Raw genomic sequence first — 63,525 nt, forward strand, 5'->3', positions numbered from 1 at the left:
TTATACTTTTACTTATTTATTTATTTCAGCATATACTTATTTCAGTATTTATTTCAGCATTTAATTACTATTTACTATTTATTTATTTCTGTATCCAAACATTTATTTAAGCATTTATTTATTTATTCCTGTATTTATTTATACATTTATTAATGCATTTATGTATTTATACTTAAATCATATTCTGTCCTCCATACTACCTAAACCTGCCCCGGAATAACCCTTACCCCCGAACCTGTCCCGAACCAACTACCGAAAGGAGGCGCTATCATGTTACAGGACGGGAAAACAGACTTTCGACACAACACCGGAAGTAGGTACTTCTAATACCAACGAAGAAGAAAAAGTAAACTGCAACATGGCGACTCCCATGCACAGGATAATAGCCAGGAGGCAAGCGTGAGTATACTGAAGATAAACCAGTTAAAATGCTTCGTTTTCACCGTTGTGCGAACGCGGTGGTCTTTTAAACACTAATCACATTAAACTCGCCGAGTTTCGTGTTCGATAAAGGAGGTAAAATACGAACCTTCAGTGCTTGATGTAGCACAAATGCGCCACGGTCTTTCTTTCCCGATACATCATTTTTATTCAACTGTCGGACTGTTTTCTGTGCTCAAACATTTGTTTTGGGGGGTTTGAACTCGTAACTGATATGTTTTAATGAACATATAACCGGCAAGAGTTCGGTTTATTGGGGATATAGTGAAAGATATGTCAAGTAACATCTGTCGGTAACCGTGTGTTTTTTCAAGTCCGTTGAATTAGTTGGATTTTTTGCGTATTATGGAAAACGCATCAGGATAATCTTGTTTCTTTATCGACTTATAGCATGTCATAATATATTGTGACAAATCACACGTGAGATGTTCATAACGTTTCCCGCGCTGGAAAAAGAGCTTGATCGTTAGACAATGTTCTGTTTTTAAATTACTTTCACGGGTTCTGAAATTATGAGTTCCTCGTGCAACAATATATATTTCAAATGTATCTAAAGAGAGCTCTCATCACTAGAGAATAGTCTGCATAGTTTACATATCGCTGAAGACATAAACTGGCCCTGGCCTTCATTTAGGTATTGAATGATTATTTCCAATCTGGGAAATCCTGCTGATAAACATTTACAATAGAACTTCATTATTTGTTTAAGTTTCGTAGCCAGGGTGCAGTGACTCAAATGATGTATATTTGGTTCCCCCCCTCTTCAGCCAAAAATATAAACAATAATTTAACTCCCTATACTTAAGAAATGATTAGACCTGCAGAGCTATCCTAACTCATTGTTATTAATACAACGTTAAGCTTTATTTAATCAGGTACTCTCATTTAGATCGAGCTCTCATGAGAGACATGAGTACAACAGCTTAAATAAGAACGCAGAGAAGACACAACAAAACACAGCCAGTCACACACATTCTCATACAAACTAATATCACAGACCTCTCTAAAACAGTTAAAAGTTTAGATTCGACCTTCCCGGCAGATGGAAAATGACGAGACAAGTGAGTGGAAGTTGAGGTGATAAATTGGATTAATGCAACATTTCAGTTTGCAACTTCTACTTTTTTTTTTACCGCGTTGTTTCCAGAACCGTAACCATGAATGTAGAGTTTCCCTAAGTTTTAGGTACCTAATGTTAGCCCCAGGGATGGGACATCAGACAGCATTCTTATACATGGTTTAGTAATTGATTGACAATGTTTTCTGTTGTTTAGGTGTCAGGACTTGTTGGAGAAACATGCATGCACGTACTCCAGAAGATGTGAAAATACAGACTGCAGAATGTTTGATTAATAAACATTAGCATCTTCAGAAACATTGATAGGATTCAACCTTCCAACAGTGTCACCGAGTATTTCTTCACAAATATGCAGCGTCTATCCTCATTCACATGTCTTTTCTTTTATTCCACACAGAGAGGCCAACAAACAGAATGTGCGTTGCCAGAAGTGTTTGGAGGTCGGACACTGGACCTACGAATGCACGGGGAAGCGGAAATACGTGCACAGACCGTCAAGAACAGTTGAGATGAAAAAGAAACTCAAGGAGAACGAAATCAAACCCCTCAGCATTACTGGGTAAGGCGTCTCCATAAGTGCACCACTTTGGATAACTAGCAGTGCACAGATTGGGACTGTGAGTTCACTTTTAAGGTGTACCGTTTCTGGCATTCCATGGGAGTTTTTGAGGAAGCCAAGCTCTTGTTCACTTCAAAGGGTTCATTTTTATATATTTTTGTCTCAGTAATCACAAGTCAGATCTCTGCTGAACTTTCTGGAATGAGGTGGGCGACCAGACTAAAATGATTTTCTTAGTACGTCAGGGAGTTTGACTCTTAGTTTAGTTTTGTTCCAGTGTCGCTGCAGGCTCGTGTCTTTTTATCTTCACGATGTAACATTTCATATGAATCATGATGTGATTGGATAAAGATATTCATTAAATGAGTTTGTTTTGTAGCATTATAACTTGGTATCATGTGGAAATGTTATCATACTATGATAATGTCTTTCTCGTGGACATCACCATATTTCTCAAGTATTCTCTTCTCATCCCACTAATGTGTTTATCACAACGTTTAGCCAAAGCTTTCCAAACTGAATGAAGCTCTTTCTGAAGCAGGAGTGATGTTTAAAGCTTCACACTCCATCGGGCATGTGGTAATCCTGATTTGACACTTGCTCTGACACAATGTATTTAAATCATTGAGGTTCACAGTTTCGGTATCATTCGCTCATCTCTAATACTGTGAATCTGTCAATGGACAGAAAGTGACCCGTCAGCAGAGGACAGGGATGTAGAGTTGTATCGCCATCTAGAGGACATAATGATAAATACAGCCTCAGAGTTACTGGTGAAGATTATTCCCATTTCTAATAGTTTTCTTTTAATGATTAGATATGGCACTTTGGACAACATCGATCACTCTGCTGTGTTTAATGGTCTATTTAATGTAAACAGAAGGAAAAAAAAACAGGACCTCCAACACATATTCCTACTTTATCGCTTGTGAATATATACATGTCTCTAAGGCTGTTTATTTTATTCTCTTTACAGACCAGGAATTGAAGGCCCCAATGAGAAGAAAATTAAAAAGAAGTAAGTAAGATGTATATTATATGTTTTGGCTTCACACAATATATGTTGGATGTGAAACAGGTGCTAGAGGTGCACCCTTCATATACATTATACTCAGAACTACTTCAGTACTAGACCAACTGTTCTTTTTGAGCCTTTGGCCAAATGACAGTGACTTTCAAAACTATTCAACCTCCCTTTATGTTATTTCCTGTTTTGTTGCATTACAACCTGTAAATTAAATAGATTTTTAAAATGAGAAAGGAACACTTTTTTTTAAAACTGAAAAGAGGTAAGTGCATATTTATTTAAAGTCACCACAACAAACTTGCCAAGAGAGTTGTAATGCAACGAAATAGGAAAAATGCAGAGAGGGTGAATACTTTAGCCAGGCACTGTATACATTTAGTTACATTTTTGGTGATTGTGCGTAATAGGTCGTATAAAAATAGGTTTCTATAAGTCTCACATATCTTGACATTGTATTAATCCACTACATTTTGAGATGAATAAAACATTTATTCACATGTGTTTATGAGCAAGTAAATCGTATCAGTCATACAAAGTGTTAAAAAAGTAAACAAATACATTTCAGGAAACATTATAAAACCATGAATAGAGATTATTTTGGAAGCAACGAGATGAATGTTTTGTTGAATATTTTAGTCTCAAAGATGTTGCACCATTCATCCAAGAGGCTCCTTGAGAGTTTGGGTCATTCACACATGGTGACAAAAGGGCCGAGGACGTCTCACGTGAGAGTTTAAGTTTGACTCGGTGTGAGATTCTTCCTCGGAGGGGATGTCGTTATGCCGTTGGGATCAAGTGGTGTTTATGGAAGGTAGATGACCTTTGCAGTGTTACTCTTCAGTCAAAGTCCAAACTGTAGACATCTGTTTAAACATTGATGACTTGAGATGTGACACAACAGCCCCCTCTAGTGGAGACTATTGATGACCATGACGAGCCGCTACAGTTTGTTCAGAACTGCGTAAAGACCTGCAGTAAAACAATCCAGTACTTCTAAGGCCATCTTCTCACAGTGTGTTTGCTCCAAAAGGTCACGCGTGTGTTGATCATAATCAATTTCATATGTTTCACTTTTTTTTGGTTATTCACAACTTTTCATTAGTTTTTTCATGTGTTTTACTGTTTATAATCAAATGAAAAAATCTAATGTGGTGTTGAAAGATCCTTTTCACAGCAGACATTTTGACTTGTGGTGGTCGCAAAAGCACAGGTGTTACTAACGAGGACCCCTGAAGCAGCCGTCGTTAATTTAATTACACCTTTGCTTTTTCTACTGTGACAAAAAGAATCAGTGTGACCTTTTCCCACAGCAGAGATTTGACTCGTAGCAGAGGAAGCACAGGTGGAACTAACATTGTGAACAATGGCTTAGTTTCAGCATTTATTGCTGTGCTATGCAAACCCCCCCCCCCCCACAGACCGCTGACTCGCGTCATCACAGGTTGAAAGTTGACTTGTGGCTATTGACTTCACAAAATGTCACCAAACAGGTATTACAGCGTATAATTTACCAGTGAACTCCAGCAGCTCCACAGACAGGTTGGCTCCACCATAAATAATAAATGACGGTGTTTTGTCATGTGTAATTGCTTAATTTGTTTTGGAGTGGCAGGCCGTGGTTGTCTGGTGGTGGCAGGGGCCGTTGCAATCAGTCAAGAGATATAAGAGGCTGGTGACATCAATGACTATTTAGCACTAAAGGTGTCGCCCCCCCTCCCCTCCCCTCATAAATGACAACAACAAAAAACACAGAGGAAGCCTTGATGGGCGAGACTAACCATATTGCTTTACCTTTGGCGTGACTACACTGGTTTAAACAACATCCAAAGAACAGAATAAAGAGTACTTTGTTCTCAGTTTAAGTAACACAACCAAACAAATACCTTGCAGATCGGCACTCGTAACATCACAGACATCGTGTCATTTCACTTTCAAAGTAGGTAAACCGAGCATGTCAGTGTTGCTTAAGAACAGTCAACAAAAAAAGAAACAACAGACTGTAACAGGTACAGCGCGAGGCCTTCATATCAACACTCGCTGTTTCTATTCTCTGAATGTATCTTCACGTGTTTCCTCTGTGCTCTGCCGTTTGCTCTCAGGGCTAAAGATGGTAGCGACAGCAGCAGCGATTCCGACGGCTCCTCAAGCGACTCCTCGTCGGACAGCAGCGACTCCTCTAGCTCCTCTTCAGATGACAGCGACGGCAGCAGTGACAGCGAGGATGACAGCTCTTCCTCATCTTCCTCCTCCTCCTCCTCTTCGTCCTCGGGCAGCTCAGACTCAGGAAGCAGCAACGATTCAGATCAGGGACCTCCAAAGAAGAAGAAAAAGAAGAAATGAATAAATATGTTGGATTAAGTGGGTGTTCTTGTTGTTTGTTACACTCAGTAGATTTTAGCTGTCCATTGTTTTGTTTTTTTTGTCTCCCTCTAATCCATTGTTGGATCTGATTGGACGGGACACCTATAGGGCTGTAATACTGCTCCAGCAGTTTTAGCAAAAATGAAATTTAGAGAGAAGAGATTTTTTTGGGGAGGTTGGTCAATGTGTCATGTTCTGTTTTCAAAACACATTTTCCCCTGTTTAGTTTTAATAATGCGATATTTTCTCAAGTTTGTAGGTCTACTGAGGATATTAATTTGAAATATCTGAAGAAACAGATGTGCTTATTCATGTTGAATTTGTGATTTTGTATTAAAGTATATTTTTAGTCAGACTTGGTGTGCTGCTCACAACCTAAATAATACAACGCCATAACTGGAATTCAACAGACCATTGAGAGCTATCACAGGATACGGAATACAAGTTTGTTAAATTTTACACTAGTTTGAAATTAGAGGGTCTGTTTGCGATGACATTGCAGTTGCTTGTTTCACTGTAAAATAAACTTGTCTTTTTTTTATTTTCAATGCTATTGTAATAGGTTTTATTTTGCTAAAGAGAATCACATAATGACTTTACATATGCATTTGAGAATAAAATGGTAATAAATTGACTTATTTAAACAACTCATTTACAAAAAGGATATTTAAAATTAAACAGCGTCTCACTTTGTCTGGAATATGATGGTATACATGATGCTATTTCCTAGGTTTGTATAAAAAAGGTTTTTAAATTTGTATTTGAAATCACGAGTTAAATATGTTGCCTCTCGGACTACCAGACCCTGGATGAAGATTTATTTGGGTGTGGCAGACCACAAAAATGTCCATAATGCCACAGCCTGATCATCACAATATATGCTACAGATGTGGAGCTTGAGTATGTTTTAAAGACATTTGTGATGGACTGAAATGGCAGGAAACTATGTTTCTTAATGTGCTTGATCAAACACAACTAATCTTTTTGGGGAATAGTTTATGGATTTCTTCTGTTGAAGAAATTGGATCATAAGTATCAAAACAAAGTAATCTAATCAGTGAACTCTATAAATTACAATATTAAAGCACAAAAGACTGAAGTTAATGGCATAAATTAAGCACCACAAAGTTACCATCAATGGGTGTGAGGAAACATACATGAACATGTGTGTAACTTCATTTTCAGTATTTGTAATTAGCCAAAAAAGAGACACGTGACAACTGAATTTAGTAGTCCAGTTGTATATTTATAAATAGATAGGAGAACAATGAAACGCTCTCCATGATTTCCGTCTTGACCGTCAAGTCTGGTACAATCTTGTACTATCTGTGCGTCACACGAATGTTGCATTCCCAACGTCGGAATTAGCATAATCATCAGCGGGTAGTGATACTGCACAGTTCAAATATACATATGGCTCTTTTACGTTCGACTCAACTTCTTTATCGGCGGTTTTGGGATCCGGTGAGCTGAATGTCAAAATAATAATTTCTATAAAATACAAAAAAACCAACAACTTCCATGTCATATTTCCTTGATTAAGTGGTCGGCTACACATATCTCCCACGGCAATTGAAGGCAGCACCGCTTGCTGCCATCCATGCATCCAGTCCTGTCTGTGGTACCTGCTGTGCTACTTAACTTAGCAGCCTTACCTATCACTCACTTATGTTCAGGAATAACAACACGAACGACAGACAAAATGAATTTATTCAGTTTGCTACTCGATGCGCAGTTGCGGTTTAGGGAAAAGATGGACACCGTCCATTCGGTGTTAGTGTTTTAGCTGTTATAGCGGTTTGCTTGAGTCCATTTTGCGTGTAAGTGGAAGTGGAAAAAGACAAAGAGAAAAAGAGCTTTCCAATAGCTACAATGGTTTGGGCCTAAAAAGAAGACAAGAGGTAAGGATGGCGAACATCACAGAAGACGTTATTTGGTTATTAACTATACTCAATGGTTATCTGACATTTTGGGAGGATGTTAATTTAAATTTCTGCAGGAAATTTCAATGGTTTCATAGCTAAGCTAACCGCTAGCCTAGCCTCAAAAAACGCTAACATTATGCTAAAGAGAATATGCAGGTATGGTGTTGTAGGTAGCGTGTTAGCTTCCTGCTAACCGGACAGACGTTGGGGCTACTTTTGAGTTCTGATAATGGCAACAATCGATCGTTAAAATGATGATATCGTTAAATGTTATTTTGTAATTCGTGCGGTGGCTTCCTCGTCCTCGAAAAAGTGAGTAAGAGATCGTAGTGATACTGTTCATGTGACGTCTGATGTTTGTTTTTTTTACTCGTTGACACGCCATAGTTTAATATGGTTCTATATAGTTTACAATGACTTGATTATTGGCATTTGTTAAATGTAATAAAACAGAAGCAGCTCGCATGTTCATCGTGCTTTAATAACTGTTATGCTCTTTAACTGCAGACGAACTCTTAAAGCGTAACAATTCAAATTCGAGCAACAATTATATTTACTTGCTTGGAGTTTCTCTGCCCCCTGAACGGGACAATCTAACTAATCCCAAGCCCACAACAATCGTCGGGTTTTCTCACAGTGACTAGCGAAAACTTTTGGTTTGTTGTGTCCTGTGGCCTCCGCACGTTGACCCTGCATTTATTAAAGCACATTGGTGGCAGTCCTAGCTGTGCTTTTAAGTCAAAAATCACCTATTGAATAAGAAAAGGAAACATAATAGCTGATGTGTCAAAGCTTTTTTTGGGGGGTCTAGCAAAAGAACAGCTGATATGCTTTTTCTAGGAAGCCATTTTACGTGCCTCAGTTGGGGGAAGGGCCAGAAAATGCATCATAAAGTCCACAGTTCAGAAAGTAAGTAACAATTAGAAGTATCCCGGCTACATGTCTGTAGTTAGCAGGGGTGTCCGAGACAAGGACATAAGCAATCGACTTGTTTATCTTGGTTGACACATTGTGTTGGGGGGGGAGGCCTCGGGTCATGAACTCATTTATGGCACAACATCTGTAGTCAGGTGGTGGTAGATTGAGGTTTAGGCAGTTGGAGTTGTGGGAGCAGTTGTTTATGTCTCGGGTAAGATGTTTTATTTTGGCAGCTCTCTTTCAATGTGCTCCTGTGTTTACACTGCCAGTGCTTAACTCGTAGGAAGCGCATAATATGATAGCACTGTATCAGAAACTTTAATTGAAACTGGTATTGATAAGACCCCAAAATCAGCATTAACGTTTGAGAATATTGACCATGATATTGAATAATAAAGGAGACGGTTCAGATAACTCGTGCTACACCAGAGTAAGGGCTCACATCAATGGCTCTCTGCCCTTTTGTTTAAATGTTGTTGAGATGAGTTGGAAGTATTCGACTGTAAAATGGCTGAGTGTTTTTATTTAGGGTAAGCACGGAGGTGCCTAGGGAAATCTTAAGCGGACGTTTTAGGGATTTATCGGCCTTAAAATTAGGTTACTCCCAACATCGGCACTGTTGCATCATGGGAATATTAACCAAACAGTCCTGTAAACCAGTAACTGTCAGTGTATTTTGGTGGATAGCGGTTTCTTTTCTGTCATCTTGTGCTCCCTCCACTGTGAAATCCTCTTCACTTCCTGTTTAGGTTTTTTGCTCTGTGGCTTCAGTATAACTGTTTCCTTTGTAGCCGAGCGAGGGCCCTTCATGCACACGTTCTATCTGAGATGTTATGGTGACTTGTTTGTCCATTCCAGACAGAGGAGTGGGTGCATGTTTCTCTGGCTTTGACACGTCTATTGTACATTGCGGTGGTAGTCCAGTGTGGTTTCTCCAGGCTGGTGTTTTTGGAGAAAATGAGCAATACCTCGCTCCAGACTGTTCAACAACAATAAGTAATTGTACAAGGTTGTCGAGCTCGCCCTCTCAAAACTGAGTATTCCTTGTCTGAATAAACCGCACGCTTTACAACACTCCTTTATCCTGTTTTTACCACCTCCAGCTGAAATGTATTTTATTTAATATGTGAAGTCAAAAGGGAATCGTAGCAATCTGGCTCGCTTATTGTACGGATGTTATTCTTCTCGTCAACCTCACCAAAAGTAAGAACCAATTGTGTCTTCAGCGTGTGAGTTTATAACCAAATCTTATCTCCTTTTTGAAGAGAAGCTTGTGAAAAGTAGGATGTTTGAAGGCTTTTTCCAGAGTCTTCTAGTTTAATAAGCCCAAATCTAATCAGACATCAGCAGCTCTTTTTTTTATTTTTTTATCCCTCAGTAGTACTGTTGCTCACACAGCAGAAAAATGTGCTACTCACTGTGTCCTGACCTCATGCATCTGTTCTTCAGCTTTTTGTTCTCTAGGATGTGAGTTAAGCTCTCGTGTGGCTCGCTATATAGTCCAGTGGAGGTGAAGCTCATTAAGGACGTTTCATCTCACAGACCTGGCGAGCATCTGCTCTGTTAGATACTGCTCTATAATATCGGAGTGAACGTCACAGCATCAGTCTTGCACTAGTGTAACAGTAATGCCTCTAGTGAAGGGAAGTTAACATATGTGTTTTTCACGAAGATAAATCGTCTGTAATAAGCGATTTCAATAGGAACCAGTACTGCTAAGTTAAGAACATTTATGAATCGTGCAATTCAATCAACTAGTCTCTTCGTTCACGGTCCCGTTTGGCCACAGCTCGTATCAAAACACACGTTCTGGTGAGTGGGGACGGTTATTTCGAGGTTGGGAGTAGTAAGCTCTATGTTAGCATGTTTCTATTTGTAGGCAGGCTGATATCCCAGTGTCAAATTTAGCCCGGACTGCTCTCTGAGGAATAAGATTGTGACGGATATATGGAACACTACACATCCCTCTGACTGTTATCCCATGTGATGACCTGTTTGCATGGTGCCTTCAGTTTTTTTTTTATACAGTCGTGTTTCAGCTCGGTACTTTCAAGCTTTCTGAACAACGATTCATGCATGGTTCGGGGCGAGTAATAGACTGTTAACGGGAGTGTTTCATGAATGCTTCAGGCTAAAAGAAGACCTGATACAACAACGTTTAGGGTTGATCTGTTTGACCAAAGGCTAGAGGGGTTTCACAGTGCTTCTTTGCACTACATCACATTTATGACTAAGTGAATTCAAAGTACATACGAAAGCTTTATTTATACGGTTTATTTACACTACTTTTTTGCAGTATAATCAAAGAAGTTGCCGTACAAAATTCAAACCATGGTTATAATGTTGTGCTTAAAGGCTTTATTAGAGCTATCGTAGATTGCACAAATGCGTAAGCGATTTAATCTCTAAGTAATCGCTGACATCCCTAATCACTCTGTTTTATTAAGAATTCTGCTTGTAAGGCTACTCGTACTCATCAAATCTGGATGATTCCTAAACTTTAACAGGACATGAGGACATTCTCCCAATTTTAGAATGACGGATCTATCCAAGATTATGAAGCCTCATTTAATCACAAGTGTAGCGGACGTGCTGGAACATGCCGAGTTGAAGCTGTGTTTGCATCACGGCATGTTTGAATCAACATTGGTTCAAAGCCAAGGGAGTGGTTGGTAGATTGTAAAATCTTCTTACCGTAGTTCAGGTGTGGGTGAAAGCCTCTTCGACTATCTTGATGTGAACATGTGACGCAGGTTATTTTTTAAACGTGTGTGTGTGTGTGTGTGTGTGTGTGTGTGTGTGTGTGTGTGTGTGTGTGTGTGTGTGTGTGTGTGTGTGTGTGTGTGTGTGTGTGTGTGTGTGTGTGTGTGTGTGTGTGTGTGTGAGAGACGTCAAGTTTCACAAACAATGTGGCAGAAAGAGTGTTGTGTGTTTCTGTATCTGTGACAAAACTGCAAGTGGCAGCAGTTTCTTACTGCGCTTGTCTGACTTTACTTTTCATTTAAAAATCCATATGAACTTTCTACAGTTTAGCTTCGTATGCCATTTACTCAACCACAGATTATCACTCTGTTTTGATGGGTCATGAGGCAAGACGGGAACTATTCATTGAAGGAAAAGAAACCCAGTGTAACATCCCAGTCTACGTAAGCTAGTAAATACTTTTATTTCTTCTTCTCGGTTTCATTTGATGATCTTGGCACGGAGGAGACGTCACTGGCCTCGAGGCATATTGTGCATTTTATTTGGTTCTCATCATCAGTGTGTTGTGCTCGTTGTTAAGAATAGTCCTCAGTTAAGAGCTTTGCTGGATGTTAAATATAAAAATGCTTCTAAATTCATCCATTATTAATTCTTTTTTGAAATGCAGAGCAGTCCCAGCACCGGGCTCTTATTAGTAAATGCTACCCAGCTCCCTCTGATTCAGATAACGCACGCCTGCTGAGAAGAGGCAAGCGAGTCGGTTCAAATGCTTCAAACCTGCCTGAATGAAAAGGATGTAAGCAGTTGTTGAGAGAACACGCCAATCAACACTGCGAGTCTTGTTTTGATATGTTAATTAAAGCTAATCTGAAGCCAAATGGAAATATTGAAGGGTTTTCTACTGAAGCAGGAACTAAAGAAATCTGAATACCGAGACTTAATCCTAATGTCGACGTCGTCGTCCTCAAACATCGTCGGCTAAATGCTTTAACGTAAGAGGAAGACGGAAAATAAGGCTAATTAATTCCCCCTGTTGTGTGAAAATGTTTTTGTATAGCCGCTGGTGTTCCCTAAGGAAAGTAATTTGATTTCATAAGAGGAATTTAAAGTCACTGCATTTTCAGATATTACGTTTTTTGGGGGGCATTTCTAATCGAGACCCCGTCAAGACCAGCTTGTGGTCTTGATGTCCCGGGTCCCCAAACAGCTGCTTATATGAGGCGGCTTTGCAGCATTTGAACGGGGACACTCCCTCTGGAATGCTCGCTGTCAGCAGGTTTGCTTGAAAAGCACCACAGGACCACCACAGTACACACTACTGACAACCTGTTGTTGATGCATTATACAATACTCTTTGGAAACACCATTTGAATGAAGGCAGGGAACTGTTTTAAGGGGGGGGAGGGATTGTATTTACTTTAATTGATTCAAAAAAACACTTCAGTATTGCCAAAACACGAGCCCTGATCGTAATGACACGGAGTCCTGTGCAATCGTAAGGTTTCCGTCGACGTCATTGTCTACAGACGACCTACACATTTTAAAATGTCGCAATAAAGGGATCGTAAACTGAGTCAAAGGGAGTTTCCCAAATTTGAATTTCATCATTTTATGTCCGGACTTTGTTTTTCAGGATCGTTTTTCTCTCTCTCTCATTTTTTGTATAATCCCTTAAGTGACACCATGATTAAATAGCACATCAAAAAGATCATGAGATTATCCCAAAAAAGTCATTATGTGTGTTCCCCAAAGTGGATTCTTTTGAAACAAACGGATGTCTTGGGGAAACTTAAATAATCATTATTTTAGTGCATTATTGCAGCGCAATCCCTTAATTAATGAAATAAATAACATTTCATAATTCAATGCAAGTAGAAGGGAGACAGAACTAGAATAAATTAAGGGGAAAACTTTATGATGAGAAGAAATAACATTAATATAACATATAGGCCAGGGGGCCAAGCCTTTACATCACTCGTTCAGCGGTCCAGGAAACACACCGACCAATTACATGCGTTGTAAAGCATCACTTTGAGATGATTTACGTCAGCCAATCGCTACTCCAGTGAGATTTTACACACACGGGACAGACGGGTAGAGAGACCCAACAGGAGATGTACGAGAGTCAGAGACGTTATTTCACACGTTCTCCAAAAAGAGGAATGTGGACGGCTTAACCAGAGCTTTTAACCAAGAATGGACAGACCGACAGGCTGTTCATTCTGCAGTGGCGATTATTAAGAGCAGCGATGTGAAGCTCCACTACGAGACAAAGCGCAAATCTTTTGAGCAAACGAACCCACAAACGTCCGAAATGAAGGCACATAACAATAAACATACTAAGGGCCCAATATGATCCTAATCCTAACAATGATGTTTAAACGGAGAGAGGGGAATAGAGCTGAAGCAAGTGGTTTAATAACTACAGATAAAGTCCCTGCACACACAGCTCTCTTTTTAGAAGATGAGAAGAATATAATATCATGGTTTACTTCACACTTGAATGAACTGAATTTAAAGATGTAAGACCATTCAGTTAAATACATTTTTCTCAAATGGAAGTACTTCATTTTAAGAGTCACATTTTTCATGAGCTTTCTGTTTTGTATTTTATTCTCCCTTATTTTACTTGCAGTGAACAAGAACATTTATTTATCATTGGAGTAGTATATCAATATATATGGGACTAAATCGTAGCGCAAGTTAGACATTGTTGTGATGTTCAGGACCTTTTGTGTGAGGAGATTCTCTCTAACTGGACCTCGTTGAACTTTAATTGAATACCTCTGATATAGGCTATAAAAACAGTTCTCAGAAGAGGTTGAAAGGTGATAGAGCCTTGGGCAATTTTTTTTTTTTGTTATACTAAAAATGTGGTCATTTGTATGTCCCAACATTTCATAATTTGCCCGGACGGCTTTACAAACGTACAATAGACGACCCATAAAAACCTTCAACAGGAGAAAAGGGGGAGCAGATGAGGGAGCCCTTCTTCCTGATGGACCTGCAATAGATATTGCACATGAGTGAATTATCTTTTTACAATTTTTCGGTACATTTTAAAAACCACAAACATATAATATTAAGTAAATATTATAGCAATGTTTTAGTTTCAGGCAAAGTTTTAAGAGATGTTTAACTAGAAATCTGAACTTTTGGACGGAGCTGAAGAGTTCCTGCCAAGGCATCTGGATCTGTGTACCAGCTCCATAATATACCACAGAGTCAGACCTACGGGTGCCTTAAGCCAAAGGTATACCGTGAGCACTCGGGTCCTTGTTCATTAGTGGGTGTATGTTTTGGCTCTGTGTGGAAGTCCACTTATTGGCAATTTGTTGTGGCTGTGCGAATAAGTCTGCGTGTCTACGCCAGAAGTTTTCAGCGATTTACTGCGCATGTGCGGAACAGGTCCTCCCAAGCGGACCGTAAAAACAAAACTCCAACACATCCATGATGTCCGCCGCAGTCTGTGTTTGCGTCCGTGTGAAGCTTTAGAAGTGATCAAATCTTAACAACAACCCTAAACATAACTGTGACAGCTGCAGAGACTCCAGAAGTGAAATGGCATGATGTTGCCAGTTTGTGTACTTAAAAAAAATAAATCCCTGTGACATGTGATAACACATTTGTCAGCATGTCATCATCATTGAAAATGTCTCCCGTTTTATTACAACCTGCGTGCCGGAAAGTGCCGGAAACTGCGCACTGTCTCTTTAAGAGGCTGCAAGGGTGCTTTGCCCTGTGCTCGGGCGTAGTGGGGGAGGGAGGGAGGGAGGGAGGTTGTTGACGGAAAGACGGGCCCTCATTGGCTGGGCCTTTACTGAGGGCAGTGACATCACTCGGAGGAGAGGCCCTGTGGTGTAAAATAACATGTCCTTTTATGGGACGAGGTGGATCGTTCCATTCTCGGAGAGAGGTGAGGTTTAGTTCCCCTCTCGCTGCTCCCTTTAATAAAGTCTTTCTCCCTGAAAAACTTCTTCCTGATTGGCCTGTGAGGCTGTTTTAGTAAATAGTTATAGCTGTAAGTCCGTCTTAGACAGAGCTCATTCATTTCTTTCGTGTTAATCCTTTATTCTATTTGATCTCCTTTTTGTTTTACTGCTCTTAATCTTGAGTTTGATCGTATATTAAACTGCTGTTAGACGTCTTCCCCCTCTCTATTCTTGCAGTCTCTTCTTTGATCTTGTACTAAAAGATGTAATTAGTCACACCAGACATAGAGATGTATTGCTATGTTTCAGCAGTCTCATCATCACTATGCTTTACCTAACTCGTATGCTCAATTTACTGTGATTTAAAAGATGACGAGAAGGAACCACCAGGACTGTCTCACACTCTCTAGTGGACAGGAGACTGTCTCACGTTCACTCTAAACATTTACACACTTACCCACCCCCCAGCCTCTTTTCACCTCTTGTTCTCCACACATGCCTTCACCTCAAAACACTACACAGACGAAAAGTAAAGCCGCAGCTCCCCTTTAGGCTTCACCTAGCGTGGGACTACCCCCGCTGTTTGCCGACGTGGTATCTCCCGAGAACGAGCCGTCGCCTCCCCTCTTCTAAGTCAGATTTGTCACCACTCCAAAGGAAATACATTGTACCTTCGAGTCGAGTAAAGAAAACTGTAGTTTACACTCTTCCAGCTGGACGCCCACAGATGCATTCAGGAACAAACAGTGCCAGGTTGTCGTCACGGGAGGAGGTTAGGCGTAGAGATTTAGGCTGACTAGTCATAACGAGAACACTTCTGAATCCTTGGGAGATCCTTTTTGAATCCTCCTCCCTCCCTCCTTCCAATGTTTCAGTGGTTGGGGCCATGGCCTCTCAGTCAGGGTAAGAAATGCATGGCTAGTTGGCTGCTTCACTTATTTCTCTTGGTGGGCGGAAAGAATAAAGCACATAAACTTCATTTTCACTACGTTGTACAAGTCTTGCTAAACTGTTTTTAGTTCTCACAGAATCCCAGTCCTGTGTTCATGGTGCTCAGATGACCATCAGCTCTTCCCTTTTTCTTTTTCGTTGATGGGTCCTGGCTGTTAGAAAGAAACCGGCGAGCTGATAATTTAGGTACAAAGTGAACTGCCTTTTTAACTCAGACTTTGACCTTTTCAGTCTGGCACACTGTTGAATCATTACAATAAGCACACATGGCTGCCACTCTTTTGATATTGATACATGTCATTTAAAATCATGTTGTGTAAGGAGTGATTTGCTGAGGCAAGCACTGTCCTCAATCTACATTGCCTCCCTTACTATGTTGGCAACTGATCAACTCTGTAGGGCTTGGGCCAAACAATTCAAGCCGAGGCTCATTTATGATTTGAGCCTCCTTATGGTTTTACTATTGAAACAAGTAAATTATATATTTGATAGCTTGTCCTGGGTGTTTCTCAAACCGGGTCTTATCCCAGACGGCCACAGGTTAGATGGCAGCTGAGTTTGTCGTTGTTGACTAGCGGTGCAACGCATCGTAAAACTAGCGGTTTGGCTCGTGGATCAGGTCTCTGATCAGATCAGCACAAAATGGAAAAACGTCTAGAGATCCCTGACCAAGTATTTGTTTTGCCGCTGATACTATTAGCCGATCATTGATGCTCCATGTTGGCAGATACAGATCCCGTTGTTTGATGAGCTGGTCTACAAGGCTCCAGACTTTTACATTTTTTTGCCACCATCCCAAAAATAAATTTCAACCACGCTGAGGTCAGTGTAAACCATCCAAAGTTCTAAATGTTATCCTTTTACTTTGTCGTAGTAGTTTATAGTGTAGGTCATGATAACGTTATTTACCTTTGCCCAATTCTCATTTTCAAGGCGACTAGAAAAGCATAAAAGCTGATGTCCTGATTGCATGTTTTTATTTCACACTGATTGTTAACGTTAAACTGCGTAATTAAGGGGAGATCGGTTACACCACTATTACTGAGTCACCTCTCATTTGTACACTTCACGATCTTTGTTGATGCCCCCAGATAGAACTGAGCCCTATTCTCAATCAGGTCGCCCTTAACCGGGAAATGAAATATAAAGGCATTGCATCGTTGAACTTCTCCATATTGCATAGTTTGAGTTTCTAGGCTGGTCGGAGGCCAACTTAAAAACAGGTTGTGTTCAGACGCTTGATCCATAGTCACACTGTCTCCTCACGTTGCCAAGTTTTTCACATTCTTTTTTTTTTGCTGTTCGGGCACTTATTAAAAAGCACACTGACTTTTTATCCCTTCCTTGTCAATGAAGTTATTCTGACATTGCAAAGGCACAAAAGTCAAACAGTCTGCTGGCAGAATGGACCGTAGCACTGTTTAAATACACCAAGTGCCCGAAAGGCAAAAAAAAGAATGTGAATGTGAAAAACATTGTGCGACTACGGCTCAAACATCTTTGATTATTTATAATCGGTGGAGATGTAGAAACTGTTATTTCGAGGGCATGAAACTGGCTTTTTCCTCAAACCACAGACTACATATAGCATGAAAGACATGTTCTGTTACATATGTTGGTACTTGTCAACTGGGGGAGGCCAAATAACCAACATCAAGCAAAATACACTAGGATGTGGTCGGAGTGAATGTACACTCAATGAGATCTTTTGTTGCAATTTAACTTGAACTTGTTTAGTTTTGGACGATGTGTTGTCTGAACCTGGTTCTCAGCTGTGCTGTGAGTTCAGAGACGAAACCGTGGGACTCGCAATGTTTTCCTTCTCTTCTGGACTCGTCTGCTGATAACACCGGTGTGAATGTTGTGTCTCCAACAGTTCACAGTGGCCTTGGGTCGCCTCCTGAGCTCTGGGTTAGCGTAGCCTACCTAGCTCTGCTCTGTAAATAAAGTTGCCTGTGAGGAGTGATGACTCAGCGTTGGGTGTTTTCTGATGATGTGAAACAGGCAGAGGCTTTGTAAAAGGTGTTGGTTGGGAAATTAGACTGACTGATAAGCTTCCAGATAACCAGTCAGAAGTTATGAAAGTATTGGCATGACTTAAGTCTACAATAGACTTCTGCAAATATCCCACTTTTTAACTTTGAAGCTTTTATGCATCAAAAACATTTAAGTATCATGAACTTGTGTTTGCCAAAGAGCTTATTTTCTGTGGAGTGGAACCAGTGCGATGTTGTCTTCCGGGGGTTGGCCTTTAAAGAATGCGTCATCCCTGCAGCTCTCCATATTCCGATGTGATTGCTTGTTCAGATCGGTTTTCATGTGAGAGCGGTGTGAGTTCTTCCAGGAAACTGAAGCCTCGTTTCACTGCATTCTCACGTTTTGATTGATTTCCCCGTGTGGAGTTGTTTTTAAAATCTTTTCATCCATGCGCATGGTAAAGCTTGATAACACCCCTGTGTAGTTTAGGAGGAGGCAGGGTGGTGTCTTTATAATCACACTGTCAACCGCGTTAAAACCGTTGTCACTGGAAGAGCCCGAAGCTGTCGACTTAAACCGAGATCCGACACACCTGGCTGATCATTTGCTCGTTTCAGGTTTTTGAAACGCTCCGTATTTGCTTTCTGTTACAGACACAAGTCTTCTTTGTGGTGGTTGCTCTTTTAAAAAATAAAACGCATACTTGTTCCGTCCAAATGGCCAGCAGAAGTTTTACAACTTGTTTAAAAAGGGCATTAACAGCCTTGTGTTTCATCCTCTGGTAGTGTAGACAGTTTTATTCAATGTTCATGCTTCTGGTGTCGTTTTGTCTCTCTGGTGTTAAACCATATGTTCACGAAGTTACAAGGTCTACAATGTTATGTCTGCACTACACACATTACAGTGAGGGCAGCGATGTGTGTTGAGCAGTTGCATAAAGTTTAATAGCAGCAGGTTATTTAATCCCAATTACAGGCTGATCTACTGTTCCTGAAAAGATTTGCATATTCTTTTCATGTCGAGTGAATGATGCTTTATCAATCTACTCCAAAACACATGAACTTCTACATTTGAATACTTTATTTTGTGAGAGAACAACCATTCAAATTGTAGTCAACAAACTTCTCAATGTATGAAGATGTTGAAGATGGCCGTTAGTAGTTTCACACTTACGTCGACCATCTGTACGAGCAGATTCTTTTCAGTAGAAGTAGACTTGTGCATATTGTCTCGACCAGCCTATTAGAGACTACTTCCTCCACAGGTCATGATGTTTGTGGGGTAACACCGATGATGAACGTCGTATTTGCGGCTTACCACTAAAGTGACTCAAAGTAGAGGGCAGTCGATGGCCCGTTCTGACTGTGTGATTTGTGGTGAACAGTTGGAAACTTGAACTAGTTGGTATTCATTTCCGAAACCAAGAACTCATAGCAGGAGAGAGAACTGCAGAGCTCACGTTGTTATCAGTTATGCTACCTCACTGTTCAGGAGTAACTTTTAGGGAAATTCTCACCGACCCACCAGGTGTTTCTTTCACCAACGACTCACTTTCACGATGCTGCGTCGTTTTATAGCCGCCCCTTGTAAAAAAAAAAAAAAAAAACCCCACAAGATAAGGAGTCTGTTTACAGTCCCCCTCCTCGGCGTGTGCTTATGTTGACTTGTTGTTGTTGTTCTGTTTGCGTTATTAGCAACATGAACCGTGAGGACCGGAATGTGCTCCGAATGAAAGAAAGAGAAAGGAGAAATCAAGAAATCCAGCAGGGAGGAGGAGGAGGAGAGGCCTTTCCAGCAAATTCACCTCTCTTCCCTGAACCCTACAAAGTGGTAAGTTTGTTTACCTCTCCCTTCAGCTTTCACATGAAATTCAGAGGAGTTTTGTAACAGTGACAGGAAGCGACAACTACACAAGCTTAGAGGAACATTCACGTTTTCTCATCACATATTATTTGAACCGTCATAACTACACCTTTTTTTTTTAAATATTTTTATTTTTTGCTGGCTTAGCTAAACTGCTGAGAGGAATGTTTAGCTTTACGGCTTCTGTGGCAAAGGTGGAAACCTTCTTTCTTCTGGTGTGTGTGTGTGTGTGTGTGTGTGTGTGTGTGTGTGTGTGTGTGTGTGTGTGTGTGTGTGTGTGTGTGTGTGTGTGTGTGTGTGTGTGTGTGTGTGTGTGTGTGTGTGTGTGTGTGTGTGTGTGTGTGTGTGTGTGTGTGCGCGCGTGCGTGCGTTCACAGTATCTAACATTTGTTTGACTTCCTACATTGCTTCAGTCTGGGGGGAAAAAAACTCAGTTGATTTAGTTTTTCTCTCCTAGTTGTTTTCAAGAAAATCCTGTTCAATGACGACGTGAACACATTTTGTGGCTACAAAACAAACAACGTCTTTGTACAAAACAAACGTTTTTTGTTTGTTTTGTTCTTTTTCACAATGATCCTGTAGTCTTGCAGCGCTTCATGTCCGAACACGCTCTGTTGTCTTTTTAATCAAGATGGTTTCGCACAAATTTCAAGCTGTAATTGGCTGATCTGTGTGCAGCGTAGTATGTGGTTACGTTAATCATAGCCATTAAAAAAACGGTAAGCTTTTCCAAGCATTTGGCTTAGATTAAATAATGGTTAGCTGTCAGGTAATCAGCTATCGACTAACTGCACAAGATACGAAAGAGCCGGTTGATTTGTCCACACCTGTCTTTAGTTGGCTGTTTTGTGGTGCAGCTGAAGAAGGTAAACATAAGATCACGCCAGCGTCCCCCCCCTCACAGCCACACCCCTTCCCCCCCCCCCGTGCTCACAGATACATATAGATGTAGGGCAGCCAGCTCCCTGCTCCTGCTCGGCTAGTATAATTTGTAAAGAGGATTTGAGTTCTCTGAACTGGTCTAATCTTTGCCACTAACCAGATTTGAGCCGAGGTGAGTGGCGCCTCTCCTTTAGCTCAGAGTTAGCCGTCAGAGCGGCAGAGATGGAATGCGTCCCGACAGGTTGGGAATAGAAAGGCGACCAGAGGTGAGCGGTGAGTGCCGACCTGTGTGTTTTGGACCACAACAAAGTGAAAGGTAGAAAGTCCTTGACCTTTTGTACTAGAGGAGAAAAGGCAGTTAGCAGCAAAAAAAAAGTGTTATTGTGCACGTTTTTGTTTTTCTGTCTTCAGAAACAATAGTACAAAACAATGCTGAGAAAGCCAACCTGTTTAAGTCACTGGCTTTTCTACACTTTGTATTTCTTGTCTCCTGCTTATGTCTTATGTAAGCTTCAGTTTGCCCCCCCCCCCCCCAATCAACCCTCTCTGTCATGCTCCACTAAGTGGAAGTTTACTGTGTTCAGCATTAAAGGCCATGTGTGCACGCAGCTGCAGCTGCAGCCTCCCAGATGTAGAGCAGCAAAGCAGTAATGCTTTTATGGTGCTGAGCTCACACACTTTTAACTCGGCTGCACAGAAGGATGAGCACTAAAGTATCGGTCAAATAGTGGTATCGGTATATTTACAGTACATAAACACTGTATATAGATGCATATTGTCATTCTTCAATTTGATTAAGTTGGCCTTTTTCCATTGTGCTAAAAGAAACTAAAAGAAAAGACGTAACTTACTAAATCAAAAAAATCCAATAATCACATTCCTGTTTGCCTTATTGCTGCATTTTAACCACAAAGATGAGGCAAAAATAAACGGGTAACAGATAAAACACTGATGCTGTAGTTTGTCGTTTTTGCAGGCGAAAAGGTCAACATGGAGGTAAAGCTCCTAAAAAGGTTTGTGAGAGCGTTTCTGCAGACGAAAAAGGCTGTACAATACAATCTGTAGTTGTTCTGTTCAGTCAATGAACCGACTGTGTAATGACTCAGGTGTTTCTAATTTCTTTTTACACTTCATTGTTTTTAGCATTATCGGCCACCATATGTGCCTGTATGTGTGTGTGTGTGTGTGTGTGTGTGTGTGTGTGTGTGTGTGTGTGTGTGTGTGTGTGTGTGTGTGTGTGTGTGTGATAAGCCAGAGTATTACCCTTGTGAAGTACTTGTATTTACAAAGAAGCAGCAGTATTTCTCCTCCACTGGCTGTTTTTAATCCAATCCTAATAAAACACAGCATTTATGTTGGAGCCACTAAGTAAAACAAAACATCCCATAAGAAGACTGGGCGACGCTCCACACGTGTGAGCCGAGCTGTGCTAGCAGGAGGCAGCGGCGGTGTGCATGTTGTGACCACGCTCGTTAACATTTCCTGCTACAGATAACGGCTTGTGTTTCCTCACCCCGCGTGTGTGACTCTGTCAAACAAAGTAGAGGTCTAACGCTCCGTGTGAAACTGGATATTTTTCGCAGACCGTCACGGGATGATTGCTCGGCAGGTCGGCTGGAACCTGTGGCTTCAGTGTGATTGATTAACCTCTGTGTGGTGGAGCGGTGGGCGGACTTATCTGTGTGAGCAGATGGGTGTGGACTGATCGGGGGCCCATTTTGAATGAGCTAACTCGACGATCTCTAATGTTCGATTGATTACGTTCTCGATGTTTTATGTAAAAGTGATGACACATGGTTCAGGATATTATTAGTTTCATTCTTTTTGTCATTTGAATTATGCTCATTTTTTCATATTTTGGTGAATTTAAGTTTTTCTCTCCAGTCTGATGGAAAGTAATTAACCCAAGTGTTGAACTTGTGCCCATAATGACTGTTTTCTCTGCCCCTCTTCTCTCCTCTCTGCTTTCCCTCCGTTTATTTCTCTCTCACTTATTATCCTCTCAATGCATTTTTCTCTCCTCTTTTTCTCTTTTTTTTCTTCATCATCGTCACACCGTCTCCCCCCCCCTTCCCCACCTCTCCCTCCCCCCTTTCTCTGCTTCTCTCTTCAGTCCAGCAAGGAAGATAAACTGTCAAGCCGTATTCAGAGCATGCTGGGCAATTACGACGAGATGAAAGAGCCGATTGGTGACACACTTCCTAAGATTGGCGGTAAACCATCTAACAGCTCGTCTTCCTCCGAGGAGAAATCGGGCCCACCTTTGTTCGGCGGGGACCAGCGCGGCGTCGGTAGCGGTGGCAGCAGCCAGAGCAGCAAGTGGACCCCCGTTGGCCCCGCGGCAGGCGGATCTTCGTCCCAGTCCCAGAAGCGCTCGGGACTCCAGGGCGGCCACGGTAGCCAGAGGAGCAGCGGCAGTAGCGGCGGCAGCAGCAGCGGCAGCCAAAGACACGGAGGGGAGGCGCGGGAGAAGAAGTCGAGTAAACACAGCGGGGGTTCGGAGCACTCCAAGTCGCACACGTCGAGTCCGGCCAAGGGCTCGCTGAGTTCCTCCGGCGGCAACAGCCACTTGCGAGGCTCCTTGTCCGCCGAGCAGCACCACAGCAAGGAGCGATACCGCTCCAAGTCCCCGCGAGACCGAGAGGCCAACTGGGACTCTCCCTCACGGGTTCACACCACCTTCCCCACCGGACAGCACTCGAGTCAGGCCTTTCCCCCCTCTCTCATGTCCAAGCCCGGCTCCATGCTGCAGAAGCCCACAGCGTATGTGCGGCCTATGGACGGCCAGGAAACAGCAGAACCCAAGAGCTCGCAAGCGGAAAGCTACAGCGGACAGTCGCACAGCAGCACCATGGGAGAGATGAAGTCCAACAGCAAGGCCTCACTTTCCAAACTCAAGATCCCCTCGCAGCCTGTAGAGGTGAGGCTGGTCTTCAGGCTTTCCATAAACTATATGTTAATGTATCACACTTCAGGTATAAAGCTTATAGTAGCAGACATTGTATATAGAATATACTGACTTAGAATGGCAGCGCAGGTTTTATGTTTGGAGCTTGTATTCGTAATGACGTAATAACAAGAAGAGATTACCTCGCAGCATGTTACACTTGGTCTGATTGAACTCTCGGTCTAATAAAATGCCTTTGGAGTGACTCATGCTACTCCCAATGGAAGCCTCCTCCCACCTGCAGCACTGACCGTCATGTTGAAAACGTGTTAAACATGCTCCTTCTGTCTTTAGGGATCTGGTGACGCCAACTGTGTCGATGAGATTCTGAAGGTAATTGTTGTAACAATCCCCGTCAGTCCATCCTAAGCATTCAGAGAAACCCGAGTCAGTGAAAGAGCACTTCTTATTACTCGCACTTTACAACTAACTCACATTTTTCCCCGTGTGTGTTTATTCTTTCTTTCTTTCAGGAAATGACTCAGTCGTGGCCCCCTCCGCTGACGGCCATCCACACCCCCTGCAAAACAGAGCCCTCAAAGTTTCCATTCCCCACCAAGGTCAGCGTTGCACCAGTGCCTGTGTTTACTGTTTGACTCAAACGATGTGTCATGTGTTGTAATGCGACTTGTTTGGTGCCAACAGGCCGTACGAAGCAAATGCAGCCAAAGCAGAGGAACCTTTTTGTGGCCGTCTATATAGAACTATAAAGTGATGGGACTAGAGATTGATATTTGATCGATTTTAATAATCAATAATGAAAGTGGTTTGAACCTGCTACGGGCTAATAAACATAAGCTCAAGGAGTTCCCTTTTTAAAATTGATTTTTTATTTATTCATTGATTGTTGGAACAAACAAATAATTCAGAATGTCTTCTTTTTTCCACCTCAGGACTCTCACCCTTTCCCAAGTGGGCACAGTGAGTATCTCACTCATTTCTGATTCAAACCCAATTTAAAATAAATATGTGTTTATATATTTGATATATTTGTTGCTCATGAGTTTTGTTTGTTTTTTAGAGCGAGGTAGTTCGTCCAAGAGCTCCAGCAGCCACCAGTCCAAAGCTTGCGATGACCAGCCCACGTAAGTGCTTCATCCTTTCTCATTGTAAGTTTATGTTTATAGCTTATTAAAACAAATAGTTATGACGAGGTAAGAAACCAGACAGGCATAGATGACCTCGGTAAGTTGTGTGGACGGAGCCACCGTTTACGCTGCTGTAATAAAATACAAAGATTTAATTCAGTGTCATTGCTCCATCTCAGTGTACTACTAGAAGATGACCTGAAGCTCAGCAGCAGTGAGGACAGTGATGGAGAACAGGACTCTGCCAAGAACGCCTCAAGGAACACTTCAGCAAGGTAAACCACAACACACACACGCGTACGTTTGCTGGGGCGATAGCATCAACATTTACACACATCACGTCCACACCTTTCACAAAATCAACAGTGGGCGTTAGCAGTCACAATACCTGCATTGTGAGGCAAATGTTGCCATCAGAGATTATCAGCATGTTGAACACTTCAAATGCTCCCATGGAGCAAAGAAATGTGTCCCCGGAATTAAAGATTTATAACGCACAACATGATTCGGTTGTTTGTACGCATCCTTCGGTGTGTACTGCACACACTATAATGCCGTAATTCCAATCTTTCTGTGACGACAGCAATAACAGCGAAGGAGCGGAGCAATCCAGGGATGATTCGAGCAGCCACAGCGGCTCAGAGAGCAGCTCGGGCTCCGACAGCGAGAGTGAAAGCAGCACGACGGACAGCGAAGCCAATGAGCACCCGCGGCCCGCCTCTCCGGAGGTAATGACTGACCAGCAACTCTGTTCAAAGATGATATGGTCCTCAAGCATCATTTTCAATGGAACTGTTCCTCTCTCTGTCCACCCTCCATTTAGGTTGTAATAGTTACAAGGCATCATATATACAGTATTTTTCACTCACTAACACAAAGTCTTTGCTGTGTGTTCTCCTGCTCCCCTTCAGCCTGAACAGCCCATGGCCAACAAGTGGCAACTGGACAACTGGTTCAAGAAGGCCAAGCAGTTCTCTCCGGCCTCTCCGGTGGACAATGTTCCGACCAAGTGCAAGAAAGAGGGCAGGGATAATGGCTCAGGACGCGGCTATAGTAGCCAGGGGGGGGGTTCAAAAGACTCGGCGGCACCCACCCCGAGCAGGGACCTACGGGCGGCGCAAAAGGGCGCGGAGGGTGGCCGCGGCCGGCAGAAATCCCCCGCCCAGAGCGAGGGTGGCACAAATCCGCGAAGGAGCGTGGGTAAGAAACAGCCTAAAAAGTCTGAAAAGCCCCCAGTGGTGGAGGAACCCAAGGGAGGCCTGAGGGTGGAGAGTGAGCCGGCTCCAGAGATACCTCCGCATCGGCCTAAAGCTGCTACAAAGGGTTCCCGCAAACCAAGCATCAAAAAGGAACCTAAATCTTCCCCGAGGCCCACTGCGGCTGCTGTCACTACCGCAGACAAGCGCAAGGCCAAGGCGCCCACCAAGACTTCCCAGAAGTCCCGGGAGTTTGTCGACACGGACTCGTCGTCGTCGGACTCTGAGGGGAACGACAGCATCCCGTCCTCGTCGCAGACGCCCAAGTACACCGAGAGCATCAGGACCCCCGTGTGTGTGTTTTCTCCAATGGAAGAAAAAGAGCTGTTGTCTCCTCTCAGTGACCCTGAGGAGCGCTACCCTACAAGGCAGCCTCAGCACCAGGTTTTACTAGTGAAGATAGGTTAGTCTCTCTTGTTTTACACTTGTCGGGCTGGAGTGCACACTCCCTGAAGCTTTTCTTTTCTTTGGACCGAATTAAAGCCTTCCCTTCCTTTTCCTTCACCATTTCCTGTAGATCTCAGCTTGCTGTCGAGGATCCCAGGGCGGCCCTACAAGGAGCCTGCAGAGATAAAAGTGGAGAGGGACGACTCTCTAGACCGGGACAGCAAAGACTTCAGCAAACAGAGCTCTGAGAAGAGCTCTAGTAAGGCCAAGAGGAAACACAAGGTATGAGGCTGGATAGAGCAGATTCCTGTCTGTACTCTCTGCTGTTTTTATTGATCTTAAAATGTACCTCTCGCTTTGAGAAGAGTAAGGGTGGCGTGTTCTAGCTAGCTCCTAGCTCGCCTGGACCAGTTGGTTCGAAAGCTGGAACGTTTCACCCCGAGGTTCTGGTTCGTTTGTGCCTATGTGGACACAACAGGCGCACTCGGATGCAGGGCGGAGATTGTATTATTAAGATAATTTAATCATGTTAACATGATGCGAGGAAGCGTTTTGAGGCAAAGCTTTCCAGGTTATGTTTCTGACCAATGAGAGAACAACTTGCTTGGCATGGTTTACTGCTTTTGGACTGCTCTTGAATGTTGTCTGGTGAACAAAAGCAAATTGAGGAGCAAATGCAACAATTGTATCAAATTACTCCCTGAGCCGGAACAAATCAAACACATAGCAGGTCTGAAAACGCCCTAAAAGAATAGTTAAATGGAAGATTTTCATTTCACTAAACAACATGTAGATTAAGATTAAACGGATTTTCTATTTGGATCTTTTTTTCATTATTGCGTTCAAAAGGGAAGTATGTCATCATAGCTGTGAAACTACCAAAGAAAGACTTACAATCTGTAAGTGATATGTTTGTGTGGAACCATTAAGCATTGGCAGAAGGTTGTACTGCACTTCATATGAGTTCATGTGTGAAATTGCAAATTTCTTTGTCATCAAATCCTCCAGAGGCATGTACACATACACATACACACACCAGTAAATCCTTTAATGTGTCTTCTAATTTCCTGCGACCTTTGTGTCTTTTTAGAACGATGAAGATGGCACAAAGCCAGAGAGCAAGCGCTGCAAGCTAGAGGAGAAGTCCCTATCTCATCATAAAAACAGCAGTAAAGAGTGAGTATTCTTCCTTTCACACTTGGTGTGACAGTAGTACTTCATTTCTTTACAGGCAACATGAGGCTTTCTTTTTCGCTGTTCTTACAATTCACAAAATTGAACTCTCGTTATAAAAAGCTCAGTGAAATGACTTGTTTATTACTTTAAGCCGCACCTATCAACCTTCATGATAATGACCTCTCGGCTATGTTTTCAATGTTGATCTTGAACGTTGATATGTCATTTTTTGAGTGTTAATATTTTGTGGTGTGAGGTACGGTACCGCAACACATCCGGTCTGTTTTTTAAATAACATGATACACGTGTTACAATGACCATTCATGTCCCACCAGGTCTAAGAGGTCTATGGAGAAGAAAGAGGAGCCCGCCCCCTCTCCTTCCATGTCGGGTCTTCAGCGGACGCCCAAGGCGGAGCATCCGAGTCGAAAGAGGACGGTCAGCCAGTCCTCCACCTCTTTGTCCAGCGGGACAGGAAGTGGGAAAGAGGGAAGCCACAGCACCAAGGGCAACTCCACCTCCAAGCACAGAAAAGGAGAGGACAAGGGACGCAGCACACGCGACGGCAAGGTGAGCATGAGTAACCGTATCCCCCCCGGCATTGTGGGTACTAGGAAGTGCAAGTGCGGTCTTTCATCAAGTTTGCCGACTGTGCAATGTTTCCAACCCGAGGAACTTAAATAACGAAGCACGTTGGAAAAAGGGTAGTGGTCGAGAACATAGCCGCGATATAGGTCTATATATTGTATATGCCCAATATCCATAGAGCACAAAACGTTTCTCCAGGCACCTGCAATCTCACCCTTTTCTCCGTTTTATCCTCCACTACAAACACCAGGGCCCCCCCCCACCCCCCTCTTTTTTTTTTTCTCCTGAAACTTTATTCCCTCTCGCTCGCTGTCTCCGCAGGAGAAATCCTCAAAGGGCTGCGATAACCAGCTGGCTGTGCCTCCGCTCTCCACGGACGGCTCCAAGTCTCAGAGATCCAAGCTGGTGTTTGAGGACAGGTAAGAGGAGCTCTTTCCACTGCGGATAACCCCTCAGCAGGGTGTGCAGAGAGAACTGCTGTGGGGGATCTAGGATTGCCTTTGATGCATAAAGCTGCAGGAGGTTTCGGGAGGTCATGCATAGATGTGCCTGCATGCAGGAGAGATGATGTAAATTTCCATTTTAAAAGGCTCTCTGTTGGGAGGCTGTGTCCTTTTCATACAGAGGTAAAGAAATAACATAGTCTTGCCTCTTAGTTTTATTGTCCGTTCATGGTTGGAATTAACGAAAGAATAATGAGTTTTTATGTATGTCTGTGCTTAGTGTAAATGTATGCTGTTTCAGGGAAGTAATTACATGAGTTTGACCTGTTAATAATGTTGTTTCAGGGTCCATTCGGCAGATCACTACTTACAAGAGGCCAAGAAACTGAAACACAATGCAGATGCACTGGTGAGAGCGTGAGCTTAATGCCTATTTACATGTGTAATGGAGGTGCTGCAGAGTCAGCTGCTGCATGCAAAGCAGTGAGAGCAGAGGTGGTTAAACGAGGACTCGACCTTTTAATGTAAAACAACACGGAGATTAATGCTTGGTTTAGCAACGGAGTTACATTCTCCTTTTATTGCTCATGTTTGTATGATTGTATAACATTTATTGTATTTACTGGGAGCTTTACCTCAGACACAGTCTTAAAAGTCCTTCTTTCTCTGTGCTCTGTTATTGAGCAGTATGTTTAAAAATAAAAAGGTGACTATATTTAAGCGGCGGGCTGGTATCAGTGACTTACCTGAGATACTTTGCTACATGCTATTTCCACTCAAAATTCTTGAAAATGTTTTGCATTTTACAGTTTTTTGTAATTTAAATACTCCGTCTGAAGAGAAAATAACTTACGTTAGACAAGCAAACCTACAAATAAACACAAAACCTATTGATGAGAACTAAGCGATCATATTTTACATTATGGATATGCTTTTATTTTATCTATAATGTACGTGTAATACAATTCTTTAACCCACACTACAGTTCATTAGTCCACGTCTCTGATGTTGTACATTCCATTTAAAGGCCAACGCATGCATAGTTGAGTTCTTGCTGCTGTTAAAAGAGTTTATTGTATTCCACACCAAACCATGTGAGTTTTGCAGCCATGTCAAATTAGCAGTCATGTGAGCAGCATTTAGGTGGGCACTGCTGTGACGGTTTCAGAAAGAAGTGCAATATTAAACCAGTACACGCTCACCAACTCGGGACGCGCCGCCATCAGTGATTTCATTGTCGCAGTGTCCCCGTTCCCTCTCTTTACAGTTGGACCGCTTTGAGAAGGCCGTTTACTACCTGGACGCTGTGGTGTCGTTCATTGAATGTGGCAATGCTCTGGAGAAGAGTGCTCAAGAAGCAAAGTCTCCCTTCCCCATGTATGCTGAAACGGTGGAGCTCATCAAGTAAGGACAAACATTGTCACTATTTAAAGGGGAACGCCACCATCTGTACACATCAGTCTGTTTACAGGTGTTGTGTGGCACCACTGCCTTTTTAGGGATGTTACATGAGTCAGCGTGAGTTGTGGCTGAGGACTAAAAGTTTGAATATGAAAACAAACCTGGTGGTGTAGAGTTAGACAGAATTGAGCTCACCGGACCTCTGTAGCCGGCTCCTCATCTCTGCTTGTGGCTAGCGGTGTGAGGCTACTTTACCTGCTACTAACATTACACACGCAATATCCAAATGAGCTGACGCTGGTCGAGTTGAATTGTGGGTAATGTTGCCGCCAGGTTTTGACAAGAAAGACGAATGTTTGGAATTAAACGGAGGATATCTGGTTGTGCTGGAGCCATGTTTCTTTTTTTCTTCTTCCATTGTCAATTCATGTTCTAGAAGTGCAAAGTCAGGGTGCAGAGTACTCTTTTAAACAGAAAGTCGGTGTGTTACATGTCACTTTTTATTGAAATGAATGTTTCTGTAATGACATAAGCGGTTTGTTCTCCAAGGAACTAAAACATTTGTTCCGTCTGTATGTTCAGATACACTATGAAGTTAAAAAGCTACCTGGCCCCAGATGCTACTTCAGCAGACAAGAGGCTAGCTGTGCTTTGGTAAGTACGCTGTCTGACAACAGCTGATGTATTTCATGTTGAAGAGGCGTCGTCCTGTCCTTAGCCTTCAGTTAACAGTCCTCAAAGCCTGAGCTATTTGATTGGAAGGAGGGATGTGTGTTTATTCAGCCCACCTCCCTCTGGTCATTGCCGTCTTTGCATGTTTCAGATCTAAAATGAACCTTTTTTTTCTCTCTTTGCAGCCTCCGATGCCAGTCTCTCCTCTACCTGCGGTTATTTAAGCTGAGGAAAGACAGCGCACTAAAATACTCCAAAACCCTCACCGAACACTTAAAGGTACTTTTTTTTTTTTTTTTTTTTTTTTTTTTTTCCTGGAAGCTGAAATCAAGTTTGGCTTGGCAAACCGTCAAAACCAAAAGAAACTCAATATGCATTCCATGTATGTATTTTACGTGAATGTGTAACCTGCTTTGTACATAATGTTCTTTCCTTCATTTTGTTTGACAGAATTCTCTGAGTAACACCCAGGCTCCCTCTCCTGGAATGGGAAAGTAAGTCGCGTCCTTCTTTGCTGTTTGGAGAGGAAACGTGATTGTAAAGGACACATCTGTTTCCTGCACGTGTTGAATGTTGAGAGAAAATAAGTTAGACATTTCCCCGATGGTAAAAAGTTTTAGACTTTCACAGAAAAAGAAAATTTTGACGCTCTTAAGTCGTCTGCAAATACATAAAATCTCCCCGTCAGGGCTGATTTATAGTTTAACCCCCATGCGTGTTTTTTAGACTAAAACAACTTGCCGTGTTCCCGTTTACCAGCACTTTTTTTCACCACCGCGCTCTTCTCTGTTTCCTAATTCAGCAAGGCAGCGGGTATGCCCTCTCCCGTGTCTCCCAAACTGTCGCCGGGCACGGCCGGGGGCTACTCGTCCGTCAGTAGCAGCAGCAGCGCCAGCTCGTCTGTGACCATACCTCAGCGTATCCACCAGATGGCTGCCAGCTACGTCCAGGTCACCTCCAACTTCCTGTACGCCACCGAGGTCTGGGACCAGGCGGAGCAGCTATCCAAGGAGCAGAAAGGTGAGCTACCTTTTTAAAACCAGGTTTTGGGATAACATTAGCGGATTGTCGTATCAAGTGGGGACCAAATGAAAAGGGGGAATTCCTGATCGATCACAATACTGAGAAAGCATACTTATCGGTGTTACACCCACCAGTCTTATTCCAAATCCTGTCATAGTAAAGCATGGTGCTTTGCTTTTATGACTTCAGTGTTACAGCTGGATCCCACATGTTTCACCACTTTTTTTTATGGTAATGATAATATTCTGGAGGTTTCCTACAATTCCAGCACTTTTAGTTTAACAAATTAAATATACAGTCTGACCATTTAAGAGACCTCCGTTGTCTTTCCCCGTTTCCTCTCTGCTGTCAAATAAAGTTAAAGATACCCTGAAAAATGAGCTTTTGAATACCATGGTAATTAGCTAGAACTCCTAATGAGTACTAACAATTTAATAGTGCTGAAACGATTAGTTGATCAACAGGAAACCGTTTTGTTAGTCAATTATCTTTTTTCATTTATCAAACATGCTGGTTTCAGCTCCACAAATATAAGAATTCTACATTCTGAATATCTTTGGGTTGTGAACTGTTGGTCGGTTGTAACAATCAGTTTTAAGACATCATCTTAGGCTCTTGGAAATCGTTTTTCACTATTTTCTTACATTTTATAGACCAAACATTGAATTGATTATTAAGAAATAAAGCACAGAAAATGAGAATAATGAAAATATAAATGATGTTGCTTGTTTCCATCTTGAGTCGCAGGCTTTTAAACTGACGCTGCTCTCGCTGTGTCTTTTTGTTTCCCAGAATTCTTCTTGGAGTTGGACAAAGTGATGGGTCCTCTGATCTTCAACACCAGCAGCATGACAGAACTGGTGCGTTACACGCGGCAGGGCCTCCACTGGCTGCGCCTGGACGCAAAGCTTATTCCCTAGCAAGGACTCGTTCCCTGCTTGCTGCTTCCTCACACACACACACACACACACACACCTCTCAGCTTCTTGAGTTAAGGAACATGTGCTCAAAGACGGTCACGCATGCGCTCACAGACACACATACAATGATGTACTGTACGCACACACACACACACACACGATGAACTTCTCAGACATATCTCCAACACTGTGTCCATTTTCTACACCAGCTTGCCAAAAACACTGAGCACTCTAGAGCATCTCACACCGTCGACAGCACCACACAGGGAGAAACATGGGGAACTGCAGCACAGGAACGGAAACAAAAGCTTGTCGCCATGCTTCATATATCGGCATTCTTACAATCTTTGCCGTGTTTCTATCCGTTTGGCATGGAGGCGCTGGGTGAACTATTTGCTATGAAAAACGCTTAAAAAATTAGGGGTTTTGGTTTTTAGGCTACTTTGGCTTTTAACTTTTTATTTGACTTTGTTTCACCAAAGTACCTCCCATGAACACCAAAGGTGCTTTAAAATGAAGGTTTCTCTTTATCATTTTTGTGCCTTGTATGTGAGTGACAGGAAAAACAAACCACCCGTCATATCTGAATACATTTTCCCTTTTTTTTCTTTTTTTTTTTGCTTTAACTAATTTTATGCATTTTTTTAAAAAATATTTAACCGTTAACGGAAGCTGGCAACATTCATGTTTTTGATTGCAGTCTTTCAGTTTTAAATCAAGTCGTGTTAACACATTTTAGAGCAAAGATGGAGTTGGCCACAAATGAAGCTACATTACCGCCATCTTGATTTTTATCTTTCCTGCAGAGTCTCCAGGCGCTAAAGCTTTAATCTTGGAGCGTGCCCACACTATTTAAGAACGGACCGTAGGAAGGGCTACCGTGCACAGCAGATTAATACTTCTGACACACACGTATTTATAAATGTTCTTACTCATCAGTGTATTAGTTTTTAAACCGGTGTCGTTTTTATTTTCCAGAATCATGGACTCATTTTAACCCTGCTAGAAAGGTTGAATGTTTGGTCAGTTTGCTCAAACCACCGTGGTCCGGTTTAATGCAAGGAGCAGCCTGGCCTCTAGGGGCCGCTAGCGGGGCCTTTTCGGCTCTTGGCCTTAATAGAATTGATCGCGACAATGTTCTCTCTAAGAGATGTTCTGTGTTTGAAGCTCCAGAATACGAGCCTCTTCCTCTTGACATGTTGTTCCACTCGTAGCGACATTGTTCACTTGAGATCTTTTCCTCGAGGCAGAGTGACTTCCAGACAGTGTTATTCATCGTTTGATCCCTTGTTTGCTCAGAGTGTATTTTTCTAAGGAACAGCAGGGAGTGTCTTAAAGTATTGAAGATCATTTCCACACACACAATGCAGTTATTTAAAGTGCAGTTCATAGAAACCGGGCCTGAGTGACCACTAATTTGGCACAACAAAAAGCAAGTTCACCTGTAAGGAAATATTTAGAGAGGCAAACTCGTCAGTGTTGCATTTATAGAACAAAGAGTTTTAAATCTATCATTATATATTTCGAAAAAGAAGTGTAACGGCCAATATAGATTTTATTTATATACCAAGCAGTTTTTTTTTTTTGTTTTTGTTTCTTCTTCTTCCTCTGGCCTCGCAGAAGTCTAACTTTAACAGGGTTGAACCAAGGGTTATGAGATGCAAAGTATTTGTTTGTGTATGTAATTTGTTCCTATTTAAATTTGAATCACGCTTGTATTACCAGACGGTAGATAAGAACCGTGTCGTCTAGTTGTAACAGTGTACGCCAGCTGTCCACATATTACATTTCTCATATTTAATAGTTCCGGTTGTCATCGAGGGAAATGTGGACGGCAGTGTGTTTTTGAATGAAGATGTTGACGTTACACCCAAGAGTTCAGTTGACATTTGGGTGTTTGTTAACGGTCAATGACATGAAGGACTGTGCTTTTATTTAAATTTTTTAAGTGTGTTTTTCAAGCTCACTTCCTCCTAAAACATGCTGGAAACCTTTTAAGCCTGGGTCGAATAGTATTCATGGAAACGTTTCTTCAAATTTCAATCATAAATTTGGTGTATCGTCACTTTATTTTACACCCTTTTCATCTCACTTTAAGGATTTAAGCATTTGACCTTTTTTGTTTTGTATTTTCTTTCGTTCACTGGCTCCCTGGCCTTACTTGTAGGAGGGGATACTGTTATTTCCTCTGGCACTTGAAGAAGAGAAAGCCAGAGGGGGTATTATTTTAATCTATGCAGGATTTTTACAAAAAAAAACAAAAAAAAAAGAGGATCCGTTTCTGTGGAAACACTTTTTTTGGCTCGGGATCTTTTTCCCCTGCTTCTTTTTTTTTTTTTGCCTCAGCGAGAAACCTGTTTAACTCAAATGTCCAATGCCTTTAGCTTTTTGCAATTTTGTGTACTGGTTTAAATATATATATACATATATGTATATGTGTATGTATATATATATATATATATATATATATATATATATATATATATATATATATATATATATGTATATATGTATACGTGTGTGTGTGTGTATATATAGATCTGTTTTTATAACCAAACACAGATGGCTTGAGCCATTTTGTACTTAAAGCTGGAGGCCACTTTTCTCATGGGGATTCCTCTGTGGGTTTCGCCAGCGCAGTCAATGTCTTCATACACTGGTACACTTTGTAAGTACAGGTCCGCGCCTTGTGTTCCCGACACTATCTTGTAGTCAAATGTACAAAATTTAGATCAATTTTTAACAGTTTGCTACTCACACGTATTTATTTTTCTGCCCCCCTTTTGCTTAATATTTTTTTTTTTTTCTATTTTGCCATTTTAAAGGAAATGAGGAAGATGTAAATGTATCGGGGTTGTTCATGATGAGATTTCATTGTAAGTAGTAATTAATATTAATTCTAACTTGAAAGAATCCAGGGTAAGATTAATAATTTTTTTTCTTTTTTTTTTTACATTCAGTAGGAAGATGTTAACACTTGCATGTTTCTATTTAAATACAAATGTATAAATTGTAAATATAACATTTCTTTAAGGGTGAATTTCTACTACAGGTCGACATTTTTATTGAAATTAAAAAATGCTGTAAATACATTTGTGAGATACTTTATGCACATTTCCCCCCCCACCTTCTTCTTCCAGGCTGTTACAGAGTACATCTCTTAACGCTGTATATCAGATTCATTTCTCAGTCCCCCTCTTTTCTTACCGTGCTCGTATTCTTTGTCTTCTGCTTCACTTGTCTCCCAGTACCACGGTCGCCACATAATCATTAATGTCTCTAGATCCAAGTGTGAATACTTTTGTCTTCTCTGTATTTGATATGGAGGCGCGTACTTTTCATGAAATGTATATTGTTGATCTCATGGGATGGATGGATGGATGGTGTGTACAGTCCGTTAATGTAAAACCACGTCTGTTTCCTCCTCACCAGAGAGAGAGAGAGCGAGAGAGAGAGAGATGTATTTACTATGTGTCCCTTTTGAACAATTGGTCCAACATGTTTTTTGAAACAGAGGTATTTCTCTACAGGTCAAAACAGTTGTAGCAGTTTATACAGTATGTTGTATAACATCTTTTTTCTAAAAGTCGTCTCTAAAGTGAGACCAGCAGCATACACTATGTACAATAGTCTAAATTGGATTAGTTTTAAGAGAACTGATGATAGAGATACTATATATGATGGATGCAATATGATTAAAGGTACTCATTGAGTTTGATCTTCAAACTTAGGTTATGTAATTTAAAGCATTCTTGTGAAGTGAGTATTAATTGTGACTAATGAGAGTCTGTCCTGAATATTCTTTGTATTTTGCCGTATTGAGAATAAAATATATATGGATATGTTTAATTGAGTGTTACTCGTTTTGTTTTAGCAGCACGAGTTGGTTTTAGAGAAAGCAAAAGAGGGCTTGAGTCATCTGGTGTCTTCAGCTACGTCTGGACCTGTTAACCTGATATTTAAGTTGGCCAGCGGGATGTAACGGGAGGTGTTTGGGGGAAATAAGGGAAAAGTACCTGACAACCTAATTAAGACAATCGTTTTTTGTTTTTTTAATTTGTACATAATTTATTGAACAATGAACGTAAAGATGCCCTGAAGGTATTGTAAACAAATAAAATGAATGTTTACAGTCCCTGTTTACTCAAATGAAACACTGTCTGCCTCCTTATGTACTCCATAGTGCTACTGGAGGCCAGGAACGTATTCTTTTTCCCACAAAACTGATGATGTTGTGGGAACGCAGCTGGAAATGAAGTAACACTTTTCATAAAGTCTAAACGAATGACATAGGCAACGCCGCCTAAACATTTTGTGGGCAGACTTCAATTGGAAATAAGCAGAAAATGTCAGCTCATTTTTTATTTTTTTACTCCGCATAACTTATTGCAATGCATTGTATTTCATAAACCCATAGGTTTTGTTTACAATAACTTTATCTGCAAAGTAACTCCTGTAGTTAATTAACTGTAATTGAGTAAAAAGTATAATATTCTCCTCTGAGATGGAGAAGTATAAAGTGGCATTAAATGCAAATGCCCCAAGTAGAGTACAAGAATGTAAGTAAATGGACTTAGTTACATAGCTACAGCTAATTGGAGTGCACTAACCTACTTGTGCAGCGCTGTGTGACCTGTATTCTAGTTTCACTTCTGGGTTCACACATTATTCCGACAACAGGGCCGGCCTGTGCCTCAGTTCTCCGAGAATAAATTGCCACCAAGTGGTCATGAGTTGCTACTGTCGTTGCTGTCGGTCTTATCTTGTTCAGCCTTGTTATTACTGGATTGCCATTACATTCCCTGTTGGTGTTGTTGTTGATGGTCATGATTGCAGTGGTGACATCACTGTCATTGAAATGATGACAGTGCGAACAGGTAGGACGGTGATTTGAAAAGACGTCACAGTCCTACAGGTGATACGTTGAAAGGTTTCCTGGTTGTAATCTAGAGAAGAAAAAAAATGTATAAAGTTTAAACCAGCAATCCTGTACAGTTATTTGTATAAACAACAACAAACAAGCATTCACCAATACAGTAGATGGCTTTATGGTCGAATTGATGGTTTTAAAATGAAGAAAAAATGTACAATACAGATTACAGGGCAAGTAAAATAAAACTGAAACTGGATCCAAGTCATGTCTTTTGTGTTTTTTGCCACTATATTAACACTTTGCTCATAATTACATTATTTTGTACATAGTGTGTGACTTAATGTAATTGGAACGAATTGTAAACCTGCCCTAAATATAAAATGTATAACATAGGCTACCTGAAAGCATCTGTTCCAATATGTCTGACATTCAATAGCAACAACAAATATTTCCTGCAGGATAAAATAAAGAGTATATTGGTGGTGTCCTAGAAGATAAAGATAACAACATATTTAGTTCTACTGAATCCTGAGCCATACAAACAATGCAGCCTCAGTTGTGTCTATTTCAACAAGAAATAGATGGTGCTTGGTTAATCTTTCTGTGTTTGAAACAAAGGTATTCAAAGTAGTTTGTATAGCTGTGCATTGCAGAGCCTCTTAGGAATGATTAGCTCCTTCCAATCCACATTAACTCTTATGGAGACTGATGCTTTTTTTTCTATATTTATTTTGCCTTGACAGTTTTTACTTAATTGAAAGATTAGCATTTTCCTTTAAAGCATGAATATTTAATTAGTTAAACAATTCACTTACACCACATGGGTTTCATGAGTTTAGTAGCCTAATGTCACTGCTCTATTTAAGCTTCTGCCTCTTTCCAGTGAACTAAAGAACATCAAAACAATACAGAGAAATTCCCCTTTTCCACTCCTCCGCCATTGACACAAACTGACCAATAGGGTGTCGTGTAATCCTAAACGTGCCCGCCTCCCGCCGCTTCTGATTGGTCAACGTGGTCATCTGTTACCTTTCATCCGCTTCTCCCTCTTCAGGGCATAAGGTGAGCTCACTGCGAGCGATGGAAAAAGGAAAGCTCATTACCGGGGTGGGCGGTGAGGCACGTTAGCCGTTTACAAAAAAAAAAAAGTGAATCTGTCCGGTAATTTATGTTGTTGTTGTTGTTTTTGTTTTACCGTAATTCACTCCTGAGGAGAGGAAAAACGCACCCGAGAGAAACAAGGAGTTGAAAGCAGCGGAGTGACCGGGAGTCAGCAGGTACGTGAAGGGGACTTTGGTAGCAGCAGGTGCTTCCAGTATCGCTGTGGCTCTGCAGTTTCGGTTGTCAACTGTCAACCTGTTGCAGACTATTTCCAGTCAAAACAGCTGCAAGGGAATCGGTTATCTTGAATACTTCTTTTAAAAGTTGTAATTCTCGTCGGGAGTCAAATAAAATGTCCTTAAATACGCTACAACTGATCTCAGCTCAGTTCTGCGAGGAGCAAACGCAATTAGTCCCTGTTAGTGTTCATACTGGTTTGTTCTATTTTTGAAAATAGTAGGCTGTTGCTGCTTAATTTGCATGTTGTAACGTAGTAGGTAAATTGTAAGTTTTAATATATTAAAATGTCTTTATTCTCGTGTTGGAGGCCTTCCAGGGCTGCAGTTTGGTTCCCCTCATATTTGTTTTATCTTTAGCTATAACGTGACACATTCAAATGTCTGTTAATAGTTTATAATAGATGATATTTTAGAAAAAATATAATTCTCAGTTCACACCTTAAATATTTTGGGATGTTTACAAGCAATTCAATGGGCTCTGGGGAAACAACGAGCAGAGTCATTGATGATGAAGATGATGCTTAGTTGCTGTTATCACCACATTTAATTGCCATTTTCATATAATTTCTATGTTGCACACAACTGCTGCAATATCAGATGTTCACAACAGCACTGTGAGAACAACACTCTTATTGTCCTTCCTTAACCTTATCTCCTCGCCTCAAATTGATACCTGGCCCTGAATTATGCACAGGAGGGCCTTTCTGCCTAATGACTGCACTATGTTTTATTTAAAGTGGGGAACAAAAGGCGCCCGTGGCTGTGGCAGTGTTGCTTAGGGGGGGGGGGGGGGGGGGGGGGGGGGGGGGGGGGGGGGGGGGGGGGGGAACCAGACACTGGTGTTTTGTGCTGTGGCTGAAACTGAAGCACTCATGCGGCGCATTTGGTCAGATGGTTGGGAACAGGAGGAGCACACTGGCCCCTCTGTGCTGCTGGAGGAGGAGGACGAGGAGGCCGCTGACCCGGCTCGACTCCGCTGCACCCACACGGTCCGACCTGGACCCTGACCGGAGACAGTTTGTGCAGAGGAGACGTGCACGTAGGTGTAATGCATGCGTACGTACAGACAACTCATAGAGGCGTGCAAACCGCAAAGCATGCATCCGCCTTCCACACACAGGTGCAACACCTGTTGTCCCGAAAGTCATCAGAGGTTGCACTACTCTGAATAGTCGTTGGCTGTGAATGGTTGTACGTACACAGTGCATAATAAGTTGACACAGAGACAAAAACAATCAAACATGTGGCAATGAATACACACATTTGGCTGTCGTTGCAATACACATGGTTGTATCGTATATGTGATTTGCAGGAAGTTTAAAGACGAAAGGAAGCCAGAAACAAAAGATGAGAGCAAATAGAGACTCAAAGCCGTGGGCCATACATGTAAACCTGCTCTGGGTGTTGAAACATGACCTCTTTCTCCGTATGTCTCGCTTATTCCGTCTCTCTCTCTCTCAGGTAACAAACAGATGTGCTGCAGAAACAGCAAGTCCAACAAAACAGAATAAGTTTGAATCGTGCAGTCATTTGAGGACATTTCAGGCTCTAGTTGGGGGTTTGGAACTGCATACGATTTGTAGTTTGCTTTTAACGTGGTGGGGCCGGTTGTTCCTTTAACAGTGGAGAATGAATCTCGGTGTGTGTGTGGTTCTCACTCGGGTGTTTACATTCTTTCAGTGACCTTTCACACAGCCCACCTCTACGAGGATGAACTCACTGGTTTGGCTGTGTGTGAGTGTGAGGTTAGTTCAGGTTCAGCAGCAGTAAGGAGGAGTGGAGGCACTCGCCAAAGAAATTCTAAAAACGTGTGAAAATGTTGCTAAAAGTGATCCAAATGGATCATGCAAGGGATACTTTATATCAGATTTAAAAATAATAGGAAATTCCTTTATCAAATAGCCTAATGCTGTTGTAATGAAATCATTATCACTCTCTGAAATCTATTGAACGTGTCGGAGTGAGATAATGGACAAGGATGTAGCAGGAAGGTGTCAGACTTGTAAATAAGTTAACAGCGTGTTGGTTTCTTGATGTTTACACGTCCCCGTAATGGAAGTGTGATCCTGTTGTAGTTCCACCTCACCCTTTGTACTATGCATCATGTGAGACTTTCACTGGCATCGCTGGTTTCAGGGGAATAAATGTATTATTCAATTGTGTCTTTTAACAGTGAAATGATTGACTTAATCAGGCTCAAGAGAGGATTTGTAATGGAACAGCTAACATGATTTAGATAGAAATCAGCTGATGTGATCAGGTACCAGCAGTTTTTTTTTGTATATGTAATATTTTAGTAAGAACTGAAGATTTAATTAAAATTACACTTTAGCCCCAAAAGAGTGAGATTGTGCTTGTAAAGTAGAGCAACACTGAAAACTATCAGCTGCCCAAAGTCCATCTGACCCGTTATTATCAAGAGTTTAACGGGTAATAAAGTTAGACTGTTCAGGATGACGTATTAGAGATACGCTCAAGACATTACCTCATGCAGAAGAACCTTTTATATTTTAGAAGTGCGGTACATCGTAGTTGTGCTATAACATAATTAAACTGCAGTTAGCATGGAGGCTAGTTAGCATAGGGAGTGGCATGCTGCTTTATGAAAGTCATCATGACGCCGTGCTCTGTTTAGAAACCAGTGACCCTGGAGAGGATGATAAGACGATGAATGCACCTTTTTAGTGCGCGATCGTGACATGTAGGTGTTCAGTTACACTCTGACACAGTTACAGGAAGGTCTCTTTAACCCTCATCCTACCAACATATTTAACATACAGCTACTACCGACTGGGGACCCCAAATATGAACTAATAGAAGAAATAACCATCTTAGCAAAATGTTAACTTATTTCTTCTTAAAACATTATACGTTTTGTAATTAAGGTCATCTGAAAAAAGAACAAAAAACCTGATAATTCTTTTTAAAAAGTTACAGTTAATTTACAGACCTAAAGTATATGACAAAAACAAGACTTCCTAGTTGGTAGGTCAAAGATCGAGGTGGAAGATGTGATTCTCTAACTTCAGAGCGCAGAGGAGGAAGAGAGAGGCCGGCTTAAGACGCCACATACAGGTTCACATTTGTCCCACAAGATTAATAAGTAATGGGAGGGAAATCTGCGGTTGTTGTAACGAGCTGGCATGTTGCGAAAGGATTTATGAGGATATAGCTAATCAGGATGAACACGGAAGTGAGTAAATATTACTTTAACCACAATTATCTCATTGTGGTCGAACTTGCTCTACTTGATGAGTGTGTATGTGTGTGGGTTTTTTTCTAAATTGGAACTTAAACTTGTGACCGTGTTTTTTTTGTGATAATTATAAATATGAAGGTGAAGCTGGCCCAGTGCAAGAACCTTTGGCGTGACCGACATATCCATAATCACTGTAAAGGCTTTCCTCTAAAGTATTATGGCTTTTGTATGGAGGTCACCATCGTGGAGCTTTCAGCACATAGAGAACCAGACATTTCCCTCAGGAGTTTGTGAAGAGCAACATAGAGCTAAAAGGAGAGTGAATATTAGACAAAGCTTCTTCAGGTGGCCAGAAACACAACTAATTAAATCCTAATGATGCTCAATGACTGCCAGATGTGTAAACTGGAAGGTTAAGGAAGTTGCTGCAGGTTTAAGTTACTAGTTCCTACCCTGTTACAAGTTTAACATGTTTGCAGTTATTGGCCTTGAAGGGAAAAACACCTTCCTGCAATACATAAGTGTTTTAAGCTATAAAGTCACTTATTTATAGTAAAAGAAAAAAAATGACTCAAACATTAACAGTCCTCCCAGCTCTCTTTCGCCACCTTTTGTCCTGTTTCTTCTCCTCCAGGGGGCTTTTTCTTTTTTACCTGGGTTTGACCACCGACTGGTCTGCAGTTGTGATGAGTTATTCTCAGACGGTCCTTCTTTTGTCAGGGGAACAGAGAGGCCTCTTCAGGTCCCGTAGAGAGCAGATGGACGAGCAGGAGACAAGCGGCTGACCGAGGTTATTGTTGACTAATGCGAGACCCCCTGAGGGCGGGCTGGACAGTGTGTGTGGTTATGTGTCTGTTTGGTTATCCAACAGGACCACACCTACACTATTGTATGGCCCTATAGGCCCCATCGGGATGTGCCAGTGTCGTATGTCATGTTTGTGAGTGACCTCGTAAAGGCAGCTTTTAAACGCGCGTCTTACTCCTTTTTCTCTAGCTTTTGGGGGAAATGTAGAGAGACAACAAACCATGTAAATATAGCCATGGAGTCAGTAAAGGTGCTCTGTTGCAGTTTGTACCACACAGAGCGACCCCTCTTCCTCTGTGTCGGCTTGAGAGTTCATGTGAGCACTGTACCTCCACAACACGCTGCGTGAACAGGTCTGCTCCCGTTTCACAGCCTCCTGATGAGAAGGTGTGGGTGAGGGGTGGTCAGCGAGACTTGAGCCGGCCACGGGCGCAGTGATATGGCTGTGATATGGTGGGATAAGAGAGTCACTTACAGCTGTCTGACATGGCAGGAAGTGGAGGCTTGAGGTCTATTTTTATGTGTGTGTCCAGTCGGAGCCTGAGTGGCCTCGACACCGGGGTTGTGACTCGGTTATATTTTCACTCTTAAGTTGCTGAAATAAAACGGCTTAGTAAATAAATATGACTGATAAGTAGCGTGCCAGTTGACTAGATACAGGACACCATTTCAAGTAAGTTAGGTGTGAAACAATTACTCGATAATTGGACAGATTAATCTAGTGTCAATGATTTTTCAAGCAAAACATAGTGAACGTTCTCCAGAGCTAAAACGATGTCTTTGTTTTTATATCATTGTGAAAATCGAAAAAGGAAATCGTCAGATTAATTCTAACTAATCGTTAGTTGCAGCCCTTTATTTATATGATTTTTTTTTAAAACATTTTGTCTGCCGATAATGGTGCTAGAAAGAAAGATCTAATACAAACGTAAGACTTGCATTCAGCCGTAGCCATGAGAGGGTATTTTTCACTTCTTTGCATCATAAGAAGGGGAAAGTTTTATGATCAATACTTCCTCAGGCAGCACATCTGACTACCAGACCAGGTTTTTCTTCCTCCCGGGTTACAAAGTCCAGAGTGTGTGCAGAGTTTTCTGGTGAATTTTAATCTGTGTAATTTATTTTACAGCCTTAACCCCCCCCCCCCCCCCCCCCCCCCCCCCCCCCCCTCCTCTAATACGCCTCTCATCCCTCGCTCTGAGGTAGGAAACCTGCCCTGCCAGCAGTAAAAAGGAGCCCATTGTGATCAGCTCCCCCAAAATGAACCACGGAGGAAACACAATGGAGATTAGAAATCACTTGACTCCTGAGCGCGACGATCAGTGCTATTAGGCTACTGTATGAGTTTCAAAAGCGGGACAATTAAAGGTTGACACAAAGTGTTTAGTGTCTGCAGAGGCGCAGGTATGATGGGAGATCTATAGCCTGAGGTCTGTAGCCTGCAGTGCAGGTGGGACTGTAATTATCAGCACATTAGACTCACTTTGTTCTGTCCATGGAGCTCCGACACATGTTGTCACAATCTACTGAGACGGAGGTGGGAGGACCGCAAAATCACAATCCACGCGGGCAACAGCGCTAACAAAGAACAACTGAATCCCGGATAAAACAATAATTTCCTTTTTCATTGTTACATTATTTTCATTACATAGCTTTCTGGAGCATAAAGCAAACTTCTCAGGAGGAAAAGCGCTTAGCCAGGATTACTGAGTTTGAGAGACTTAGGGGAAAAATGGGTTGGCTGTGTGTGTGTGTGATCATCAGCTTCATGGTCTGAACTATGACAACACGGGCTAAATGCTAACTCAGTGTCCACGTGGAAAAGATGAATTCAATGTCAGAAGCTGTTGCTGTTAACTGGTGTGCTTTAAAAAACGGTAGCAGCACTAGTTTGTACAGTATGTGGGCATGGAGAAGCCATTGAGGAACATGTTGAAAGCTGAGATCTTTGCACTCTCAAATTTAAAGCTGCAGTTTTGCTTTTTCTAGCGTTAAACTGTCCACTAAATCACATTTATTCAAGGGCTCATTTTACACAGAAATCCCCCTGTAGGCTTGATGTGCAGATTGAGCGAACACGAGGAGCAGGAGAGAGGAGAAAAATGATCCAGTTTATTGGAAAGCTTCCCTTTTTGTGTTTGGGGCCTAACTGAAGGCCTTTTACAGTTATGACGGGTGACGCAAAGGCTCTTCATTATGTAATAACAGCTGCTGAGGGGTCATCAGCTGTAATTGGAATTCTGTTGTCACTGCTGTGCGAGTTCTTTTGTCCTTTTATAGCTTTTGGTTTGTTTGTTTTTGGATGCGAGGAAGCCAAAGACACGTTCCGTCTCAAACGTTTGAACTGAATCCAAGCAATAAATTGAGCTTGAGCCAACACAGTGGACACATTTCATCAGCTCTGCACATAAATTAAACAGCTCAGGCCACCAGAAATGGCAGCTTTGGCTAAATCGGATACCTTGAGGGATGTGATCAAGCTATCTGCTATTTTTTTTCAACATCAAATTGTGCCTCACAAGGTGTTTGCTGTGGTCTTCTCTGGACCAATCAGTTAAACGTTTGTAGGCGTTTGAATCAGCATCTGTCGGCAGCGGGGGGGGGGGGGGGGGGGGGGGACCTGTCTCAGTTCCCAAAGTTTATGGACAAAAAGTGCTTATTTGGACAAATAGAGAGCCAAAGTGATCTCTGACCAGTAACTGTGATACGGTGAAAGCAGTACGTTTGTGTGTTTTACAGCGATGATTCATGAAGAACTGGACTGAGTAGATAAACGCAAAGTAAATATTTCCTCATGTATTTTCTTCAGACTTTAAAATCAGCAAAGAAGATCAGGTGAAACAATTGTGAACATTGAAACGTGTCGTTTTCCACAGGAAAGCTCTCGGTGCTGCACTCACCTGTGTTTTAGATATTAGTGGTAAACAGAGCAGGAGACAAAGAGATTTGAAAGGCCAATAAATGACAGGATTTTGAAGAACGGTAATACGAGACGGAACAATTCTGCATGTAAGGACACCTGTTACCCACAAGACATCTGTATCTTCACCTGCTTCATTATGGATCATCGCTTCCTCTTGGATTAATGAGCTCAGGATAATTTGCACACTTGTGCAATGGACACTTTTTTTATGTGCTTTATTTCCCCCGACAGTCGTTCTGAAGTATTTGCTCAGATATGTTGTTGCAGCCATGTTGGGGTCAGTGGGGGAAGTGAATTTGAACCGTTCGCCCTCACACCCCGGCGGGTTCTTTTGCAATTCAAATCTCTGGCGCCACACTGAGCAAACGCTTCCTTGTTGTCCTGCCCGCCGCCGCTCTGCAAGGCAGCGTGTCGTGTATCTGGACCGTCCTTTTTCATGCTGCTTAAAGCATCCTGACAGGTATGAAAGGAGAGATCAGAGGCACGTCTAATCACTTTCATCACGCCGTATTAGATCGTTGACGGTGACCCAGTTTCTCACACCTTTTTATTCTTATTCATGCCCAGACATGATGTCAGAGTGTAACAGCAGGAGCTCCACGCATGAACGACTCCCGCTGTCAGGAAGCCTTTCCCTCTGACGTCAATGCAGCATTCGTGTGTATGTGAGCCTTCAAAATGACCACAAGGATGCACGCGCATGGCCGAAATGGTACTGGTTAGAAATGTTCTGAGACTAGAGGAAGGACCCCTTTCATGCAAACAAGACTAAACATATTCACTATTCAAAATTAGAGTTGTTGCTAGGTGGACTGAGGGCTAGCTGTTTCCACTCTTTATGCTAAGCTAATTGCCTACTAGCTGTAGCTTCGTATTAGCGTTCAGACACGAGAGAAAACACCTGTGAGTGTGTGCAAGGCCCCTAAACAAGCACAGAATGGTACTTTGCTTCATGCTTAAATCTAGCAGGTTTTTTTGGGTAGCTGTGTGGGAGTGTCTTTACTGTTTGAGACTGGAATGTGTTTTTTCCCCCTTTAAACTAGTCCCTGTATAGCTTTCATTATATTCTGTGGTCTAAAATGTCCGTTCATTGGCTGTAATTGCCTCATATTAGAAGGGTCTCGGGGAGCAATAAGGCCGTACGAGGGATGCTGCTGTCGTGGAGCTCAGCAGGTAATTTAGTACTGTAACCTGACTTTGGCCACTCCAGGAGGTCGGACGATTCCAGGAGGGGAAAACACACACTTGTAATGATGTAGTCTGAAAGGGAAAAGGATAGCGTGTTGATGTGGGGATTTATGATTTGTTTGACTGCAGAAAAATGGGGATGAAGTTCTGTGTGTTTTCCCATGAAAGATGTCGCTGTGCGGTGTCTAAATAACCCACGGCTATAGACGCAGCACGTCCGTCTGTTGGAGCTGAAATGTCTGGAGAAGACTAAGTGAAGTCAGATGAATTCTAAATTGAAGGCGTACTCTGTCACTCAGTGCTATTGCTTAACACTTTTTTGGCAATTCACGTCTGGCGCTGAGGCCTCTCTGCAGAAATTGCCCTTGGCGCGTTGCTAATCTGGCACTTGTTCCCTTGCATATTCCCATCACTGCAGGCTTAAATATCTAATGCCATTATGTAATGGCTATTGAAACTAAAACGTTGTCCTTGTGATTTAATACAGCCTCTTGATGTGAAATAATCAGGATGCCTTACTGAATGTGACGTCCAAGCCTCGTTTTAAGATCCATATTCTCATATGTGAACATTTTTCTGATAAACAGCATTACAAGCTGCTGAAAGTCTGATTCTTTGATTTGCATGTTTCGTTTTACATCCTTGAACTGAGAGCCCTGTGCTGAATATAACAACCTGTTTGCTGTACCTGCCCTAGCACATTCCTTTCAGTGGGCCAAACAACCAAACCAGTGATAAGGCACAGCGGGTCAGAGGGCCACGCCGCCGTAAAGTGTCATGTGTTTGGCCTGCTGATCGATGTTCTCCCCATGCTTACCTAATACTGATAGTGGATGGTTTTATTGTATGGTTTTTATATTGTTAGTCGTTTAAAGTTGTCTGGCAGACATGCTGAGTCTCACCGTCTGTCACTTTCTCCTCTATATCGAGTGCTCTTTGAGGCACAATGGTGCTTTGTGCTAAATGCTAAAGATCACCGCTCTATCACCATGTGAGTTAAGCACGAGAACATGCTCATATCTGCCAATTAGCGCTAAGCATAAAGTACAGCTGAGGCTGATGGGAAGTCCATTAGCTTTTCAGGTATTTGGTTATTTGTAATTGACATATTAAATCTATGACTTCAGGGATCATCCAAGTTATTCACCTTGTGGGTGTGATAGAGGAAAAGTCAGTGAATCACCAACGTTGATTGGATGCATCCTCTGGGAACCATGAATGTTTTGTCCCAATCCACTGCATAGATGTTGAGATATTTCTCTGGATATCTGCTGCTATCATAGACGGACCTAGACAGTAACAACACAAATAACATTGTGATTTTACCACTGCATCAGCTCAGTATCAGTGTAGAAGTAGAATTGTGCATACACCACAACTTCATAAACGCTAAATAACTCACTCTTCTGTAAGACACAAGCAAATTGTCTTTTTTTTCCGTCTGTGCTAAACAATCCTCAAAGCTTAGCAGAACAGAAGTCACTGTATTCAAATTGTGAGAAACAAGAAAGAACCAGCTCATACTGTACTGGCCTTTATGCCACCCCGTTCTTTTTTCATAAGTCAATTAACAGCTTTTGGATTGTACAAGCATTAATACATAAGTAACAATAAACACTTGGAAAATGTACATATATAGCGGCTTCCACAAGGACTTCATTGTTCCTTACTCTGTTTGTATTGAAACTTATTTACTAAGCTTTATTTCATGTCGACATTTTATGAAACACAAAAGTGATTCATAAACTGATCCATAAGTGCGCTCACTAATAGCTCTAAATATTGGAATTTGTTTGATCTGATATTAGCATCTGTTTCAGTGATTCAGTGGTGAGTGTATCACAGACTCTCAGTGATGAGATAGAAGCCACTGTGAGATGAACGATTAATGATCGATGAGATAAATTCATCCAAACAGACCAATCTGAGCCTCAGCTACAGGAGACACTTGGGACCCAAGAACAATAGATGTATTTTTTTTTCTTTTTAAGGATAATGTTTTCCCGTAATGATGGAGTCATCGAGGCTTTTCCCACCTTTTGAACAGGAAGTGGATCATTTGTTATTGTGTGTTTCTTTTCCTGTGGTGTTTGTCCTCAGCTTCCTGCCGGGCTGCCTCTTCTTCCTCCTTTCACACATTCCTGGTGCTGGTCCTCTTTCGTCGCTGTGGCTCCCTCGTTGTTGTTGGTGGTATCACACCTTTGCGCTGAATAAGGAAATCTTTTTGCTTTGAAGAGATGCGATTAGGTGCTGTCCCTTGTTTTAAGCCAGTGAAACATGTGAGCACAAATTAATGTTATTTCTTCTTAAAGGTGCATAGACGCATTGTTTGCTGCATAATGTTTTACTTCGTGTCTAAAACGTGGCACTTTGACAGCGTTCAGTTTGGTATTAAGTTCCCGGTAACACATTCGCTTCCATAAACGTCCTTTTTTATAATCATTCCGACTTTGACCCTGAACAGCATGTTCTCAGATTTTAATACACATACCAAAGACTGGAAACGATACGCCGCAGTAATGGGTGAATTTGCATGCCCCATTTTTAGACCGAACGCACCTACACTCAAACAAAACTCCTGTAGCCTCGTACTATTCTAGTGTGGAGGCATTCCTACAGTATCCAGCTAAATTAACCGTGACTAGATCATATTGCAGACCCCCCACAGGGGGTGGGGGGGGGGGTCCTTAATACAAAAGTAATTGTCTTCTCTGAAGCCACTTGCAAGTAATACAAAGTCTATCATTCACAGAGTGTACGAGTTTAAAGCTCGGTGCTGTCGGGCACGTTGCTGTTCCTGGTTAATGGTTGACGAGGGAGGATGCAGAACGCTTAACTGTTTGTTTTATACAGCGGAGGATAATATTAATACACTCTCATCTACCGTGTTGCATAATATGTGTGTGTGTGTGTGTGGTTAGCAAGTTGCCCTGCCGTCGTGGGTCTATTTAGGTGAATGCAACATTTTTGAACAACATGTAATTTAGTAGTCCAAATGTTAATATTGTCAAGTAAGTATTTAGGCCAGATCAAGGCAGGAATGCAGAGCTTATTAGAGTGTGACAGCTTGTCTTGATCAGTTAGAGATTTTAGACAGCGATGTGAGCACTGCCCGGCAACACACAGCCACGGCCTCTCTCCCCCTGCACACTCGCAGACATGTCTTTTTGTGTCTGACGCACATGCAGGAGAGATTGCAATCGCAGACGTTGGCGATAACGGCGCACGGCAACATGGCTTTCCCTTTTCCCTGCTAATAGATGCTTTGCTCCGTCAGTGGTCAACAGCCGGCCACTTCCACCTTTTCAAACACAGCTTCCTGTCTGTTTCTGTTTGATCGGGGACAATAGGAATGATGTCTTTCAGGTCCTGTGGGAACCTGGAGTCACAAGCACAATTAAGTCCGGCCCTGGATGCTACAGACCAGTCTAAAATATCAGTTTTGTTACACTGACAGTAAATGGATTGCAGCCATATATGCAACGACAATGCATTATTAGTTGTTTCTGAGTTTAAAGTCTTATTCCTCACTGCTGGATGCTTCTGATTGAGAGCACCGGTGCTAACAGTAGTTTTCCATTTAGCTCAGAGGTCCGTCGACCCATCATCATCTTTATCCGCAGACTTAGCACAGCCAGCAGGGCTAACAAGCTTATTGCTTTTGGCTTGTTAGTTGCTTGGCCGGCTACCATGGCATTAGTCACAGTAGTTCCCAAATTTCCTGCTTGTGTCTTTCGTCCCCCCCCCCCCACCCCTCTCTCTCATATCTGTGTCTTCCCCTGTTTCTTCTCTCACCTTTCATTGTAGTGGTTCTGCTGCGTCTGTTTCATCCCCCTGTACTTCCTGCTTCTGTATTCTCCATCCATCTATTTCCTGTTTGGCTTCTCAGACGCCTGGTGGTCCAGTCTCGTGGCTGCATGGGGAAGGTCACGCTGGAACACATAATCACCAATGAATGACAAAAAAAAAAGAAAATCTGAAAGAATTTAACAACCCCCCATCATCCATCATTCCTCTCTCGCATCAGCCTCACTCTGTGTTCTCTCGTTGGGTTTGTTTTTAAAAACATATGGTCTTTAAATTCTTGCGGTTCTTAAGGCACACTCTCTCCTCCCTCCACCACGATACAGTACTTAGTTAGCGCAGTTAGCTGGCAGTAAGTGGTCGTGAGCTTATCCTTGTTTACGCATCTCTATTTAACTCCCTGTTATGGAGTGTGGAATGTGACTCACTAAAACCTTTATTATCATCTTAAAGCTGAATAGAAACTGGATAAAACAACTTGTATAGCAAGCGTTGTCAACTTGGGTTTTCTTTAATTTTGTATCTTAAAAAAATAATATTAAAGCTACAGTCTCACGTCTCTCCCCCGTCTCAGTATTACATCACAAAGAAACGTTGCGTTGTCATCAGGTGGAACAGCAGCTGCAGTAAAAGCAACAACAGCACATCGACGCTGCTCTTTGCTCCACTTTGTCTGACTCTGTGCCAACAGTAACAACAACTCAGCACAGACGAGCAGGAGCACTGCCAGCCACCGTAGAAAACAATAGAGAGGGCAACTAGGGTCTTTGTATGACGTGTCATTGAGAGAGAGAGTTTGCCTCATGCAAAAGACAGATCAGTGTCTCATTGTGTATTCAACATTTTAAAGCTATTTGAGTGAATTTGGTACTATATGTTCAGATAAGATAGTTGCCTCCTCATCTTTATGATGTAATAAAGCCCAGCTCTTATCTATTTAAAGTGTCATTCTCATTTAAACTGACACACTGATTGTACCGTGAACAAGATTTTATTTCTGTAGAAAAATTGAAAAGAGGCGATTTCTAAATGAATTAAACTCAACGCTTCTACAATACATTCCAGTAACGATGACCTTCGTCAGTCTTACTGCAGTAGAGAGTATGAGAGATTTCTGCAGCAGGTTAATGGTTAGCTGTGTAATTTCTTTACGACTGTCATTAACTGGGTTTTAAAGAATAGAAGAATACAGACTGATCGTTATCATGAATATGAGAGAAAATGAGGGTAATGGTGGGGGGATAGTTAGTCTTTGTGACAGTTTTCTTTTTTCTTCTTGGGTGGAGGCTGGGAGGTCACCCATCCACCCACCACCATACCCCCTCCCCTCCTCCGTCCTCCCTCCTGCCTTGGCTAGTCTCCATGTGCCGGGCTCAGGGCCTTGGGAATGAATGGCGCCCGGCCTCTGCTCCGTCTTTGAAGCCAGCCAGGAATGCGAGGCCTCTCTTTTTTTCCCTTTTTTTTTTTTCTTCCTCCCCTCTCTCTCTCTGTTGTTCAGGCGGCCGGCAGCACTAGCAGCTATCTGCGGCAGTGAAATATTCCCTCCGCTGCGCTCATTGTGCATCGCAGAGCCGGACGTCATCGGCTGGCCAATCAGTGGCTCCCGCTAGGCAGCTTCGGGTCTCGGTGGGGGGAGAAGGGGACTCGCTAGAAGTCCTTCTCTCTAATATCTAGCTCTCCTGGTTACTTGGTCTGGTCCCTCTTTTAGAGGAAGAAAGATGTTCTGATCATTCAGCAAATCCTTATTTAAGTTGTAACTTAGGACACTTTTCTTTCTCAGATGGAAATCAGGAAGGTCAGCGACTTAGACTCAAAGTTTGGGTGAGTTTTTATTTCTTTCTTGCTAACGGTGCTCTCTGAACTTTACACACAGTCTGCAAGTGGTTCATCTCTGAGCGGCTTCGTAGCCTTCTGCCTCGCTGCTGTGACCGTTGATCCAGCCTTCCAACTTGTGTTCAGCTTTCCGGCTGTCATTGTTCACTTCTCTTGTCTGCTGTTGTTGTGGTTTGCGTGTGAGGGTATTTGTCTGGGCCGGTCAACCCCCCCCTCCTCTTCTCTGTACATTTTGTCACTGCCTGTCCCCTCCATCACTTCCACTTGAGCACTCCCTCTCTTTTTGCAGAGGGAAGAGGAGGGCTGGAAACCCCACGCACACACACACACACACACACACACACACACACACACTCGCAGACACACCACAGATCAGTGTTCATAAGCACATGGAATCCCCCCTGAACACTGTAGTTTGAACGGCTCTTGGGAGGTGGGTTTTGTGTGTATGCAAAACGACCACCTAGGATCATCTCTGATTTGGGTTTTTCAGCTCGGCAAACCAGACACGACAATACTGGGAAAATCTTGCTCATTTGAACTGATTATAAAGGAGTTTTGAGTTGTTAATCTAAGTTAGTAAGTGGTCATTTACGTCATTTGATGGCTCGAATAACTTGAATTCGTCCACAGCATTTCTTGCACTTCCATCAATGCCGAGGCCCGACTCTCATACTGCAGCGTCAGAGTTGATTAGCTGGTTGTTTTATTGGCAGCATTGACCTTTGTGTGTATGCACGACAGGTATGTAGCTTCAACTTGATGACAGGGTCATGGAAAGGCATGCATGTCATGGGAGAGAGAAGACTCCATCTACTCTGTCATTAGAGTCCACCATAAAACATAAACATATCATTACCTTGCAGGGGCTGGTTTCTGTACTCTAGATGAGTTTTCAGATAGCTCATGATGGCAGCAGGGTTCTGTTCTGTACGTTTTTAACTGTACTTCTACAGTAAATAGGGAAACTTGGGGAAAAAAGTACACGAGGAGTATGTAGAAGCCCATCATAGACTGAAATTAAGAATGCAGTTTATTGGTTTCTGGCCATTAAAAGATGAATCCCAGTCAAAACAAATGGCCTGTAGATTATGAGTGCTGCAGAAGCCTCAGATTGAGGCCCAAAGACTATTGATTAAGTGGTATTCGCAAGTATTTTATTGGTTGATATAGCTTTACAGCAATCTGCAAAACATTACAGCTTCTTGCACAGAATAATACCCTGTGAAGGTTTCAGTCTCATTCATAGTGCTTGTATAGTTAAGTGACAGTTTAATCTTGCCCAAATCCTTACATTTTAGGCGATTATTTGTCAAGAAATGGGTAAAGCACATGTTTCTGTCCCAAGTACAATGAGGGTAAAAGGTAGAAAAGTCAAGGCATTATACATCCATCACATGACTAATCCTCCCAGATCTCTGTAGCTCCATATGGAATTCCTGACATATTTCCATGTGTGTGCTGCAACGTGCACCGCCAACCTCAAGGTAGTTGATTAGGGGCCAGACTCCTTCGACAGGTGGTTAACTGTTCTGACCCACTAAACCAAGCTGCAGTAAACCGTGTGAGCTGTGAAACATAAAACTAAGCAAAATATCGAATTTTGACCCAATTTTTCTTTCTGTTTTAGCCAAAAAATTGAAAAATGATTTAGCTCTTAACTACTAAAGTAGTAAAGTAAAAAGAAGGTATCAGTGAAAAATATCCCAAATGAAGGAAAAACAATGATATTATGATGGACACTACTTCATAAAACATGAGGTAAAATACAGGAGTCATAATTAAGAAAAATAAAGGATTTCTCCCATGGTGCAGGTAACAGCACCTCCACTTTGCTGGATCGGCTTAAACTGTTTTCTACTGGGAAAAAGTATACGATATGTCTTTGCAATTTATAACGGGTGGAGCATAATCTTTCACGAAAGGAATTTGACCTAGAAATGCCAGGCAAAGATGTTTCTGTGGTGACTAACTGTTTTCTGGGATCTTTATGGTGTTTGAGCAGAAAGCTGCTATTTTTGCAGGGTAGCTGATGGAGAATTCGCATACAGCGAAGATGAGGTTTGAAGGTGTTTATTCTTTCATATGTAGCTGTGGCTAGCGTTAACATAGTCGACATGCCAAGTTGACAATCTAATACAAACGTGTGTTTGTGTAAAGTTGTCATGCCGTTGCAAAGCAGCTATGCAATAGTACATTTGTGGAGACTGCACAAAGCCACGTGATATGTTATGAGTATCGGTCAGTCACTGGTTTGTTTTGTAAATGCTGTTTGAACACACATTTTGTCTAACCTTTACACATCTGAGCAGTCATTTGCCACGACAGGAGTGTGAAGATTTGATGTTGATAACAAATTTGTTCTGTGTTTGTGTTTCCTCCCCCAGGAGCTACTGAGCAGTCCGTTTCAAGAGACTTCCAGAGGCAGGAAAATGACCTAAATAGCCACAAGGGTGACGGACAACCTGATGCAAATGTGTTGGTGGTAATTTCCCCAGTTTCAGCCACAAGGAAGACACATGCATCGGCGCACATACACGTACGTCGCATGTACAAACCCTGCCCTTCCCTTCCTGCCAATCCGCCCCAGTCCTCCATGGATTCCTACAACTTACACTTTGAGAGAATGAGCAACGTGGACCTGCATCCTCTGAGCCTGCCTGTCAGCCGGCTCTCCCCAGCCAAGTCCAACAGCAGCATTGTCGACCAACTCGCCCACCACCAACACGGCAAAGGAGACTCCGCATACAGCTCCTTCTCTGGCGGGTCAACTGCCCCGGACTACCCCTCTCCCTTTCTCCCAGACGACCTCCAGTCCAGCTCCTTCAGCCACTATGCTGACCTTAAGTACGTAAAATCCATTTACCATCCGACCCAGGTCCTGCAGTCTGACTCAAAGACCATGGACCAGCTCTATCGCTCTGTGGAAGCGATCTCACAGCAGTATCGCAACAATACCAGCACCAATGTAAACTACCACAACCAAAACGGCTATGATGGTCTCTATACCAACAACAAAGCTCTCTCTAAAAAAGAGGGGCCTTTGGGGGCTCCGTCCCAAGGTGCTTACCCTCCTGTCCGTCCTCCTCCAGTCCCGGCACGCCTGGATAGTTTTATAGCCACAAAAAACTTGGAAAACAGCAGGGTCCACCATCAAGGTACTGGGGTTCAACCCCAGCAGCCACAGCCTCAAAAACAGCCCAAACCCCACAACCGACTCCATCCACAGCCACATGGTCTGAATTCCCCAAAACCTGAGACGGCTAACCCAGACACTGGGAAATCAAGCTTCAATTCTGACCCAGTTTACTCAGTTTGGAGAGGCCCTCAACAGCAACAGCCGCAGGCCCAGCAGCCACCAAACTACCGCCCCCAACTCCAGACTCACGATCAGACCAGGGCGCCGTTGAACCCAGAATACATTTTCATCACGGATAGCAAAGCGGCCTCTGAGCAACAGAAGTCAACGAACATCCTCGGCCGATCACCTCCCCGAGGCACGAGTCAGCCGGAGCACCTGAAAGTCAGACAGCCCTCAAGCAGCGGTGGGTGTAATGGAGACCATCCCAACAAGTCCAGTGGTAGCAGTAGCCATTTTGAGAGTCAGCGCAAAAGGGCGGACTCAGCTCATGTTTGGCTTGGTTCAGAGCCAACTCGAGCTGCCAGCCCCTGGAATGCTGGTCAGAGTTTAATCAACAGCAGCATCCAGCACAAGGGTCAGTTCTACTTTGTCACAGGAGTGTGTAAGTCTGAATCCGGATCGAGGACGCACTCTGCATCTGTGTGTGGGTCTGAGGCTGGGAGCGAGAGCCCCACCGTGTTGGAGACACACCGGCTAAGAGAAAAAGAAAGAAGCCACAGCACAATGGATAATTTGTTTCGACCGCTCCAAGAGAGCTCTCGCTCGTCCAGCGGTGTAATTCCAGATGAGAGAGAGTCTTTCACTTCCCGAAGCGTGGACCTTTCCTCCAGAAGCCCGGATCATGAGAACCACAGACTGTCCTACATCTCGACCCAGTCCTCTCGAAGCTTCGAGGCCTTAGAGGAAATCGACACGATTCAGAGTCGAGATATCGGGCGCCACACCGCCAACAACCCTATATTCTACTGTGGACCTGACAGAAACTGTCCACCGCATTCAACCAAACATACGAAGGAGGTCACCCCGCTGATAATCAACGAACAGCCCAACTACCACAAGAGAGAGGAGCAGGCAAAGAGAGGGAAACGGCAGCCATTGATGGATGTAGCCAGCGAGAGGATAAACAAAGAAACAACCCCGCTTCTGTACCACCTCACTGGAGCCAGCAGGGCAGCGTTGCAGCCTAAAAAGGACGCTGATATCAGCATAAAAAGCAACGAGGCAATCCCAAACAGAATAGGTCATGAAGACGTGGCTGTTGAAGATAAGGAGAGAGCTCCGAAAAGTGACACAAGCAGCAAAGATAGAGGGGAAGTTATCTCCGTTGCCTGCAACACTCTGGATGACTCGTTTAAAAAGTACTACAAAGAGAAGCTGAAGGACGCCCAGTCGAAGGTCCTAAGGGAGACGTCATTTAAAAGGAGGGACCTGCAGCTGTCATGGCCACACCGAATCAGGCCAAAACCTGAGCTGAGGCCCACCGTGATTCACGCTTTCTCCCCATCACAGGACTCTGAGACTTCCACAGACACACTCACTCCCTCTGTGACCTCTGAGGAGACAGAGAGGGGGAGCATAAAAGAAGAAGCCAGGGAGAGCCAGGAGGAGAGGGACAAAGAGACTGAAAAGGAAAACGGGAGACCGGCGAATGTGGCCCAGCCCCAGGTAGCGCGCATCGGAGGGAGGAAGCGACTGACTCAAGAGCAGAAGAAGATGTGCTTCTCTGAACCGGAGAAGCTCAACCAGCTCGGCGGCGGCGGCGGCGCCCCCATCCACTCTGCATGCCGCTCCTTTGGCAACGAAAGCGAGGGAGAGGAGCGCTGGCAGGAAGGAGAGCAGGGACTGGTCGCAGCACGGAGGAGGATGTTTGAGACAAGAGGCAGAGCCCTTTCGGCCTCTAGCGCTTCAAAGACAAACCTAAAACATCTGCAACAGAAGGCCCTGGTGGCGTACATGGAGCGTAAGACGGGCCAGAAAGTGGCTGAGCCACAGCAACCGGTGCCGCAGACGCCATCTCCATCCAGACAGCGGCATTCTCTTGGGGAGAAACCCTTCGATTGGGTTCCCAGGCCTCTATCAGGAAATCACGAAGGCAAAAACACCAAGAAGAAACTCCCCAGACCCCATTCTGCGGGCCGCATCCTCGACTCCACCACCAGCTCCATCAGGTACGAAAGAGAAGCAGAGCCAGAGAGCAAGCAAACGCGTGTGATGCTTTTTGTTGTATGGATCAAATCATCTAAAATTGTGTTTTAAAATTCTCACGAAAACAGGTATGCCCAGTTCTTCTCCGCTCAGTCTTGTTCAGGCCAGTACGCTGGCCAGTTGAATAAACCCAGATGGAGGGAGAGCCAAGGTCCAGCTCAGGGGAAGTCTGCCTCAGTGGAGAGTCTCTTGGACCAGCCAGAACCACCTAGTTTCTTCAGGATCAGATCCACATCCACACCACATGCATTTCAGGTAAGTCTGTTCAGATTGAGACGATTAAAAATATAAGACATGTTACTTTAAAGTCAGTGTCTGATAAGCTCTCCATCACAAATATATAAAATGAAGTAACCATTTGAACAATCTTTTCTATTGAATTCAGAGGAATTTAAGTGTCTACAGATTCAAGTGTGATTCATGCGTTGCCTCTTGTCTTTTCTTCTGTGTCTGTAGGCACTCGACTATGAGGAGGATCCATTACCAGCTGATGCTATGGAAACCTGGAGGTATGTACCAGCACTGCAGACAAAGTGAGACATTTTCAGTGGTTTTAGGTCAGGAGAGTATTAGGTCAGTGAGTGTGCGTTGTTGCACAGACTATAAATCTCCACTTGATTCATTGTGGCACTGAAAAGTCAACACCCACCTGCTCCAGCAAACCAGCATTCCTTTTAAAAGATTAATGCATCGGCTGTAAAAGAAGAATCATCGACTCGGCCATTTTCAAGGAGTTGACCTTTTTCTCAGAACTACATTATGATTTGTAGGAATATCAAATTCTTATTTTCCGAGCGTGTGTATGATTAATTTGTATTTGCCTTTAAAGAAGTTGCATATGAAAATCGTGAAAAGTGTTGCTTTTAGCAGTTTTTGTCATTGTTTGTATAAATTGATGTCTTTTTGTTTCACATTTAAACACTGATTGTCGATGTTAGTCCCCAGACGAATGCCACTGAGGACTCCTTAGTAAAGCCAGCTGCTGAGGTCCAGCAGTGTGTCCGCGTGGTCGCACAGAGGGGGAAGTCCATGGAAGAGCTTGGGGCATCAAAGTTAACGAGACCATCAGCCCTGAGTAAAAGTTCTGAGCAGCTGGACCAACTGTGGAGGGATCCGACTCGACCAGCAGGACCGGACGGAGACAAGAGAGGTGTTTCGTTCTTTGCGGAAGTCAGAGATGCCCAGGGGCCGGACCGAGGGAGGAAGAAACAAAATGTAACGGAGCAAGCGGGCAAAGAACCAGAGATCGTTGGTCAGACGAGCACCCAGGGACAGACACAAAACCAAACCCAGAAAAGGTCTCTGTTGAAGGAGGACTCAGAACCAGGCGAGGATGCCACGGTAGGAACAAAGAATCCAAGTAGATCCACCTCCCCGGCCTCCTGCTACTCTTCCCGGGCCAGGGTTCACTCTGGATCTCCTGGTTCTCACGGCCCGGTCACAGACGAGTTCAGGTCCAGTACACCGCCCAGTGAGACTACATCTGACCCACCTTCCCCCAGATGTCTAGAGACCAGTGAGCGGGAGATCAAATCCACCACGTCCACCCCCACCCAGACAAAGCTTCCTTGTGAAAACACGCCTAGCTCCGGGTAAGATTAGACTCCACGTCAATGCAGTATTTGTTTCCTCCAGTTAATTGATTTGACTTTTTTGAACGTGCTACTTTCTTCTGTTACAACTTCCTGACATGCATTGCATTGTCGGCATTTGAATATATATTTGTATACTAAAACGAACTCCATGAGGTTGTTCTTCTGATTCTGCTTATTAGATTTTGGCCAGGTGTGATTCTTCACCATAATTTGTTTGACTTCCAGTAGAGTCAGGACGTCTCTGTCTGTGACTGGATCAGAGAGGGAGCAGTCAGTGGATGAACCAAGCAACGTCGCCCTACAGCCTGATTCAGACCATGAAGTGTCTTTGAGCTGCGGCGTCACCACGGATCCGTCACTGTGGATCCTCCGTCCAGAGGAAGAGATCAAAGAGGAAGTCCAGACTTCGCCGCTGACGGACGTTTTTGACGACGAGTCCACCAGCGTGGCCCCTCCAACGCAGACAAGTGAAACCTCTGTGTCCTCCTGCACCTCCGTCTCTGACACAGACGTCAGTCAGCAGGTGGAGGCGAAGGAAAATCCCGAAACGGAAGATGAGAAGTCGGGAGAAACCCGGGAGATAGAGGAGAGGGGAAGACCGGAGGGAGAGACGGAGAGCCCGGAGAGGCCCGCTGAGAGACCTCAGTGGGAGGAGCTGGTGGAAGCGGCGGTCACGGCCGACCAATCGCTGGCCAGAGTGCTCTACCCACTGGCCAATCGTAAGACGGCACTGATGCTGATGGAGCAGCTGCTGTCAGAGGACACGCTGCTGATGGAGGAGCACTACAAGAAGAAACAGGAGCAGAAAGGAGCTGCAGAAAGGTAAACGTTAATGTCCTGGAACGCAACAGTTAAATTAAACCCACCTCTGGTAGTCATAAATACATTCCCAGTAGCTTCCATTGAGAGCATTTTACTGCTGTAAGAGAGCACGGCCCTGAGAATAATTGTTATGTTATGTTATGAATAAGATAAGAGAAATGATAAATGAATTGGCATAGAAATGTAAGATTACTTGCCCTGCTTCATAAATTTCCCAAATCCTCGGCTTCCCATTCTTTCAAGGGACTGTAAGTGTAAACGCTTTATCTTGTATATACACAGCTGTGTAGGTTGAGATAATAATCCATTTAAAACTCGTTTAGAATTGAAATAGTGCTTTCAGTGCCAAGTTAATTAGGATTCCTGGTTTGATGTTTCTCTATGAAACTTGATACTAGTTTCTAATGAAGAACTGAGCTCCACCAGTGCTCTGTTACCTTTTGTTGCATCACATTTCTGCTTCTGTAAGCACAGTGAAGATACATAGAGAATGCGCAGTTGCAGTTGAGTTTTGTAATATGTGAATAGGAGTGGAGTACGTTACCTGTGAAGACACTATAAGTGGCACATTAACAGGGTGCAAAAGAGCTAGCTTGAACCTAAACACACGTTTCTTTTTCTAGCGCTGAAATGGTGGAAGCGGCTGAACCATCGCCTCGTCCTTCTGCCCCTGACAGCCTTAAACCTCAGTGTGCAGACCTGCAGAGCAAAGCTGACTTCACTGAGAAGAAGGTAATTATTCATTTGTGCAAAACAGTGGATGGCCAATATGTCTCTAAAATCGTCAGAGATTTGCTGCAAGTACATTACAAATGACAAGAAAGCAGACAGGACAGTAGGACTTTCGACCACAACCATTAACTCTGTGCTATTTGGCCTGAAGTGGACTCCTTTCAGCCTGAGATAGTTGTGTGTTTCTTATCACATGACGTACTGTCTGCCTCTTATCTGTATCTCCCACTTGCCTAATGTTTAGCTTAGCAGATAGCCTCTTCCTGAGTGCCTCCCACCTTCACTCTTGAAACAGTATCCCTTTATTCTACAGTAGATATGAAATATTTTTAAGTATTTTTTATCCACTTATTTTCCATTTGGCCCTTTTCCCACCATGTGTATCTAAAATCTCTCCTCCTCTGCTTAACATTAACAGCGTCTGTTAGCATCGTACATCAATGAGCGTCTACGTTCGCTGGAAGGGACGCGGGACGCCCTCCAGACAGAGATTCAGGAGAACGTGGCCCACGGAGAGGCCCTGGAGGTTCTGGTCCGGGACCGCTGTCTGCCTGTGGAGCTAGAGAGGTACAACCTGTTCATAGGAGACCTGGAGAGGGTGATCAGCCTGCTGCTGTGCCTCTCTGCTCGGCTGGCCAGGGTGCAGAACGCCCTGAGCACCGTGGACCAACACACAGATGCAGAGGAGAAGGTGAGGGGGGGGTTCATCCTCCTTCTTTGGAGATCAGTGGGTTCACAAATTAAGGTTTTGTGGGTCCCTTTCAAGATTCCTCCTATCTTCCAGACAGCCTCTGTTTGTCATTCATGTCTGTAGGCTATGATACTAGGCTTGCAGAAGCTTGCCCTGCATGAGTGATTCATTAGTTTGTTCCTTCATTTATTTGTCCTCTTGCTGCGTGCGTTTAAGGTCATTATTTACTGCAACTCATTTAGAGCTACTGGTGACAAAGATGACCCCCCGAGTGTTAGAAGTGTGTGCCTGCTCCCATGGCCTCAGCTATACTCCCGTTCTGTTTACTTTAGAACAGCAAACACATGCCATTTGGAAAACGTTTAAGGGCGACTTAAAAGGGGTCAAGGTTTCTCACCCTGTGGAATTCAAAAAATGTCGTTATCTGTGTTTAAGCCAAACGCTTTGTCAGATGTTCAAAGATTATGAAGTGAAAGCAGTTTGATTGCTACTTCTTGATTTGATATACTGAGAAATAATTCCTTAAATGTCATCATGCTGCATCTGAGGTAGCTACCATTCATTGGAACACGTTTACTGTCATTAAGGTCTTTAATTCAAACAGCGTGAGCTGCGTCACAGGATCTGACCTGAGCTCTGTGCTCCGCTTTGTTTTCCCTCTGAATATCCGGTTTCATTATGCGTCCCAGTATTTACAGCTTCAATTTGTGTTTGCATGGATGCATTCGATTTCTAGATTCATCCCTGAAAGGGCTCTTTGTCAGTTTGTCCGTCTGTAACAGGCTGGCTGAACGTGCGGCATACTGAGGGCTTGTCAGAGGCTCATTTATATTCTTGCTGTTATCAGCAACACTAGTATTTACACTGACTCACCGAAACTCCAGCCCGGTTTCGATGACATTTATATCTACCCTGCCCTCTGTTGACATATGGTAAAACTACACCTCCTGCCCTGTGGCTGTTTGAAACATGATCTTGCAATTTCCCCAGCTCTCTATTACATCGTACAACATATTACCTTTCAATTAAAACCAAAAAATATGACCCAAAATATAGTTTTGGACACTTTATTTGTTTTCAGATTTTCTATCAGCAGTCCTTTCAAATTCTGTATTTGTTTGACTTTGCTCACAGCAGGATCTTTACTTATCCATTTGATGTTATGAGCATGTGTCTAATGCTAAAGGCATGAATTCAACACCAGAATAAGGTTAGAATTGAAATGCAACCTTTTAACTATATCAGGTGTAACTCATGGTCTTCATTCTCTGCCTCTGCACTCAGCAATCTCTGGACAGTCGCCACCGTCTGCTGTGCAAACAGAGGGAGGACGCCAAAGATCTGAAGGACAATTTGGACCGGAGAGAGAACCTGGTCTCCACCTTCCTGTCACGCCAGCTGTCCGCCGAGCAGCTGCGGGACTACCGGCGCTTCGTCCAGACCAAGGCCTCGCTGCTCATACAGCACAAGGACCTGGAGGAGAAGCAGAGGCTGGGAGAGGAGCAGCTGGAGGCCCTTTCCAACAGCCTGCATCTGTGAAGGGAGGAGCAACGCAAGCACAGATTCCTTCTTTTCTCTTTCCTTGACTTGCCTTGGAAGGCGGACGGCTTATTAAAAAAAAAAAGACCTGTAGAGAGTCTTGGCTGTACACTTCCGTTTGTCAGGGCGTCTGGGGAACCTGCTGCTCCTCTCTTACTACGTAGGCTGCACGTGAGATGAGCAATAAAGACCGTTGAGACTGAAGCTTCTTGCCTTCCATCTACCGAGCGTGCCCGGGACACACTCGCCCAATCTCCGCCCATTGTGCAACGTGCACCTGAAGACTTTTCCCAATGTGTCGCACATATTTCCAT

The 63,525-nt window shown here is 43.0% G+C and overlaps 3 protein-coding genes across 4 annotated transcripts in view; all 3 read left to right on the forward strand.

Moving 5' to 3' along the window:
- Positions 1 to 346: 346 nt before the first annotated feature.
- zcchc10 (zinc finger, CCHC domain containing 10) lies at positions 347 to 5,821 on the forward strand. The gene is made up of 4 exons (XM_079171293.1): positions 347 to 399; positions 1,917 to 2,078; positions 3,055 to 3,096; positions 5,205 to 5,821. Exons 1-4 carry the CDS (start codon positions 359 to 361, stop codon positions 5,443 to 5,445), a joined length of 486 nt encoding a protein of 161 aa, XP_079027419.1. The 5' UTR covers positions 347 to 358; the 3' UTR covers positions 5,446 to 5,821.
- Positions 5,822 to 7,168: 1,347 nt separating this feature from the next.
- Positions 7,169 to 36,354, forward strand: aff4 (AF4/FMR2 family, member 4; the record flags this gene model as incomplete). Of its 2 annotated transcripts, none has more annotated exons than XM_079171530.1 (21): positions 7,169 to 7,367; positions 19,567 to 19,702; positions 22,731 to 23,537; positions 23,859 to 23,897; positions 24,038 to 24,124; positions 24,458 to 24,485; positions 24,586 to 24,649; positions 24,832 to 24,927; positions 25,236 to 25,380; positions 25,564 to 26,311; positions 26,426 to 26,577; positions 27,386 to 27,471; positions 27,807 to 28,041; positions 28,381 to 28,478; positions 28,848 to 28,911; positions 29,770 to 29,906; positions 30,486 to 30,557; positions 30,761 to 30,854; positions 31,026 to 31,069; positions 31,378 to 31,595; positions 32,391 to 36,354. In XM_079171530.1, 20 exons carry the CDS (start codon positions 19,571 to 19,573, stop codon positions 32,516 to 32,518), a joined length of 3,474 nt encoding a protein of 1,157 aa, XP_079027656.1. In that variant the 3' UTR covers positions 32,519 to 36,354. The 2 variants fall into 2 exon arrangements, with proteins under 2 accessions (XP_079027656.1, XP_079027655.1); XM_079171529.1 differs by lacking the exon at positions 7,169 to 7,367 and adding an exon at positions 15,831 to 15,847.
- Positions 36,355 to 54,986: 18,632 nt separating this feature from the next.
- shroom1 (shroom family member 1) overlaps positions 54,987 to 63,525 on the forward strand; it is a 10,664-nt gene continuing 2,125 nt past the window's right edge. The window contains exons 1-8 of the mRNA XM_079172360.1: positions 54,987 to 57,795; positions 57,901 to 58,087; positions 58,289 to 58,341; positions 58,771 to 59,424; positions 59,653 to 60,249; positions 60,873 to 60,981; positions 61,400 to 61,672; positions 62,957 to 63,525. The exon at positions 62,957 to 63,525 is cut by the window's right edge and continues 2,125 nt beyond it. Coding sequence (XP_079028486.1) covers positions 55,034 to 57,795; positions 57,901 to 58,087; positions 58,289 to 58,341; positions 58,771 to 59,424; positions 59,653 to 60,249; positions 60,873 to 60,981; positions 61,400 to 61,672; positions 62,957 to 63,211 — 4,890 coding nt within the window. The 5' untranslated portion in view covers positions 54,987 to 55,033 and the 3' untranslated portion in view covers positions 63,212 to 63,525. The remainder of the gene's footprint in view (positions 57,796 to 57,900; positions 58,088 to 58,288; positions 58,342 to 58,770; positions 59,425 to 59,652; positions 60,250 to 60,872; positions 60,982 to 61,399; positions 61,673 to 62,956) is intronic.

This window comes from Pholis gunnellus (genome assembly GCF_910591455.1).
Source record: "Pholis gunnellus genome assembly, chromosome: 13".
In the NCBI taxonomy this organism is placed as follows: domain Eukaryota; kingdom Metazoa; phylum Chordata; class Actinopteri; order Perciformes; family Pholidae; genus Pholis; species Pholis gunnellus.

What these genes read in the sequence shown, in the direction of transcription:
- zcchc10 (XM_079171293.1), top strand. Translation starts at nt 359, where the DNA reads ATGGCGACTCCCATGCACAGGATAATAGCCAGGAGGCAAGC. An exon ending in ATAATAGCCAGGAGGCAAGC is followed by an intron (nt 400 to 1,916) that starts GTGAGTATACTG and finishes TATTCCACACAG; the next exon opens with AGAGGCCAACAAACAGAATG. An exon ending in AAACCCCTCAGCATTACTGG is followed by an intron (nt 2,079 to 3,054) that starts GTAAGGCGTCTC and finishes TTCTCTTTACAG; the next exon opens with ACCAGGAATTGAAGGCCCCA.